This window comes from Ovis aries, chromosome 21 (assembly GCF_016772045.2).
Source record: "Ovis aries strain OAR_USU_Benz2616 breed Rambouillet chromosome 21, ARS-UI_Ramb_v3.0, whole genome shotgun sequence".
Taxonomy (NCBI): domain Eukaryota; kingdom Metazoa; phylum Chordata; class Mammalia; order Artiodactyla; family Bovidae; genus Ovis; species Ovis aries.
In genome coordinates, this window is record NC_056074.1 from 35792175 (window position 1) to 35864263 (window position 72089).

General features: G+C 42.6%; 1 protein-coding gene and 2 pseudogenes across 4 annotated transcripts; 1 reads left to right on the plus strand and 2 right to left on the minus strand.

Annotated features, from left to right (window-relative positions):
- Positions 1-307: 307 nt before the first annotated feature.
- Positions 308-15086, minus strand: PAG6 (pregnancy-associated glycoprotein 6). 4 transcript variants are annotated; one of them, NM_001009354.1, is given in 11 exon segments: positions 446-616; positions 2305-2403; positions 2491-2632; positions 4311-4427; positions 5350-5420; positions 5422-5429; positions 5432-5543; positions 6737-6855; positions 6954-7071; positions 8047-8197; positions 9389-9452. In NM_001009354.1, coding segments are annotated over 11 exon segments (1140 nt in total). In that variant the 5' UTR covers positions 9442-9452; the 3' UTR covers positions 446-466.
- A 26073-nt stretch (positions 15087-41159) lies between these two features.
- Positions 41160-44081, plus strand: LOC114110030 (protein SSXT-like; annotated as a pseudogene).
- Positions 44082-54538: 10457 nt separating this feature from the next.
- Positions 54539-63504, minus strand: LOC101106556 (pregnancy-associated glycoprotein 1-like; annotated as a pseudogene).
- Between the last annotated feature and the right edge of the window lie 8585 nt (positions 63505-72089).

Genomic DNA, 72089 nt, shown 5'->3' on the forward strand with positions numbered 1-72089 from the left:
TCATCACTAGGTGTAGAAGCCTTAAGGAAGAAAGTTGTCAGGCTAAGACCATCAAAGAAGAGGGAAGGGAAAGGCCAAGGGAGAAAAAGAGAGAACTGATGACTTCTGATTTCTTGGATCCAGTCACAGAGATCTTTGTATTTGCTCTGATTCTTGTATCCTCGATTCCCATAATCATTTCAATGAGTCCCCCTTTTCCTTGAAGGCAGGTGGAGGAGGGCTCCTCTCAATTTTGATTCAGATTTTGTTCTAGATACTGCACTCCCAGACAAAAAAAAAAAAAAAAAAAAAAAACCAGAGGCAACCATTTGTTTCAGCACCATTAAGAGTGATACCCTTTATTCATTACTGAGAATAGGCTGTGCAGACTATCAAACACAGTTCACCAGCATCCTGGGCAGCAGTGCCCAAGTGTGAGTGAGTGTGTTAGGAGCGGCCTTATTGATTCCTGAACCACTCCAAGCACTTATACTGCCCGTGCGAGGCCAATCCTGTCATGTCCTCGATCAAAGACTGAGAAATACAGCCTCAGAAAGACATCACCCAGGATCCAGATCTCTGTAGATGGACTCCATTGGTTCTCTTTAAAGGTGGTATAGCAGCGACCTCTTGGATTCTGGGGGAATCATAAACACACACCAGTCAGCATGAGCCCTTACCTGTGACTCCCTTCAATATCCAGACTCAGCACAATTCTTTGTTTTATTTCCCTCTTTTGGTAAGTATCTAGGGGTTTTCTCAGCAGCAGGGGATATGAGAGTTCATCAGTCAAAGAGGGCCAAGACATGAGGTTGCCATGAGGAAGGGTGTGGGGGAGGGGAGGACTGGGAGTTGCGGAAATGGAGGAATGAAAAACAACAAAGTCCTACTGTAGAGCATAAAGAACTATATTCAACATTCAGTGATAAATCACATGAAAAAGAATTTTTAAATATATTTTTTATGTGTATAACTGAGTCACTGCTGTGCAGCAGAACTTAATGCCACAATGAAGATTATCCACATTTCAAAATAATTTTTTTTTTCAAAAAGAACAAATGTGTCCTTAGCTTTCCTCACTCCCTATTTCTTTCCTTCTGACTCTTCCTCCTTGTTTTCTCTGCAGAGAATGCTGGTTCTCCTCCTGCATCCCCATAATCTGTACTTCATTTAAAAACTTTATATTGTATTTGAGTATAGCTGATTAACAATATTCTGAGTTTCAGATGGACAGTAAAGGGACTCAACCATATGTATCTGGGTATCCTGGTCCCAAAGACACCCCTCACATCCAGGCTGTCATATAACTGAGCAGAGTCCCCTGTACTACACAGCAACTTGTTGTTGGTTATCCATCTTAAATAGAGCAGTGCCCACAACACTTTCTTGAAGCTTTAACTCAGGAACCCTGCGAAGCTTCCTTCAGCCCACACTCACCCTCTCTGGCCACCCCAGGCTTGGCTGGGTAACATACTCTTGTTACCCATCCCCACTGGTCTGTCCGTAGCCTTCATCACCCCTCGTAAATCCCCAGTGCCCCAATGCAAATCATCTTGAGATGCCATTTGCATGGAATCCAGTGCAGTTTTGCCTAGAATCAAGCAACCCTCCATATGGCTCAATGAGTTTGTAGTTTTAGAATTCCTGAAATTCCCTCTTCCTCAAAACCTTCTTTGAGCCCATCAGCCTGCTGAACTCCCTATGGTGCTGACATGAAGCCTCCACCCTGTGCCGCGGCTGAGCAGTCACAGTGCACCCTTTATTCACATTAGCATCCAACCTCCCCACAGAGTTGCTGGGTACTCGAACTCACAAAGGAGGCACCTGGCCGGAGCAAGGGGAAGATACAGCCGAGAACAAGGCTGACCATGTAATTTATCATCCAAACCATGAAAACCTTGAGAAGGGAAGGGAGCCTGTTAATGTATGCTGGACATCACACTGGGACTGTCCCCAGCCATTCTCCTTGTAACATGGCCTATTTCAGGGACTGCTAGTGCTGAATTTCATGCTCATGCACCTAAGGGTTCAGATTGAATTGAAGCTCTTTGAGGACTGAGGACCTCAGTGTTCCCCTCTCCTTGACTCCCACTATGCCATATGGTGAGACCTCTCCACATTTATTTCAGGAAGATCAGTGTCCCACACGGCCCTTAACTCTCAAGTGATTGGTTTTGTGGGAGTCACTGGCCCAGCCACAGGGCTCAGCAGCATATGCAATGGTTTGACATGGCCTCCAGGGGTGCCTGCATCCCAGCAGCAGCCGAAGGGTTCCTTTCCTGCAAGCTCCAGCTTGAAAACCAACCCTCAGTATTGTCCCCTCACCTTGAGGATGTAGGCTCGACCTGGCACTGTGTAGTTGATGCTGTTGATGGTGAAGATAATAGAGGGCAGGGTATTGACCGCAGAACATGGAACGTAGTACTGTTAGAGAGAGAGGGTGAGAGGTTGACACTGGTGATCCTTGTTGTGTGTGGAGACTGGGAGTGACCCTGGGGCATGACCCTTCACCTTGGAACCCCGTGGCCTGGCACCGATGAACTTCTGCATGTTATCAACCTGTGATTTTGGGCCTTCGATGAATGCTGCCCCGGTGTCAACAACGGCCTTGCAACCAGCAGAACAAGCAATAACGTTTCTTTCAATGGAGATGCTGAGAGACAAAGGAAGAAAGTGGGCATCAAGGTCACTCTGAGCCTCCCCAGAGTTGTCCTCTTCCCGTCTGTCTCCTAAACAGCCCTTGGTCTCTTGCCCTCTTTTCCTTTGCTCTCGACACAGTACCTTTCTTGACATCCTTGAATGCAGTACTTGAATATACCAGGATCTTTTGTACCTTGACCCAATCTGGTCTTCCTTCCTAGAAGACTCCACTGCACTTTGACTAGCAAATTTCTTCTCATCTTCCAGATTCCAGCTTAATTTTATTGTTTTGGGGAAGTCTTTCCCCTGGTGTTTATGAGTCTCCTGTCTTAGTCAGTCTCTGTAGAACCTTCTTCATGTCTGCTGCTGCTACAGCTGCTAACTCACTTCAGTCATATCCGACTCTGTGTGACCTCATAGAGGGCAGCCCACCAGACTCTGCCATCCCTGGGATTGTCCAGGCAAGAGTAATGGAGTGAGTTGCCATTGCCTTCTCCTCCTCATGTCTAACATGTACCAAAGTCACAATTCACTATGTGGGCAAGTCACTTCATGTACATCTGCCTTCTTAGATGTGAGGGGGAGTTTTATGCTCCTTGCCTCCCTAAAGTGCCTCACACACAGTGGATGCCCAATATTGTCTGTTCAATGAGTGTATGAAAACTAAGAAAACAATAAGTAACCTCCAGAGAGCTGTATCTGGTGGGGAACAAATAACAACTCGCACACAGAGTGAAGATGGAGATTCGCAGGGCAGCAGATTCTCATCGTAGGGGGGAGAGAGGGGCTTCTCTGGGAGAGGGTGTCTTTCAGCACTGCTCCTACAACCAGCTCAGACCCTGAGACCCTGGCCAGGAAATACGTGACCAGCCCATAGAAACTGCAAAGGACAGGTCAACATTTGCCTGAGGGTATCACACAGAATCCTTTCAATTATGCCTCTTGTCCTCAGGTCACTCCTGGATCTCACCTTCCTGATCCTCTGTAATAGCCCCTGTCGCACGTGTGCCCAAGAACTTGGCATGTCTTTTCTATTAGTTGCTTTCACGTCTTAAGACTGCAGGCAACTACTCTCCACTGCTGGGTAGCTGCTCCCTGAGAAGACAAGTTGTCCCCATTTTATCAGGACTGTCCCTGTTTTTAAACAGACATTTATCTGTACTGAGAATTTCCTATGTCCTAGGTAGCCCTGGACAGTCAGTCATCTTATCATAACTCTGTTCAGGCTGGAGAAATTCTCCCTGATCCTCTATTCACCACACTGTGGAGTCCTCTAACCATGCTCCCCAACTCAAAGCGCAGTGGGTGCAGTCTTCTGCCAGCTACACAGGCCTCTCTGGTGCCTTTTAGGACCCTGATCAGAGCTATGCTCAGAAGGCCTGGGGATTATGAACCCATGGGTTCTTTGTGTATCTCTGTGCTTGTGTGTTTGTTTCTATCTGTATTTGCATGTTTCTTTGTGTGTGCTTGTGTGTCCCTGACTAGCTATGCATGTTTTTATGTGTTGCTGTGTATGTTTTTATGTGTCTGCTTGTGTGTTTCCATGTGTCTGTGTGTCTGTCTATGTCATTGTGAGTGGTGTATATGTCTGTGTGACTGTGTGTCTGAGAATGCATTTGTATGTGTCTGCCTGTGTCCATGTACAGTAGTGGGAGCATTACTTGGGTTGACCCTCAGAGGGAGAGGCTTACCGGTCCATGTGTACCATCCAGTTGCCCTCTGGGATCAATGGTACCCAGTTGAGCTCTCCCTTGTAGTAGCGGTGGTCCACCCCACCAAACATCACCACACTGCCCTCCTGCCCGTCTCTGTAGACAGAAATGAGGGGGTGATCCTTGGAGGACAGTAACAACAGCACTGTCTGAGAGCTGTGCTTGTCCACCCATCAAGGCCCTAATAAGGTCCCCATGTACAGATGCAGAAATCGAGTCTAGGAGAGATTGAGATCCAGACTGAGGTCTGTTACTGGCTAAAGAGCAGCACAGAGGTTAGAAGCTGAACCCACTTGGATGGGTGTCACCCACTATGTCTTCTGAAGACATCCTGGACCTCCAGCCACCTGAGTGCTCAGACACCCTCAGAGGACAGGGTGCTGAAGTGTTTTGGCTTTCCCCTTGTCTACCTTGTCATTTTTCAGGAAAATCAAGGCCTGGGAGTTCTAAGGGTATTGGTTCAGGTCACCCAGATTTGGCTTCACTGGCCTGTGACCTCTACTGCCAAAAGGGCCCCAAACTCAGAAGGGACCCAACCTCTGCTCTCCCTGTCTTGAAATGCCTCATATTTCTTAAACAAGGGGTCCCACACTTTTGTGTCCTACTCTTTCATTTCTCACTGGCTCCTACAAATTGTGTAGCTGGTCCTGGGCTCCCAGTGAAATGCTAATGAGGAAGGAAAGACATCCACCATCCTTCTCCTTCCTTCCTTATCAAATTCATAAGCAAATCCTGATGCCTTTTCCTTCAACTTGTTTCCTGTGGCCTTCCATTAGCCTTCCTCCTCACTCACCTCCCTTGACAAATTACTGGTCTTGAGCCCAGGAGTAGGCTTGTGTTCCAATAAACTTTTATTTCGAAAAGCCAGGGGTGAAGCCAGGTGGGGTCCTGGGTCCATAGTTATCCTGGGTTAGATTATCTCTCAGGATACTTCTTTATCAAGTGTTCTATAATTTTTGTGTAACTGAAAGAATCTTACAGCTAATTTGGTGAAAGGGATTGTCCATCTCAGACTTACTTGCTCAAGTAGAAGGCAAAAACAGGCTCAGAAATGGCACCTTCATTCTTCAGCTTGTCAAAGATGGGGATTGCTCCAGAAGAGGATATGCTGGGGTAGTTCAAGCCCAAGACGCCATCAAAAGGTGTACGCCTAGACACGTATTCTGCCGTGCTTAGACCGAACGGCTGATCAGTGCTCACAAGGTCCCCAATCTATGGGAAGGAAGAGTATTCCCACTTACAGATACGTGAAGTGGGGCTAGGACTAGGCTGGGATGCATTGCCATTAGATCCTCAGAGAAGAATTGAGGCTGGGCTCTGTCTTCGGTGGCCGACAGACAGTGAAATCAAGCTGGGAGGGGAATTTGGGTTCAATTTGAGAGAGGCTGTGAATTTTATAACCTCTGCCCCTCTGAAAAACACCATCTGAGTGAGTCATTTTGGCCTCGTGGCTTCTGTATAGGTGGGGCAACCAAGAGTCAGGCCAGGTCCCATTGGTGCCACCTTATGGACAAAGCAATCAAGAGCAAGAGAGCCTTCTCTTTGGCATCACTGTGACCTAATGACAGGAATGGACTGCATTCTCTGTAATGTACTGTGGATTCTGCATCTGTCCAGGAAGACAGAAGTCAAAAACACAATCTTGCTTGCAGGGCTCTATGAAATTACTGCCTATGGAAACCACTTTTGGGGATATGTGTATATTCCTGCGAGTGTGTATGAGAGAAAAGAGAGAGAGGAACTACTCAAGTATTTTGGGGGAGGCGGGCCATAGTTTTATTAGACTCTCAAGGGTCCTCTAGAGTGAGAAATCATTTATCAGTCCTCTTGACTTCTCAGGCGACCAGTTTCCCACTCTGGATACCTTGACTGCTCCCAAGGTCCTCAGATCAGTTTCATCCTGTCTACAAACACCCCACAGCATATTCAGTCTTGAAAAGCCATCCTAACTCCACCTTTAACCACGTGTGTGCTCTCAGCAAGGACCTTGCTGTCTACATCTCAGTTTCCTCATATGTCTCATGAGCTAATCAGAGTAACTGCTGTGTGGGATTGTTGCAGGATTAAACCAGTTATCACCTGAAAGTGCCTGAAACAGTCTGTGAATATAAAAGTGGGTGCTTTTATCCTGTTTTTTTTTTTTGCTCCCAGCAAAATGAACCTTGAATTGCTCATGGGCAGAGGAGCTGCAAGTCCACACCTCAAACCACTCTCTAGGTTAGCTAATCTGTTTGTTTGCGTGTCATCACAGGCACTGCCTCCCCAGAGACATGATCCTGTGGATAAGATGGCCAATATCTATGGGAGATAGGCTTGGAAGGGTCCTGCCAGATGGTCCTGCATCTGTTTTGCAAGCAGTGGTCACTCCATAGCCAGTCCTGACTCAGCATATTTTATACTGTTACCCGAACTGTGTCATGAACAACAATTCCTTTCACTGTTCCACATCCGTAGGTGATGCTGAAGGTCCTATTGGTAGGCCGGAAGGTGGAAGACTGAAGATGTCTGAACCTAGTGTGTAGAGCTGTAGATGCAAGAGATGAGTGTCATCAGGTGCCAAGGATGGAAACAGAGTGGCAGGGCAAGTGAAGGATGGTCCGGGTACAAGGTATCTGTACTCACAACAGGCTTCAATGGCACAAAAGTTGGAGGGCACCCACAAGTCAGATGAGCCTGTGTCGAAGACAACCTGGAATTCCTGAGGGGGTGTTCCAATGGTGATGTTACCCAGGTAGACCAACTACAGGGAAATGCAGGGAGTGGGTTAGTGCAGAACTGGCTACCCTCTATTCTCAAACTGCTGCCTCCCTCTGGGTGTCACATATCTCTTGAGATTACTTTCTAATCACCGTGCAGCTCACAGACTTTGGTCACAGAGGTATCTGCATTTGATATATTTTTCCTATGCTACATTATATGCAGGATGTTGACTCTATGCCTAGGTGTTGCTGTGGTTCCTCCTTCATGGGAATCCCATAGGCAAAAACACCAGGCCTCCAGGACCACTGGACACCCAGGGAAGTCCTGGTGCCTTCATTTGAGAAGCTCTGTAGTCTCTTCAAACCCAGCTTTAGCACCCGCTTCTCCAGGAGGTCCCTCTTGATCAACCCCAGCCACTCCCTCCAAACTCAGACCACATCCAGTCAACACCACACAGGTGACCCTTTCATTTGACATGTATTTACTCTTTGCCTATCTCTCAGGCTGGCATGGGCATTCTTGAAGACAAAATAAGCCCTTTGTATAATCTGAAAACAGTAACCACAGTGATTCTTATGGCCATACATGGAATACAGGTTCAGTAACTTTTTACTGCTATCGTTCTTGCATCTGTGGAAACTGAATTTCTTTGCCTAGGGATTCACAATTGCTCTGCAGTTGGTTCTACCTTTTGATCAGTGATGATTCACTCTTTACCTGTAACTGAGGAGCTCACTTAGTTCAGAAGGAACAATCGCCCTCAAACAAATGACACATCTTTGACACAGAAATGGATATTTACCTGCCACCTGGTAATTGTCAGGCCCAGTCACAAAGAACAACAGTTGAGGATGAGACTGCCTTCTCCTCTGGTTGGGGGTCCCTGTTTTCCAGTGTCCCTGCCTCCTGCAGGAAACCCATCCCCATCATCCCACCTGGCACCTCCAGATGAGCCTCAGTGCTAGGCTAGAGCACCAGGGGGCGCTTTGGAGCACTATCCTCCCAAAATACTCACATCCTTGGTGTTTCTCAGTGGGTGAATAGTTAGATTTGAGCCACGAAAAGAAATCTGGGATAGTCTGTAAGCATGCTCCTTCGGGAAATTGTTCAGCATGTTTTTTTCACTGAGGGTTTTTCTCATGGTCTTCACTCTCCTTAGAGGTATTCTTTCACCGAGCATTTGACAAACAAAACAAAGAAGATGCTACAATTAGATGTCAGTGTTAAGATATAACTGTCATTGTATTGGCCCTGTGTATTTTCTAATCATTTTTATGAGGCACATTATTATCAGAACTTTATGCATATACTGTGGCAAAGACATAGATTTCAATACTAGTTCTGTTCTGCAATCTTGGGTAAGCCATATGACCATGTGATGTCTCAGTCTCCCCTTCAGTAAAAAGGTAGAATGTAACAATATAAACACTCCAAATAGGATATCTTGGGGATAAGAGAAGTGATGTATATAAAGTGAAAGTGGAGTCATTCAGTCGTGTCCAACGCCTTGCAACCACATGGACTGTAGCCTACCAGGCACCTCCATCCATGAGATTTTCCAGGCAAGAATACTGGAGTGGATTGCCATTTCCTTCTCCAGGGGATTTTCCAGTCTCAACAATGACAGCCATTATCATTAGTGTTGCCATCTCACTCATTCTTTCTCATAAAACCTCAAGGATGTAGGTAGAAGAGGGGCTCATCCTCTTTTACAAAGTAGCAATTTGAAGTGGAGGAGGTTTCTGAGTTGGCTGTGGTCACACTGCTTGTCAGATATAAAACAGTGTAAATAGAACAGTGCATCTTTCTGCAAGTTGACAAAGAAGAGAGAATTGAAGGAACAATCCAAGATATAGGAAACAAGTAAGGGAAATTCAAAGGTTTGAGAAGGAAGGACGAGTCAAACGAAAATTTAAAAGAAAATAACACAAAGTGAAATAAACTCCCTGTGACTTCCAAAGGATGGAGAGATAAATGACAGTGATACAAAGATGCAGACATAAGCGTATATACACTGAAGTAGACAGGGAAAAAAGAGGACATGTTGAATAAAATGTAGAAAGTGCTCTTCCTCAGGACCACATTAACATCTGCATAGACTGTGCACTGAACTGTTACAAGGAGTTGCATTTTCAATAGGTCATGACATGACTGGACCCCAAGATTTGTGCAACCCAACCAAGACCTTGGGATCCACAGTTCCTATAGCAAGTTACTTATCAATAAGTAAGAGTGGAGCTTTAAGACTCTTAGGGATATATTTAATTCCCTTCTGAACCTGACGGGTGGAAAAATAATCAGATGCAAAGAAAAATTCAAGAAAGGAATATGATGAGACTTACAGTCCCCATACTTACTTGACTATGCACTCTGAGATGGACACTAGCCCGAGGAGCACAAACCACTTCATGCTTCTTTCCTGCATTCAAGTACTCAGGGAAGTTTGGGTTCTTAGCTTGTAGTGGTGATCAGGAGCCCCTAGTTATCTATGCTCTGACCTACCCGAGTTTTCCCCTTTAGGCCACTAAAAGATCTGGAAAAAAAAAAAAAACACAAAGCTTTTGATTAAATCTTTACTTTGATCAGTGTACTTGGTCAGTGGCCTTTGAAGCTTCTCAAAATACAGAGAATTGAACTGTAATCTCTACCTTGAAGCTTGGCTGGAAAATCAAACTGATCTGCATGGACATCTAAGAAGACAGAGAACGTTGCCCACATGGAGAAAAAACTGCTAAGAACACCATGAAAATGGATACTAGGGGCCATGCTCAACATTCGTGGTTTCATGTCATCTTCCTAGCCACTTCATGAGATATGCATTGCTGTCTTCATTGGAGGGGAGATTGCTAAGAGGATAAGTTGTCAAATGGCAAAGTGAAGACTTCAGGGACAGCCCAGGAACATACAACTGGCTTTAGGTAGTGGGTCTAATGGCAGACATCAGGGGCACCTATGACGCCAGTCTGCATCAAAGATTTAGGGCAGAGCAGTACTTCAATTGCATGGTTTCAGTACTGGAAGAAATGTCATATGCATCCACAAGAGATTCTATATCATCCAACAACTGTACAAGGAAGAACTGTGTTAGGTTCTGGGTTAAAGGCTTCAAAGTCAAAGTTGATCAAAACAAAACAACAAAAAAAAAAGTCTTTATCTTAAGTGAGCAAGAAGTGTAGTTCTTGCAAGCTCATGGCCCCAGGAGGCAGGAGATATGACACTAGGACTAGGTGGTCATGTTGGAATCTGGGCAGCACAGGCCTTATCTCTGGGAGCAGCCTTTTCTCCACTTCACCCATGCTGGAAAGCAGGCAAGTTGGCCATGTTTTCAAGATAATCAAAGTCTGGATATTTATGTATAATCTACTGATTTTAATGTTCACAACTAATTTTTTTTTTCCTGAAAAAATAGTGGGAATGAAATCTCCACAGTGATGTGCTGGAATCAGCCTTCAGTCTCTGCAATTTTTTGTTTCTGGTCTACAGTTGGGAGTGTAGTAGAGACAAAGAGAAATTTAATTCATGTCAGTTGATTTAAAAAGAGACTGAATGCACACTAAACATGCTGACTCATTGGAAAAGACCCTGATATTAGGAAAGATGGAAGGCAGGAGGAGAAGCAGAAGACAAAGGATGAGATGCTTGGATAGCATCACCAAGTCAATGGACATGAGCTTGAGCAAGCTCTGGGAGTTGGTGATGGATAGGGAAACCCAGCAAGGATCTCATTCAAATATGAAGGAGAAATCAAAAGCTTTACAGACAGGCAAAAGCTGAGAGAATTCAGCACCACCAAAACAGCTCTCCAACAAATGTTAAAGGATATTATCTAGACAGGAAACACACAAAGGGTGTATTAACTCAAACCCCAAACAATAAAGCAAATGGCAATGTTATCATACTTATCAATAATTCCCTTAAATGTAAATGGGTTGAATGCCCCAACCAAAAGACAAAGACTGGCTGAATGGATATAAAAACTAGACCCCTATATATGTTGTCTACAAGAGAGCCACCTCAAAACAAGGGACACATTCAGACTGAAAGTGAAGGGCTTGAAAAAGATATTCTATGCAAATAGAGACCAAAAGAAAGCAGGAGTAGCAATACTCATATCAGATAAAATAGATGTTAAAACAAAGGCTGTGAAAAAGAGCCAAAGAAGGACACTACATAATGATCAAAGGATCAACCCAAGAAGAAGATATAACAATTATAAATATATGTTCAACCAACATAGGAGCACCACAAAATGTAAGACAAATGCTAACAAGTATGAAAGGGGAAATTAACAATAACACAATAATAGTGGGAGATTTTAATACCCCACTCACACCTATGGATAGATCAACTAAACAGAAAATTAACAAGGAAACACAAACTTTAAATGATGTAATAGACCAGTTAGACCTAATTGATACCTATAAGACATTTCACCCCAAAACAATGAATTTCACCTTGTTCTGAAACAAACACGGAATCTTCTCCAGGATAGATTACATCCTGGGCCATAAATCTAGCCTTGGTAAATTCAAAAAAACTGAAATGATTCCAAGTTTCTTTTCTGACCACAATACAGTAAGATTAGATCTCAATCACAGGAGAAAAATTATTAAAAATTCCAACATATGGACACTGAACAACATGCTGCTGAATAACCAACAAATCACAGAAGAAATTTTAAAAAAAAGAAATCAAAATATCCATAGAAACAAATGAAAATGGAAACACAGCAACCAAAAACCTGTGGGACACTGTAAATCAGTGCTAAGGGGAAAGTTCACAGCAATGCAGGCATATCTCAAGAAACAAGAAAAAAAGGCAAACAAATAACATAACTCTACACCTAAAGCAACTAGAAAAGGAAGAAATCAAGAACCCCAGGGTGAGTAGAAGGAAAGAAATCTTCAAAATTAGGGCAGAAATAAATGCACAAGAAACAAAGGAGACCATAGAAAAAAATCAACAAACCCAAAAGCTGGTTCTATGACATGATAAATAAAATTGACACACCATTAGCCAGACCCATCAAGAAACAAAAGGAGAAAAATCAAATCAATAAAATTAGAAATGAAAATGGAGAGATCACAACAGACAACACAGAAATACAAAGGATCATAAGAGACTACTATCAGCAATTATATGACAATACAATGGACAACGTGGAGGAAATGGACAAATTCTTAGAAAAGTACAACTTTCCAAAACTAAACCAGGAAGAAATAGAAAATCTTAACAGACCCATCACAAGCACAGGTATTGAAACTGTAATCAGAAATCTTCCAGCAAACAAAAGCCCAGGTCCTGACGGCTTCATAGCTGAATTCTACCAAAAATTTCGAGAAGAGCTAACACCTATCCTACTCAAACTCTTCCAGAAAATTGCAGAGGAAGGTACACCTCCACTCTCATTCTATGAGGCCACCATCACCCTAATACCAAAACCTGACAAAGCTGCCACACAAAAAAAGAGAACTACAGGCCAATACACTGATGAACATACATGCAAAAATCCTTAACAAAATTCTAGCAATCAGAATCCAAGAACACATGAAAAAGATCATACACCATGATCAAGTAGGCTTTACCCCAGGGATGCAAAGATTCTTCAATATCTGCAAATCAATCAATGTAATATACCACACTAAAAAATTGAAAAATAAAAGTCATATGATTATCTCAATAGATGCAGAGAAAGCCTTTGACAATATTCAACATCCATTTATGACAAAGAAAACTCTCCAGAAAACAGGAAGAGAAGGAACATACCTCAACATAATAAAAGCTATACATGACAAACCCACAGCACACATTGAAAGCATTTCCCCTAAAGTCAGAAACAAGACAAGGGTGCCCAATTTCACAACTACTATTCAACATAGTTTTGGAAGCATTGGCCACAGCAATCAGAGGAGAAAAAGAAATAAAAGCAATCCAAATTGGAAAAGAAGAAGTAAAGTCTCACTGTTTGCAGATGACATGATCCTCTACATAGAAAACCTTAAAGACTCCACCAGAAAATTACTAGAGCTAATCAATGAATATAGTAAAGTTGCATGATATAAAATCAACACACAGAAAGCCCTTGCATTCCTATACACTAATAATGAGAAAATAGAAAGACAAATTAAGGAAAAAATTCCATTCACCATTGCAACAAAAAGAATAAAATACTTAGGAACATATCTACCAAATAAACTAAAGACTTATATATAGAAAACTATCAAACACTGGTGAAAGAAATCAAAGAAGACACTAATAGATGGAGAAATATACCAGGTTCATGGATCAGAAGAATCAATAGTGTGAAAATGAGTATACTACCCCAAAGCAATCTATAGATTCAATGCAATCCCTATCAAGCTACCAATGGTATTTATCACAGAGCTAGAACAAATAATTTCATAATTTGCATGGAAATAGAAAAAAAAAAACTCAAATACCCAAAGCAATCTTGAGAAAGAAGAATGGAACTGGAGGAATCAGCCGGCCTGACTACAGGCCCTACTTCAAAGCCACATTCATCAAGACAGTATGGTACTGGCACAAAGACAGAAATATAGATCAGTGGAACAAAATAGAAAGCCCAGAGATTAATCCACACAGTTATGGATACCTTATCTTTGACAAAGGAGGCAAGAATATACAATGGAGTAAAGACAATCTCTTTAACAAGTGGTGCTGGGAAAACTGGTCAACCACTTGTAAGAAAATGAAACTAGATCACTTTCTAAGACCACACACAAAAATAAACTCAAAATGGATTAAAGATCTAAATGTAAGACCAGAAACTATAAAACTCCTAGAAGAGAACATAGGCAAAACACTCTCCGACATAAATCACAGCAGAATCCTCTATGACCCGCCTCCCAGAATACTGGAAATAAAAGCAAAAATAAACAAGTGGGACCTAATTAAAATTAAAAGCTTCTGCACTGGGGGTGGTCCTAAGATGGCGGAGGAATAGGATGGGGAGACCACTTTCTCCCTCACAAATTCATCAAAAGAACATTTCAACACTGAGTAAATTTCACAAAACGATTTTTGAATGCTGGCAGAGGACATCAGGCGCCCAGAAAAGCAGGTCATTGTCTTCAAAACCAGGTAGGAAAAAATATTAAAGACGAAAAAGGAGATAAAGGAGGTAGGGAGGGAGCTCCGTCCTGGGAAGGGAATCTTAAGAAGAGAGGTTTCCAAATACCAGGAAACATTCTCGCTGCCGAGTCTGTGGTGAGCCTTGGAAGCACAGAGGGCAACATAACAGGAATAAAAACAAGTAAATAATTTAAACCAACAGATTACAAACCCAGCAGTAACTCCCCCAGCAGAGAAGCAACACAGACGCCAGCATCCACCACTAGCAAGTGGGGGCTGGGCAGGGAGGCGCGGGAGGCACAGGCTGTAGTGCTTTGTAAGATTCGGGCCGGAACGCCCCTAGCATAACCAGAGCAAACTAACGCGCTAGCAAACCAGACTGTGGGATAGCTACCACGTGAAAAGCTCGAGCATAACACACCACCAGGACCGCACACAGAACAAAGGATGGAACAGAAATAGCCGGCTGCAGAGCATCCCCCTCCTGTGACTGGCAGCCAGAGCTGTAAGGGCTGAAAGGGGGCAATCGCAGCCCAAGAAAGACATTACCTACCAAAATGCAAGCAAGATGCTTTGCTAGCTAAGACTTCTGGGGGTTTTGGACAGTCATCAGCCACCAGAGAAAGGACACCAGCGATATACCCAGAAAACTGAGCAGCAGAGACGGGAAAGGTGATAAGTCGCAGCGACTGCGTTCACCAAACACCTAAGCTACTCGGACCTGGAAAGGACACAAAATGCAGGCCCAACAGAATCTGCACCTCTGAGGGCTACCTGAGCACCAAGCCTGAGCGGCTTAGACCGGGGAGGTGCATGCAGCCTAGGGCTGGCCTCAGACAGTTCCCAGCGGAGCAACATAGAGCCTGAGCGGTGTTCACTGCGAGCAGGGGCAGGCCCAGCGGGGCTGAGACACTGCAAGCACACGCCAGTGTTACCTGTTTGCAGCATCCCTCCCTCCCCACAGCGTGACTGAACAACTGAGCCTATATATATATATATATATATATATATATATATATATATATCTCCACCACCGTTCCCCCTCCTCCCCCTGACCCCACCCCACCCCCCCCCCCCCCCCCCCCCCGTGACAGGGCAGAAATCAGACACTGAAGACACCAGCAAACAGAAGTTAAACAGAGGGAACCGCCTTGGAAGTGACCCCACACTGCCCACAAACCAGAGAAAGGGCCAGATATATCTTTACTATTTTTATGATCATTCTTTTATATGTATATATTGTTGTGTGATTGATTTTCTTTGCTTTTTCCTCCTCTTTTTTTTTAACCGTTTTAAATTTTTAAGTCCTCTATTTCTCCTTTAATTTTTATTTTTATAACTTACTATTACTTTTTCAAAAAAAAAGACCCTATTTTTTAGGCAAACACCATATATACTCTTTTTGTGGTTGTGGTTGTTGTTGTTGTTGTTTAATTCTTATGGCTTCGTTTTTTTTCTTCTTCTTCTTCTTTCTTCTCCTTCTTCTTCTTTTCTTTAATATTGTATTTTTGAAAATCCAGCCTCTACTCTAGATTTTTAATTTTTGCTTTTTGGTATTTGTTGTTAATATTGTACATTTAAAAACCCAATCTTCAGTGCCCAATTTTACCTGAAAGTGAGATTACTGGCTTGACCACTCTCTTCTCCTTTGGACTCTCCTTTTTCTCCACCAGGTGGCCTCTGTCTCTTCCATCCCCCTTCTCTTCTCTACTGAACTCTGTGAATCTCAGTGTGTTCCTGATGGTGGAGAACACTTAGGGAACTGGTTACTGGCTGGATCTGTCTCTCTCCTTTTCATTTCCCTCTTTTATCCTCCTGGCCACCTCTGTCTACTTCCTCCCTCTCCTCTTCCCTGTATAACTCTGTGAACACCTCTGAGTGGTCCAGACTGAGGAGTGTACATAAGGAAGTGACAACTGGCTAGCTTGCTCTCTCCCCTTTTAATCCCACCTCATCTCATTCCAGTCACCTCTAACTACCCCCTCCCTCTTCTCTTCTCCATGTAACTCAGTGAGCCTCTCAGGGTGTCCCTCAATGTGGAGAAACTTTTCATCTTTAAACTAGATGTTTTATCATCAGTGCTGTATAGATGGAGAAGTCTAGAGGCTACTGTAAAAATAAAACTGAAACCCAGAAGCAGGAGGCTTAAGTCCAAATCCTAAGAACATCACAGAACTCCTGAATCCAGGGAATATTAATCGATAGGAGCTCATCAAAGGCCTCCAATCTACACTGAAACCAAGCACCACCCAAGGGCCAACAAGTTCCACAGCAAGACATACCACACAAATTCTCCAGCAACACTGGAACACACCCCTGAGCTTCAATATACAGGCAGGTCAAAGTTACTCCAAAACCACTGACATCTCATAGCCCATTACTGGTCACTTCATTGCACTCCAGAGAGAAGAAATCCAGCTCCACCCACCAGAACTCCAACACAAGCCTCCCTAGCCAAGAAACCTTGACAAGCCACTGATACAACCCCACCCACAGTGAGGAAACTCCATAAAAATGAGAACTCCACAAATTCCCAGAATATAGAAAGGCCACACCAAACGCAGCAATATAACCAAGATGAAGAGACAGAGGAATACCCAGCAGGTAAAAGAACAGGAGAAATGTCCACCAAACCAAACAAAAGAGGAAGAAGTAGGGAATCTACCTGATAAAGAATTCTGAATAATGATAGTGAAAATGATCCGAAATCAAAATGGAATCACAGATAAATAGCCTGGAGACAAGGATTGAGAAGATGCAAGAAAGGTTTAACAAGGACCTAGAAGAAATAAAAAAGAGACAATATATAATGAATAATGCAATAAATTAGACCAGAAACACTCTGGAGGCAACAAATAGAATAATGGAGGCAGAAGATAGGATTAAGGAAATAGAAGATAGAATAGTAGAAATAAATGAATCAGAGAGGAAAAAAGAAAAATGAATTAAAAGAAATGAAGACAACCTCAGAGACCTCCAGGACAATATGAAAGTTTCCAACATTCGAATTATAGGAGTCCCAAAAGAAGAAGACAAAAGGAAAGGCCATGAGAGAATACTTGAGGAGATAATAGTTGAAAACTTCCTTAAAATGGGGAAGGAAATAATTACCCAAGCCCAAGAAACCCAGAGAGTTCCAAAGAGGATAAACCCAAGGCAAAACACCCCAAGACATATATTAATCAAATTAACAAAGATCAAACACAAAGAACAAATATTAAAAGCAGCAAGGGAAAAACAACAAATAACACACAAGAGGATTCCCATAAGGATAACTGCAGATCTTTCAATAGAAACTCTTCAGGCCAGGAGGGAATGGCAAGACATACTTCAAGTGATGAAAGACAATAACCTACAGCCCAGATTACTGTAGCCAGCATGGATCTCATTTAAATATGAAGGAGAAATCAAAAGCTTTACAGACAAGCAAAAGCTGAGAGAATTCAGCACCACCAAACCAGCTCTCCAACAAATGCTAAAGGATATTCTCTAGACAGGAAACACAAAAAGGGCATAAAACCCAAACCCAAAACAGTAAAGTAAATGGCAAAGGGATCATACTTATCAATAATTACCTTAAACGTAAATGTGTTGAATGCCCCAACCAAAAGGCAAAGACTGGCTGAATAGATACAAAAACAAGATTCCTAAATATGCTACCTACAAGAGACACACCTCAAAACAAGGGACGCATACAGACTGAAAGTGAAGGGCTGGAAAAAGATATTCCACGCAAATAGAGACCAAAAGAAAGCAGAAGCAGCAATCCTCATATCAGATAAAATAGACTTTAAAACAAAGGCTGTGAAAAGAAACAAAGAAGGCAACTACATAATGATCAAAGGATCAATCCAAGAAGAAGATATAACAATTATAAATATACATGCACCCAACATGGGAGCACCGCAATAGGTAAGACAAATGCTAACAAGTATGAAAGGTGAAATTAACAATAACAAAATAATACTGGGAGACTTTAATACCCCACTCACACCTATGGACAGATCAACGAAATAGAAAATTAACAAACACAAACTTTAAAAAATACAATAAACCAGTTAGACCTAATTGATATCTATAGGACAATTAACCCCAAAACAATGAATTTCACCTTTTTCTCAAGTGTGCACGGAATCTTCTCCAGGATAGATCACATCCTGGGCCATAAATCTAACCTTTATAAATTCAAAAAAAAAGAATAGAGATCATTCCAAGCATCTTTTCTGACCATAATGCATTAAGATTAGATCTCAATTACAGGAGAAAAACTATTAAAAATGCCAACATATGGAGGCTGAACGACACGCTTCTGAATAACCAACAAATCACAGAAGAAATCAAAAAACAAATAAAAATATGCATAGAAACAAATGAAAATGAAAACTCAACAACCCAAAACCTGTGGGACACTATAAAAGCAGTGCTAAGAGGAAAGTTCATAGCAATACAGGCATACCTCAAGAAACAAGAAAAAAGTCAAATAAATAACCTAACTCTACACCTAAAGTAACTAGAAAGGGAAGAAATGGAGAAACCCAGGGGTAGTAGAAGGAAAGAAATCTTAAAAATTAGGGCAGAAATAAATGCAAAAGAAACAAAAGAGACCATAGCAAAAATCAACAAAGCCAAAAGCTGGTTCTTTGAAAGGATAAATAAAATTGACAAACCATTAGCCAGACTCATCAAGAAACAAAGGGAGAAAAATCAAATCAATAAAATCAGAAATGAAAATGGAGAGATCACAACAGACAACACAGAAATTCAAAGGATCATAAGAGACTACTATCAGCAATTATATGCCAATAAAATGGATGACATGGAAGAAATGGACAAATTCTTAGAAAAGTACAACTTTCCAAAACTGAACCAGGAAGAAATAGAAAATCTTAACACACCCATCACAAGCACAGAAATTGAAACTGTAATCAGAAATCTTCCAGCAAACAAAAGCCCAGGTCCTGACGGCTTCACAGCTGAATTCTACCAAAAATTTTGAGAAGAGCTAACACCTATTCTAATCAAACTCCTCCAGAAAATTGCAGAGGAAGGTAAACTTCCAAACTCATTCTATGAGGCCACCATCACCCTAATACCAAAACCTGAAAAAGATGCCACAAAAAACGAAAACTACAGGCCAATATCACAGATGAACATATATGCAAAAATCCTTAACAAAATTCTAGCAATCAGAATCCAACAACACATTAAAAAGATCATACACCATGACCAAGTGGGCTTATCCCAGGGATGCAAGGATTCTTCAATATCCGCAAATCAATCAATGTAATTCACCACATTAACAAATTGAAAAATAAAAGCCATATGATTATCTCAATAGATGCAGAAAAACCTTTTGACAAAAATCAACATCCATTTATGATAAAAACTCTCCAGCTAGCAGGAATAGAAGTTACATACCTCAACATAATGAAAGCTATATATGACAAACATACAGATAACATTATCCTCGATGGTGAAAAATTGAAAGCATTTCCCCTAAAGTCAGGAACAAGACGTGGGTGCCCACTTTCACAACTACTATTCAACATAGTACTGGAAGTTTTGGCCACAGCAATCAGAGCAGAAAAAGAAATAAAAGAATCCAAATTGGAAAAGAAGAAGTAAAACTCTCACTGTTTGCAGATGACATGATCCTCTAAATGAAAACCTCAAAGACTCCACCAGAAAATTACTAGAGCTAATCAATGAGTATAGTAAAGTTGCATGATATAAAATCAACACACAGAAATGTCTTGCATTCCTATACACTAATAATGAGAAAGTAGAAAAAGAAATTAAGGAAACAATTCTATTCACCACTGCAACAAAAAGTATAAAATACTTAGGGATATATCTACCTAAAGAAACTAAAGATCTATATATAGAAAACTATAAAACACAGATGAAAGAAGTCAAAGAGGACACTAATAAATGGAGAAATATACCATGTTCATGGATCGGAAGAATCAATATAGTGAAAATGAGTATACTACCCCAAAGCAATCTACAGATTCAATGCAATCCCTATCAAGCTACCAACGGTATTTTTCACAGAACTAGAACAAATAATTTCAAGATTTGTATGGAAATACAAAAAACCTTGAATTGCCAAAGCAATCTTGAGAAAGAAGAATGGAACTGGAGGAATCAACTTGCCTGACTTCAGGCTCTACTACAAAGCCACAGTCATCAAAACAGTATGGTACTGGCACAAAGACAGAAATATAGATCGATGGAACAAAATAGATAGCCCAGAGACAAATCCACACACATATGGACACGTTATCTTTGACAAAGGAGGCAAGAATATACAATGGAGTAAAGACAATCTCTTTAACAAGTGGTGCTGGAAAACTGGTCAACCACTTGTAAAAGAATGAAACTAGATCACTTTCTAAGACCACACACAAAAATAAACTCAAAATGGATTAAAGATCTAAATGTAAGACCAGAAACTATAAAACTCCTAGAGGAGAACATAGGCAAAACACTCTCAGACATAAATCACAACAGAATCCTCTATGATCCACCACCCAGAATACTGGAAATAAAAGCAGAAATAAACAAATGGGATCTAATTAAAATTAAAAGCTTCTGCACAACAAGGAAACTACAAGCAAGGTGAAAAGACAACGTTCTGAATGGGAGAAAATAATAGCAAATGAAGCAACTGACAAACAACTAATCTCAAAAATATACAAGCAATTTATGCAGCTCAATTCCAGAAAAATAAATGACCCAATCAAAAAATGGGCCAAAGAACTAAATAGACATTTCTCCAAAGAAGACATACGGATGGCTAACAAACACATGAAAAGATGCTCAACATCACTCATTATCAGAGAAATGCAAATAAAGACCACAACGAGGTACCATTTCACACCAGCCAGAATGGCTGTGATCCAAAAGTCTACAAGCAATAAATGCTGGAGAGGGTGTGGAGAAAAGGAAACCCTGTTACACTGTTGGTGGGAATGCAAACTAGTACAGCCACTATGGAGAACAGTGTGGAGATTCCTTAAAAAATTCCAAATAGAACTGCCATATGACCCAGCAATCCCACCACTGGGCATACACACCGAGGAAACCAGAATTGAAAGAGACACATGTACCGCAATGTTCACTGCAGCACTTTTTATAATAGCCAGGACATGGAAACAACCTAGATGTCCATCAGCAGATGAATGGATAAGAAAGCTGTGGTACATATACACAATGGAGTATTACTCAGCCATTAAAAAGAATACATTTGAATCAGTTCTGATGAGATGGATGAAACTGGAGCCTATTATACAGAGTGAAGTTAGCCAGAAAGAAAAACACCAATACAATATACTAACACATACATATGGAATTTAGAAAGATGGTAATGATAACCCTGTATGCGAGACAGCAAAAGAGACACAGATGTATAGAATGGACTTTTGGACTCTGAGGGAGAGGGAGAGGGTGGGATGATTTGGGAGAATGGCAGTGAAACATGTATACTATTATCTAAGAAACAAATCACCAGTCTATGCTCGATACAGGATACAGGATGCTTGGGGCTGGTACACGGGAATGATCCAGAGAGATGATATAGGGTAGGAAGTGGAAGTGGGGTTCAGGATTGGGAACTCATGTACACCCGTGGTGGATTCATGTCAATGTATGGCAAAACCAATACAGTATTGTAAAGTAAAATAAAGTAAAAGTAAAAATTAAAAATATATAAATAAAAAAAAATTTTTTTAAGCTTCTGCAGAACAAAAGAAACTATAAGCAAGGTGAAAAGACAGCCTTTGGAATGGGAGAAAATAATAGCAAATGACAGAACTGACAAACAACTAATGTCAAAAATCTACAAGCAACTTGTGCAGCTCAATTCTGGAAAAATAAACTACCCAATCCAAAAATGGGCCAAAGAACTAAATAGACATTTCTCAAAAGAAGAATACAGATGGCTAACAAACACATGTAAAAAATGCTCAACATCACTCATTATCAGAGAAATGCAAATCAAAACCACAGTGGGGTACCCTTTCACGCCAGTCAGAATGGCAGCGACCCAAAAGTCTACAAGAAATAGATGCTAGAGAGGGTGTGGAGAAAGGGAATACTCTTACACTGTTGGTGGGAATGCAAACTACTACAGCCACTCTGGAGAACAGTGTGGAGATTCCTTTAAAAACTGGAAATAGAACTGCCTTGAGCCTGGCAGGTGCAGTCCATGGCATGGCTAGGAGTCGGACACAACTGAGTGACTTCGCTTTCACTTTTCACTTTCATGCACTGGAGAAGGAAATGGCAACCCACTCCAGTGTTCTTGCCTAGAGAGTCCTGGGGAGGGGAATCCTGGTGGGCTGCAGTCTATGGGTTTGCACAGAGTCGGACACGACTGAAGCGACTAAGCAGGAGCATGATCCTGCAATCCCACTGCTAGGCATACACACCGAGGAAACCAAAATTGAAAGAGACACTTGTACACCAATGTTCATTGCAGCACTGTATATCATAGCCAGGACATGGAAGCAACCTAGATGTCCATCAGCAGATGAATGGATAAGAAAGCTGTGGTGCATATACACAACAGAATATTACTCAGGCATTAAAAAGAATTCATTTGAATCAGTTCCCTTGAGGTGGATGAAACGGGAGCCAATTATACAGAGTGAAGTAAGCCAGAAAGAAAAACACCAATGCAGTATACTAATGCATATATATGGAATTTAGAAAGATGATAACGATAACCCTGTGTGTGATACAGCAAAAGAGACAAGATGTTTAGAACAATCTTTTGGAGTCTTTGGGAGAGGGAGAGGGTGGGATGATTTGGGAGAATGGCATTGAAACATGTGTAATATCATATAAGAACTAATCGCCAGTCCAGGCTTGATGAAGGATAAAGGATACTTGGGGCTGGGGCACTGTGATGACCCAAAAGGATGGTACAGAGAGGGACATGGGAGGGGGGTTCAAGACGGGGAACACGTGTACATTCGTGGTGGATTCATGTTGATGTATGGCAAAAACAATACAATATTGTAAAGTAGTTAGCCTCCAATTAAAATAAATAAAATTTAAAATAAAAAGAGACAAGGAATGAAATCTGAAACTATATTCAACAACTTCAGTTCAGTTCAGTTGCTCAGTCATGTCCGACTCTCTGAGCCCATGAACGGCAGCACACAAGGCCTCCTTATCCATCACCAACTCTCAAAGTCAGCACATACTCAGGTCCATTCAGTTGGTGATGCCATTCAACCATCTCATCCTCTGTCATCCCCTTCTCCATCTTTCCCTCCATCCTGCCCTCCATCTTTCCCAATATCAGGGTCTTTTCAAATGAGTCAGCTCTTTGCAACAGGTGGCCAAAGCATTGGAGTTTCAGCTTCAGCATCAGTCCTTCCAGTGAACATTCAGGACTGATTTTCTTTAGGATGGAAAGTTTGGGTCTCCTTGTAGTCCAAGGAACACTCAAGAGTCTCCTCTAACACCATAGCTCAAAAGCATCAATTCTTCGGGGCTCAGCTTTCTTTATAGTCCAACTCTCACATCCATACATGACCACTGGAAAAACCATAGCCTTGACTACACGAACCTTACTTGACATAGTAATGTCTCTACTTTTCAATATGCTGTCCAGATTGGTCTCAACTTTTCTTTCAAGATGTAAGCGTCTTTTAATTCCATGGCTGCAATCACCATCTACAGTGATTTTGGAGCCCAGAAAAATGAAATCAACCTCTGTCTTCACTGTTTACCCATCTATTGGCCATGAAGTGATGGGACCGGATGCCGTGATCTTAGTTTTCTAAATGTTGAGCTTTCAGCCAACTTTTTCACTCTCCTCTTTCACCTTCTTCTCCTCTTTCACCTTCATCAAGAAGTTCTTTATTCTTCTTCGCTTCATGCAATAGGGTGGTGTCATCTGCATATCTAAGGCTATGGATATTTCTCCCAGAAATCTTGATTCCAGCCTGTGCTTCCTCCAACCCAGCATTTTCATGATGAACTCTGCATATAAGTTAAATAAGCAAGGTGAAAATACACAGACTTGACATACTCCTTTCCTATTTGGAACCAGTCTGTTGTTCCATGTCCTGTTATAACTGTTGATTCCTGACCTGCTTGCAGGTTTCTCAAGGGGCAAGTCAGGTGGCCTGGTATTCCCATCTCTTTAAGAAATTTCCACATTTTATTGTGATCCACACAGTCAAAGTCTTTGGCATAGTCACTAAAGCAGAATTAGGTGTTTTCCTGGAATTTCTTGCTTTTTTGATAATCCACTGGATGTTGTCAATAGGATCTCCGGTTCCTCTGTCTTTTCTAAAACCAGCTTGATCATCTGGAAGTTCATGGTTCACTTACTGCTGGAGCCTGGCTTGGAGAATTTTAAGCATTACTTTACTAGGGTGTGAGATGAGTGCAACTGTGCTGTAGTTTGAGCATTCTTTGGTACCATCATTCTTTGGGATTGGAATGAAAACTGACCTTTTCCAGTTCTGTGGCCACTGCTGAGATTCCAAATTTGCTGGCATAGTGAGTACATCACTTTCACAGCATTTTCTTTTAGGATTTGAAATAGCTCAACTGCAATTCCATCACCTCCACTAGCTTTGTTCGTAGTGATTCTTCCTAAGGCCCATTTGACTTCACATTCCAGGATGTCTGGCTCTAGGTCAGTGATCACACCATTGTGATTATCTTGGTCGTGAAGATCTTTTTTGTACAGTTATTTGTATTCTTGCCACCTCTTCTTAATATCTCCTGCTTCTGTTAGGTCCATACCACTTCTGTCCTTTATTGAGCTCATCTTTCCATGGAATATTCCCTTCGTATCTCTAATTTTCCTGAAGAGGTCTCTAGTCTTTCCCATTCTATTGTTTTCCTCTATTTCTTTGCATTGATTGCTGAGGAAGGCTTTCTTATCTCTCCTTGCTATTCGTTGGAACTCTGCATTCAAATAGGTATATCTTTGCTTTTGTCCTTTGCTTTTTTCTTCCCTTCTTTTCACAGCTATCTGTAAGGTCTCCTCAGAGAGCCATTTTACTTTTTTGCATTTCTTTTTCTTGGGGATGGTCTTGATTCCTGTCTCCTATACAATGTCATGAACCTCCATCCATAGTTCACCAGGCACTCTGTCTATTACATCTAGTTCCTTAAATCTATTTCTCACTTCCACTGTATAATCATAAGGGATTTGATTTAGTTCATACCTGAATGGTGTAGTGCTTTTCCCCACTTTCTTCAATTTCAGTCTGAATTTGGCAATAAGGAGTTCATGATCTGAGCCATAGTCAGCTCCTGGTCCTCTTTTTGTTGACTATGTAGAGCTTCTCCATCTTTGGCTGCAAAGAGTATAATCAATCTGATTTGGGGGTCGACCATCTGGTGATGTCCATGTGTACAGTCTTCTCTTGTGTTGTTGAAAGAGGGTGTTTGCTATGACCAGTGTGTTCTCTTGGAAAAACTCGATTAGCCTTTGCCCTGCTTCATTCTGTACTCCAAGGACAAATTTGTGTTTCTCCTGGTGGTTCTTGACTTCTACTTTTCATTCCAGTCCCCTATAATGAAAATGACATCTTTTGGGGTTGTTTTCTAAAAGCTCTTGTAGGTCTTCATAGAACTGTTCAACTTAAGCTTCTTCAGTATTACTGATCGTCGCATAGACTTGGATTACCATGATATTAAATGGTTTGCCTTGGAAATGAACAGAGATCATACTGTCATTTTTGAGATTGCATCCAAGTACTTCATTTCAGAATCTTTTGTTGAGTGTGACATCTACTCCATTTCTTCTAAGGGATTCCTGCCCACAGAAGTAAATATTAAGGTCATCTGAGTTAAACTCACCCAATCCAGTTTGCTGATTCCTAGAATGTCTATATTCACTCTTGTCATCTCCTGTTTGACCACTTCGAATTTGCCTTGATTCATGGACTTACAATCCAGGTTCCTATGCAATATTGCTCTCTACAGCATCGAATCTTGCTTCTATCATGAGTCCCACCCACAGCTGGGTGCTGTCTTTGTTTTGGCTCCATCCCTTCATTCTTTCTGGAGTTATTTCTCCACTGATCTCCAGTAGCATATTGGGTGCCTACCAGCCTGGGGAGCTCATCCTCCAGTGTCCCATCTTTTTGCCTTATCATACTGTTCATGGGGTTCTCAAGGCAAGAATACTGATTTGCCATTCCCTTCTCTAGTGGACCACATTCTGTCAGATCTCTCCAACATGACCCGTCCATCTTGGGTGGGCCTACATAGCATGACTTAGTTCCATTGAGTTAGACAAGGCTGTGGTCCATGTGACAGACTGGCTAGTTGTCTGTGATTGTGGTTTCAGTCTGTCTGCCCTCTGATGCCCTCTCTCAGTGCCTATCATCTTGCTTGGGTTTCTCTTACCTTGGATGTCGGGTATCTCTTCACGGCTGCTCCAGCAAAGTGCAGCCACTGCTCCTTACCTTGGAAGTAGGGTAGCTCCTCTCAGCTGCCGCCCCTGATGTGGATGTGGGGTAGTTCCTCTCCACTGCGCGTCTGCACTACTGTTGCAGCCACCATGCATCTGCACCAGCATCCCAGCTGTGGCGAGCAATAATTCAACAACTTATTGTTCCTCATATTGCTTCTGTTATTGTGGAATATGTATGTTAACAGGTAAAAGCAAGATAATAACTGAAACTAGTATTTTGAAGTAAGCCTTTCAGTGCCTAGAAGAGGCTCATACATAACATATAGAAGTTTAATTCAAACCCTGCTGTCTTACATCTTGAACTGAAAGCATGTTTGTACCAACTAATTATATTCCTTTTTATTTTAATTCTTAAGGAAAATCTGTCCTTCCTCCTCCGACCACTGTAAAGCCTAAAAGTAGTGACAAATTGATAACAGTGACTATTCTGAGGTCTAACATCTAGCTTCCAAATACATTTCTCATCAAATGATCTTAAAGAGATGGCTGATTTCAGGACTGGCTTAAGAAATGCTCAAAATAATCTGGGAATCTTGAAGGACCAGAAAGCCGAGGGACTTCAAAGACCAATGGGGAATGGACAGAAAGTTTAGGAATCCAAATGAAAAGGCCAAACGTCTACCAGTTTGTTGGGCAGAATGATGTTTCTGCTTCTCAACACACTGTTTAGGTTTGTCATAGCTTTCCTGCCAAGAAGCAAACGCCTTCTGATTTCATGGCTGCAGGCACCATCCACGGTGGTTTTACAAGCTAAGATGAAGAAATCTGTCACTGCTTCCACCTTTTCTCCTTCCATTTGCCATGAAGGATGGGGCTGGATCCCATGATATTAGTTTTTCATTTAATTTTATTTTTGGCTGGCCGAATGTGTCAAATGCTAATAGGTAACATCTAATTTGTCACTGTGACAGACTGCTAGGGCACCAATTCACCTTTCTGAGCATTGAGAAAGAAAAATAATCATCAACATTTATGCTATTTTTGTTTCTATTAAGCATAGGTTATGTAACTACAAACAGTTCCAGGAAAACACTCTAGACTGTCCCTTCTGGGGGTGGTGAGAGAGTGATGGGGAGCAGCTATAATACAGATGAAGACTCACTCACTGGCCTGAAGCTCACCTCCTGCTGTGGAGGTCTGGTTCCTAATAGACCAAGGACTGGTACTGGTCCTGAGGCAGTGCTGGTATTGTGGACCACTTCTCTAAACTCAACAGTGGGACATTCTGTAGGACAAACCACCCTGCTTCCTCCCTGTTTCTGAACAAACAAATGGCATTCAAATTGGGAGAGGTACAGTTATTTAGTCCTAAAGAGAACAACCAAGTGCAACATATGAATACGTTCTTCAATAACTGTGAGAAGACATCTGCTTTTTGAGAATCAGGGAAATTTGCACATGGACTGGATATTAAATGTTCCTTTTATTGGGACCAAAAGAGCATTTTTTTTCATGTCCTATCATTCTACTACAAATACTCATTATGTACATTTGGTGAAATGTTCATCTTGTCCCCATTTTCAGGGAAAATGAACAAGGTATAAAAGAGAGAATGAAATGATGGTCTGTCTTAATTTAAAACAGATAGCTGCTATGCTATGCATAGCTTCTATGGATTGAATTGTGTCCACCCTTGACTCCCAATGTGATGGCATTAGGATGTAGGACCTTTAGGAGGTACCCTAGTTGATATGGGGTTTTGGTGGTGGTCCCTCATGATGGGATTACCCTCTCCCTCTTTTTCTCTCTCATTCTCCCTCTTCTTGTTCCTTTCAACCACATGTGAGAACATAGCAAGAAGAGAAAGACTAATGCAAGTCAAGAATGTCTTCCTGTGAACTCAGTTGGCCACCACCTTGATGTTGCATAGTCTCCACTCTATGACAGCCTGTGGGACTAAGAGGTTAGTTTTGTAGTTACTGATGCTGAATGATGAAATATAGGGTGCATGACACTCTTCTTTCTTGAAATTATTTTGCAGTAAGAAGTTTATAGAAAGTCCATTTTGAAGTTTCTGTCTTAGTGATACCCTGAGGAGCCCAAGACAAAGGATTCAGGCAGGTCCCCAGTGAATGACTGGTTGGAAGACCATATGCTCCTTACTCCACCTCATCTCTTGTCATCTGAAAACTCTCCCCCACACCTGACACCCTTACTGCCCCCCTCTCCCATCTGCATTTCGATTCCTCTACTAAGCTGAGTCATCTAGTGGAGATATTGATGATTCAGGACAGGGTCTGGAAGCAGAAGGAATGCATACATTTTTAGAAAGAATGAACTGGGAAGACTCATCTTGGTTTTCCCTTCTTTATTGCCATCTGCAGGTGCGGGATTGGGCCTCGATGGGGAGGAAGGCACAAGTGGGACTGCATAGATATCTGGAAGTGAAGTGAGCAGGAACTCAGAGTGCAGTAACCAGGAGGTTGGCAGCTTGCACAGGACCCAGGAGGGAAGGAAGAAGCACTGGGAAAAGAAAAGTGCCTCCCTGAGGGCCATACCTTCTTGATTCTTCCGGTTAAACTTGGAAGTCACATCCTTCCTGCTGGAATTCCTGCTCTAGATATGGAGGGGAGAGAGCTGTACTCACTACTAATGAGTCACAGGGAGAGGGACAGCCTGCCCCAGAGGCACTCCACTCTAAATGTGGGTATCATCCCAAGCCAGAGAGCAAATGGCAGGTCATCTAAAAGATGACCTACTTTAAATGGTATTTAAAATACTACAAAATTTGTCTAATAATTCTGGCATATCTAGTTCCCAGTGTTTTGTTTGTTTGTTTGTTTGCTTGATTTTTTTTTGAGAGATGATTCATCTGCCTAATTTGGGATTCTGCTGAGGAATCTACAAGTTTCCCCAGTGGTAACTTCTGACTTACCTGATCTCATCCCACAGAACCCAAATGATAGTAAGGTCTAGCGGGCAAGGCCTCTAAGGTCCTCGGTGTCACATCAGCTGTGTGTCAAGTGGTCTACTACTCCAAGTTCTGAGCCCAGGACCCATGAACATCAACAGACAGTTACAGCCCCCTGCCCACCAGAGGCAACCTCAGCATCCTCAGCAACACGCCCCTCTGGGCCACTTGTCCACTGATTGGCATTGAACCTCAGTCTGAAACAAGTGTTCTGGAGCAAGTCCAGTCTCCCTCATCCAAGAGATGGGAAACTGAACCCTGGGGTGTATGACTCACTTTAGCTGAAGGTAAGTTAGTGAGTACTTGGGACCCAGAAACTCTGGTTCCCAGGCTAGGAGACTTCCAGTAAGGGAAAGATGAGAGAAAAGCCCAATTGCATCCTATCCCGGGTAGCTCTCAGATGTCTGCATGCACCAGAGTGGAAGTTTCTTTCCCGTTCCCTTCAAGTCTGGTTCCGATTTTATCAGCAGACCTGCCTGCATGTAGCAGCAGGAAAGCAGTGCTCATTGCTGTTTCTTCTGAGTTCCAGGCACAATAGCAGACCCCACTCTTGGAGGCAGTCCTGAAGGTGGTGACTGACTCACTCCCAACTCAGATCCCCAGAGCTCCCGCTCCTCATTCACACAAGACAGACCCTTGGCTGACTGGGTAGCACCAACTTACATTCACAGCGAGAAGCATTCTCTTCTCAGCCTTCTGGCAACTTAGATATGTGCCTTATGTTTCCTCAGGAAACCACTGGCTGAGCGAGATCGGGGTCTGAGACTAGCCTGGATGCAGGGCATGTGTTCCCTCTTCAATGCTCCAAAAGACCTTGGAGATTCAAAGGCCTTGAGAGAATTACAATCACAATTATATTTTGTAGGGACTTTGCATTATGAATCTGGTTGGAGAAAAGGACAGAAACACAGGACAAGGCTGGACATCTCTGGGTCCCAGCTAACTGTGAGTTGAGTTCCAGCCACTAGGCTTCACAGTCAGGTGCTGATGTTATTCACAAGCCATCTTTGAAGAAGGAATACAGGAAAAAGTTTCTGGTCAGAGAGCAGTGTGGTCAAAGGGCCATGGGAATCACCTGGGGCAAGATGAAACAGCAGCCATTATTTGATCCTTTGCTCTATCAGCTCCTTGGCATTTCTACTCCTGAGAACAAGTACATGGAGATAGTCAGAGGCATTGGTGGTGCCCCTGGTTCCTGATGCTCCTGGTGATAACCAGATTGTCCAGAACATATTCAGCCTCGTGATTGCCCCAGGTTCTCCCTTCTTGGGAAGGCTGACATGGCTCATTTCTGCTAACTCACAACTGAAGCATGGGATGAGGTCATGGTGGTTGACCTGTAGGCCAAGTTCCAAGCATGCAAGGAAGATTGGCAGTGAAAGAGTAGCCATTTATTAAACTTGGTTACCTTGGTCCTTAGCAGGGGCTACTTCCCACATCTAGAATATTTTTCTCCCAGCTTTTCATATGGCCGGGTCCTTCTCAACATTTAGCATCATCTCAAATGTGTCTCTCTCAGGCTTGCTTTCCCTGGCCACTGCACTCTCACAAGCAGAGACCTTTATCCAAAAAGTGCCTAGACCCTTCCATCCATCAAAACAGTAAATGTAGTTAACAAAGTGGAAAGGTGGGAGAGAGAGAAATTGAGAGTTTGAGATTAATATATGTATACTACTTTATTTAATAGATAATTAACAACGACCTACAGTACAGCACAGGAATTTTGCTCAATAGTCTGTAATATCCTTATGGGAAAAAAATCTAAGAAAGAATGGATACATGTGTATGTATAACGGAATTAATTTTCCATACAACTGATATTAATACAGTGCTGTAAATCAACTACACTCCTATATAAATTAAAACCTGAAATTGTTTTAAAAAATGCTTTCATGAGACTCAAGAGACTTTTAGACTTATATGGATGCAGATATGGTGCAGGAGATGGCAGACTGGGTGCAGAAATCTAGACATTATCTAAGGTTGCATTTTCCTGAGCTTTGGTGTCTTTTGCTTCTAGTGTCACCTTTGATTTGTCTTTGGAGGATCTAATACAAGGGCTTGGAGACACCAGCTGGGTGTTAGTTGAAGGATGAGAGGGAGGCGCTAGTGGGAGAGTGAAATCCCAGCTCCCTAGCCTTGGGTTGGGGCACGTTTGAGGCACAACTTATATCCCAAGTTCCCTGTGAAAACAGGCTGTAGTTTTGCTCTCCACAACTTGCATGATATCAGACCCAGACTGGTTTCATCATTTTACGTGTCCTGCTTCCCCTGACACCTCACTGGTTTCTCCAGGGAAATTTTTTTTTTTTTTTAATTTTGGCAGCACTAGGTCTTCATTTCAGAGAAGACAATGGCACCCCACTCCAGTACTCTTGCCTGGAAAATCCCATGAACAGAGAAGCCTGGAAAGCTGCAGTCCATGAATTCGTTTCATCGGAGAAAGAAATGACAATGCACTCCACTGTTCCTCCCTGGAGAAACCCAGGGATCTCGGAACCTGCCGGGCTGACGTCAAAGGGGACGCACAGAGTCGGACATGACTGAAGTGACTTAGCAGCAGCAGCAGGTGTTCATTGCTGGTCAGGACTTCTCTATTTTCAGCGAGCAGGGGCTCCTCTGTAATGGCAGTGCACTAGCTTTTCAATCTTGTGCTTCTCTTAATGTTGGTCACAGGCTCTGGGGCACTCAGGCTCAGTAGTTATGGCCCACTGGCCTAGTTGCCCTGGGGCATTTCCAATCTTCCCAAACCAGGTCGAAATGCATATGTAAAACACTGGATCAGAAGGGAAAACACTATGGGAGGAATTTGAAATACATAAATTTTATATGAAACTTGGCACCATAACCTATTTATGAGGAGAGTGAGAGAGGGTTGCCCCTGCTTCAGGCAACCACCTGAGATCAGGACTGATTGAGCTTCCCTTCCCAAGGGTTCCTACAGGATCTTGAAGCTGTCCTGCCATGTGGCTTTATTCTTGTTTCAGTTCCTGAAGAAGAACTAGAGTTGTAAAAGAGGGAAGGTCTGCACTATGCTAGCACCTTATTCTTCCTCTGTCCAGTGAACATTGATTTCTAATGCCATTTCTTTATAAACAGAGGATGTACTTTGTATGACTGAAGCCTTCTAATTTACTGTTCCCTGTAATATTCTGGTGCTGTTCTGTCCCCAAGCACACGGGACCCTGGGGCCTGGCAGGCTCTGTTTTGGCTGTACAGTGCAGTGTATGGGATCTGCTGTCGTCTGGGCCCTGGGTTATATCTTCAGTCTGGGTTCACATCTGAGGGTTTAACTCTGAAAGTGAGTGAAGTTGCTCAGTCGTGTCCGACACTGTGCGACCCCGTGGACTGTAGCCCACCCGGTTCCTCCGTCCATGAGATTCTCCAGGCAAGAATACTGGAGTGGGTTGCCATTTCCTTCACCAATGTGGTTAATTCTAGTTGGGTTTATTTCGATCATCTTGCTCTTTATCTTCAGTTTGTCCCATGTTCTTTCTTTCCATGTCTCTTTTTATCCCTGACTTCTTTGTGACTGAGTAGTTTTTATGATTCCCTTTTATATCTTTTGTCACTTTATTAAGTGTAACTCTTTTTAAATAGTTATGAGACCAATAGTATTCATTTTTAACTTGCCAGTATACCACTATTAATTATGATAATTATTAAATCATTTATTTATTTACCATTTCTTTCTCTGTACTGGGTCTTAGTGTGGCATGCAGTATCTTCCTTGTGGTAGGGACTCTCTATTTGAGGAGGGAAAGCTCAGTAGTTGCAGCATGTAAACTCTATTTGAGACATGCAGGCTTAGTTGTTCAGTAGCCTATGGGATCTTAGTTCTCTGGCAAAGGAACAAACCTTTGCCATTTGCAAATGCTTTGCATTGCAAAGCAGATCCTTAACCTTGGACCACCAAGGAAGTCCATATACTTACCTTTTAATACATATTACATGTTTATCATTTTGGGAACTGTTCATTCCCCTTGTAGATCCAGATTTTCACTTCGTTTTAAATTCCTTCTGACTTGAAACCTTTTCTAAAAAGATTTGTTGGTGGTGATGCAGTCTTGTAGTTGTTGTATGTCTGAGAAAGTATTTTATCTTGTTTTCGATATGTATTTTTCTTGGGTATAGAATTCTGAGTCAATTATATTTCTCTCAGCATTTAAGATGTGGTGCCAGTGTCCTCTGGCTAACATTGTTTCATTTGCCTAATCTGCTGTCATCCCCATTTTTTGTTCTACTATGTCTGTTTCTCTTTCTGGTTACATTTCTTTCATTGATTGTCTTAAATCATGAATTATGATGTGCTTTTGTATAGCTGTCATATTTCTTGTCCTTGAATTAATTGAGCTTTTGTGTTAGTGGGTTTAAAGCTTTCATTATACCTGGGAATTTTTCAGCCAGTATTTATGAAGTTCTTTGCTCTATTCTCCTGCCGTTCACTTCCTGTGGGATTCCATTTACATAAGTTTTAGCACTCTTAAAATTACTTCAAATCTCTCTGATGCACAATTAACTTTTCCCACAGTCTTTGCATTTCTATTATACATGTCTCTATTTAAAATACTGAATCTTCTTCAGCTTCATGAATATAAGCATTATTGATGTAGTAAGCATTTTAATGTCCTTCCCTGCTAACTATGTCATATATATTCTATTTGTATTTTAACTAACTGATTTTTCCCTCTTTATGGATATTTTCTTTCTTCTTTACACATCAGGAATTTTTTATTTAATTATTTATCTTAATCAGAGTATAATTACCTTAAAATACTGAGATGAAACTAGGACAAATACTTTCATAATTTATATGGAAATTTTAAATTGGATTGTGGATGTGGTCATTTTAACGTGCATTTGGATGCTGGATTTTTTTTTTAATTTTTATAAACTATTCCTTTCACTGTTGCATTTTTTGAAGGCTTGCTGTGAAGTTTTTTTAAGCTGAGATGCAACCAGCCTTTAGACCATGTTTACTATTCCCCACTAGGAAGGCAATATTGTCTTCAGGGCCCTATTGATCTCATGGGAAATAGGAGTAATTTCAAGGGCAGTCACAAGATGGTGGAGGAATGGGACAGGGAGACCACTTTCTCTCCAACAAATTCATCCAAAGAACATTTGAACACTGAGTAAATGCCACAAAACAACTTCTGAACACAGGGAGAGGACATCAGGCAGCCAGTAAAGCAGCCCATTGTCTTCAAAAGGAGGTAGGAAAAATGTAAAAGATAAAAAGAGAGGCAAAAGAGGTAGGGACGAAGATCTGTCCTGGGAAGGGAGTCTTAAAAAAGAGAGAAGTTTCCAAACACCAGGAAACACTCTCACTGGTGAGTCTGTGGCGAGCCTTGGAACCTCAGAGGGCAACATAACTGGGAGGAAAAAATAAATAATTTAAACCCACAGACTACATGCCCAGTGGTAACTCCCAGCGGAGAAGCACTGCAGACACCTGCATCCGCCACTAGCCAGCAGGGGCTGGCCAGGGAGGTGCGGGCTGCATTGCTTAAAATAAGGACCGGGCCTGCATGTCCCGAGGGCAACCTAAGGGAATTAACTTGAAATAGCAAACCAGACCCTTGGATAGCTACCCCAAGAAAAGCCATAAACTAAGACATCACCAGGCCTGTTCACAGAACAAAGGACTGAGCAGAGCTAGCCAGCTGCAGACTGGCCCATGCCCTGCCAGAGACAGGGAGGTGAGGTCAGCCAGAGCTGGAAGGGGGCAACCACAGCCCCAGAGACGCATCATCTACCAAACTGCAAGCAGGCTTTGTTGCTAACCAAGACTTCTTGGGATTCTGGACAGTCAACATCCACCTGAGAAGGTGCACCATTTGTACACCCAGAAAAATGAGTGGCAGGGACAGGAGAGGCAATAAGTTGCAGTGACTGCACTTTCCAAACACGTGGTCATCTAAGCAGCTTGGACCTGGGAAGGGCACAAAATGCAGGCCCAACCAAGTCTACGCCTTTGAGGAGTACCCGAGTACCTGAACCTGAGTGGCTTGGAACTGAGAAATGCAGGCAACCCAGGGCTCACCTCAGACAGTTCCTTGCAGAGCAACCTAGAGCCTGAGCAGCATAGACTGTGAAAGCACACATGCCATGACCCAAGGCAAACCCAGTGTTCCTGAGACACTGGGAGCATTCCCCCCACACACAAGTGATATTTGTTTGCAGTGTTCCTCCCTCCCCACAGCAAGACTGAACAAGTGAGCCTAAAAAATTGTCCACCACCACCCCCTTGGGTTAGGGCAGAAATTTAGTCACTGAAAAGACCAGTAAACAGAAGAAGCTAAAAGAGAGGGAACTGCCCTGGAAGTGACAGGTGCAATAGATTAAAACCCTGCAGTTAGCACCAACTACATAGAGAGGAGACTATAGATCTTGAGAAGTATAAGCTGGATGAAGGAACTATCTGAAAGTGAACTGACCCCACACTGTTCACAACACCAGAGAAAGTCCTAGATGTATTTTTTACTATTTTCATTCTTCAAATTTTTTTAATTTTTATGCCCTCTATTAGTCCTTTAATTTTCATTTTATAACATACAGTTACTTTGAAAAAAAAGACCCTATTTCTTAAAGCAAACTTTATGTGTATATATATATATATATATATATATATATATATATAAAATTTTGTGACTTTGCTTTTTTTCCTTAAATATTGCATTTTTGAGAATCCAAACTCTACTCTAGATTTTCAAATTTTGCTTTTTGGTATTTGGCATCAATTTTGTACCCTTAAGAACCCAACCTTCAGTAACCATTTTTACTTGGGAGAGAGATCACTGGCCTGATTTCTCTCTTCCAATTTGGGTCTCCTTTTCTCCACCAGGTCACCTCTATCCTCTCCCTCCCCCTTTCTCTTCTCTATCCACCTCTGTGAATCTCTTTGTGTGTTCTGGACTGTGGAGAACACTTAAGGAACTGATTACTGGCTGGATCTGTCTCTCTCCTTTTGATTCCCCCCTTTATCCCCCTGGCCACCTCTGTCTCCTTCCTCCCTCTTCTCTTCTCTATGTAACTCAGTGAACATCTCTGAGGGATGCAGACTGTGGAGAGCATATCAGTTCAGTTCAGTTCAGTTCAATCACTCAGTCATGTCTGACTCTTTGCAGCATGCCAGGCCTCCCTGTCTACCACCAACTCCCAGAATTCACTCAAACCCATGTCCGTCGAGTCAGTGATGCTATCCAGCCTTCTCATCCTCTGTTTTCCCCTTCTCCTCCTGCCCCAGATCCCTCCCAGCATCAGTCTTTTCCAGTGAGTCAACTCTTCGCATGAGGTGGCATAAGTACTGGAGTTCCAACTTTAGCATCATTCCTTCCAAAGAACACCCAGTACTGATCTCCTTTAAAATGGAGTGGTTATATTTCTTTGCAGTCCAAGGGACTCTCTAGAGTCTTCTCCAACATCACAGTACAAAACCATTAGTTCGGCGCTCAGCTTTCTTCACAGTCCAACTCTCACATGCATACAAGACCACTGGAAAAACCATAGCCTTGATTAGATGGACCTTTGTTTTCCAAGTAATGTATCTGTGTTTCAATATGTTATCTATTTTGGTCATAACTTTCCTTCCAAGGAGTAAGCATCTTTTAGTGTCATGGCTGCAATCACCATCTACAGTGATTTTAGAACGTGAATAAATAAACTGACACTGTTTCTACTGTTTCATCATCTATTTCCCATGAGGTTATGGGACCAGATACCACGATCTTAATTTTCTGAATGCTAAGCTTTAAGCCAACTTTTTCACTCTCCTCTTTCACTTTCATCAAGAGGCTTTTTAGTTCCTCTTCACTTTCTGCCATAAGGGTGGTGTCATCTGCATATCTGAGGTTATTGACGTTTCTCCCAGCAATCTTGATTCCAGCTTGTGCTTCTTACAACCCAGCATTTCTCATGATGAACTCTGCATATAAGTTAAATAAGCAGGGTGGCAATGTGCAGCCTTAACATTCTCCTTTTTAGGGCAGTGATTACTGGCTAGATCTCTCTCCCCTTTTCATTCCCCCTCTTCTCCTCCTGTTCGCCTCCATCTCCATCCTCCCTCTTCTCTTCACTGTGTAACTCTGTGAACATCTCTGAGGGATCCACACTGTGGAGGGCTCATAAAGAAGTGATTACTGGCTAGTTTGCTCTCTCCTCTTTTGATTCTCCCTCTTCTGCTCCTGGTCACCTCTGTCTCTCTTCTCCCTCTTCTCTTCTCCATGTAACTCTGTGAATCTCTCTGGATGTCCCTCACTGTGGAGAAATTTTTCATCTTTAACCTAGAGATTTTATCACCAGTGCTCTATGGATGGAAAAGTCTTGAGGCACTGTAAGAATAATACTGAAAACCAGAGGCAGGAGGTTTAAGTCCAAATCCTGAGAACACCAGAGAACTCCTGACTCCAGGGAACATTAATCAACAGGAGCTCATCAAACGCCTCCATCAGATCAGTTCAGCGACTCAGTCATGTCTGACCCCTTGCGACCCCATGAATCGCAGCACGCCAGGCCTCCCTGTCCATCACCATCTCCCGGAATTCACTCAGACTCACGTCCATCAAGTCCATGATGCCATCCAGCCATCTCATCCTCAGTCGCCACTTCTCCTCCTGCCCCCAATCCCTCCCAACATCAGAGTCTTTTCCAATGAGTCAACTCTTCACATGAGGTGGCCAAAGTACTGGAGTTTCAGCTTTAGCATCATTCCTTCCAAAGAAATCCCAGGGTTGATCTCCTTCAGAATGGACTGGTTGGATTTCCTTGTGGTCCAAGGGACTCTCAAGAGTCTTCTCCAACACCATAGTTCAAACCATCAATTCTTATGGTGCTCAGCCTTCTTCACAGTCCAACTCTCACATCCATACATGACCACAGGAAAAACCATAGCCTTGACTAGACAGACCTTAGTCAGCAAAGTAATGTCTCTGCTTTTCAATATGCTATCTAGGTTGGTCATAACTTTTCTTCCAAGGAGTAAGCGTCTTTTAATTTCATGGCTGCAGTCACCATCTGCAGTGATTTTGGAGCCCCCCAAAATAAAGTCTGACACTGTTTCCACTGTTTCCCCATCTATTTCCCATGAAGTGATGGGACCGGATTCCATGATCTTGGTTTTCTGAATGTTGAGCTTTAAGCCAACTTTTTCACTCTCCTCTTTCACTTTCATCAAGAGGCTTTTTGGCTCCTCTTCACTTTCCGCCATAAGGGTGGTGTCATCTGCATATCTGAGGTGATTGATATTTCTCCCGGAAATCGTGATTCCAGCTTGTGTTTCTTTCAGTCCAGCGTTTCTCATGATGTACTCTGCATAGAAGTTAAATAAGCAGGGTGACAATATACAGCCTTGACATACTCCTTTTCCTATTTGGAACCAGTCGGTTGTTCCATATCCAGTTCTAACTGTTGCCTCCTGACCTGCATACAGATTTCTCAAGAGGCAGGTCAGGTGGTCTGGTATTCCCATCTCTTTCAGTATTCCCCATAGTTTATTGTGATCCACACAGTCAAAGGCTTTGGCATAGTCAATAAAGCAGAAATAGATGTTTTTTTGGAACTCTCTTGCTTTTTCCATGATCCAGCAGATGTTGGCAATTTGATCTCTGGTTCCTCTGCCTTTTCTCAAACCAGCTTGAACATCAGGGAGTTCACGGTTCACATATTGCTGAAGCCTTGCTTGGAGAATTTTGAGCATTACTTTACTAGCATGTGAGATGAGTGCAATTGTGCGGTAGTTTGAGCATTCTTTGGCATTGCCTTTCTTTGGGATTCGAATGAAAACTGACCTTTTCCAGTCCTGTGGCCACTGCTGAGTTTTCCAAATTTGCTGGCATATTGAGTGCAGCACTTTCACAGCATCATCTTTCAGGATTTGAAACAGCTCAATTGGAATTCCATCACCTCCACTAGCTTTGTTCGTAGTGATGCTTTCTAAGGCCCACTTGACTTCACATTCCAAGATGTTGACTCTAGATTAGTGATCACACCATCATGATTATCTGCGTCATGAAGATCTTTTTTGTACAGTTCTTCCATGTATTCTTGCCACCTCTTCTTAATATCTTCTGCTTCTGTTGGGTCCATACCATTTCTGTCCTTTATCAAGCCCATCTTTGCATGAAATGTTCCCTTGGTATCTCTAATTTTCTTGAAGAGATCTCTAGTCTTTCCCAATCTGTTGTTTCCCTCTATTTCTTTGCATTGATTGCTGAAGAAGGCTTTCTTATCTCTTCTTGCTATTCTTTGGAACTCTGCATTCAGATGCCTATATCTTTCCTTTTCACCTCTCTTCTCTTTACAGCTATTTGTAAGGCCTCCCCAGACAGCCATTTTGCTTTTTTGAATTTCTTTTCCATGGGGATTGTCTTGATCCCTGTCTCCTGCACGATGTCACAAACTTCATTCCATAGTTCATCAGGCACTCTATCTATCAGATGTAAAGGACCTAGGCAAAACACTCTCTGACATAAATCACAGAAAGATACTCTATGACCCGCCTCCCAGAATACTGGAGATAAAAGCAAAAACAAATGGAACCTAATTAAAATTAAAAGCTTTGCACAACAAAGGAAACTATAAGCAAGCTGAAAAGACAACTTTCAGAATGGGAGAAAATAATAGCAAACTGAGCAACTGACAAAGAACTAATCTCAAAAATATACAAGCAACTCCTGCAACTCAATTCCAGAAAAATAAATGACCCAATCAAAAAATGGGCCAAAGAACTAAATAGACATTTCTCCAAAGAAGACATACGAATGGCTAACAAACACATGAAAATTTGCTCAACATCACTCATTATCAGAGAAATGCAAATCAAAACCACAATAAGGTACCATTTCACACCAGTCAGAATGGCTGTGATCCAAATGTCTACAAGCAATAAATGCTGGAAAGGGTGTGGAGAAAAGGGAAACCTCTTACACTGATGGTGAGAATGCAAACTATATACAGCCACTGTGGAGAACAGTGTGGAGATTCCTTACAAAACTGGACATAGAACTGCCTTATGACCCACCAATCCCACTGCTGGGCATACACACCCAGGAAATCAAAATTGAAAGAGACACGTGTACCCAAACGTTCATCACAGCACTGTTTATAATAGCCAGGACATGGAAGCAACCTAGATGTCCATCAACAGATGAATGGATAAGAAAGTTGTGGTACATATACACAATGGAGTATTACTCAGCCATTAAAAACAATATATTTGAATCAGTTCTAATGACGTGGATGAAACTGGAGCCGATTGTACAGAGTGAAGTAAGCCAGAAAGAAAAACACCAATACAGTATACTAACACATAAATATGGAATTTAGAAAGATGCTAACAATAACCCTGTATGCGAGACAGGAAAAGAGACACAGATGTATAGAACAGACATTTGGACTCTGTGGGAGAAGGAGAGCGTGGGATGATTTGGGAGACTGGCATTGAAATATATATAATATCATATAAGAAATGAATCGCCAGTCTAGGTTCAATGCAGGATACAGGGTACTTGTGGCTGGTGCACTGGGATGACACAGAGAGATGGTATGGGGAGGGAGGTGGGAGGGGGGTTCAGGATTGGGAACATGTGTACACCCGTGGTGGATTCATGTTGATGTATGGCAAAACCAATACAGTATTGTAAAGTAAAATAAAGTAAAATAAAAATAATCGGTGGTGACGGCGGCAACATGTCCATGGCGTTCGCGGCCCCGAGGCAGCGTGGCAAGGGGGAGATCACTCCCGCCGCGATTCAGAAGATGCTGGATGAAAATAACCATCTTATTCAGTGTATAATGGACTATCAGAATAAAGGAAAGACCTCAGAGTGTTCTCAGTATCAACAGATGCTGCATACCAACTTGGTCTACCTTGCTACAATAGCAGATTCTAATCAGAACATGCAGTCTCTCTTACCAGCACCACCCACACAGAACATGCCTATGGGTCCCAGAGGGATGAGTCCGAGCGGCCCTCCCCCAACTCCCCGGGCTCACAACATGCCTTCAGATGGAATGGTAGGTGGGGGTCCTCCCGCACCACACATGCAGAACCAGATGAACGGCCAGATGCCTGGGCCCAACCATATCCCTATGCAGGGACCTGGACCCAATCAACTTAATATGACAAACAGTTCCATGAACATGCCTTCAAGTAGCCACGGGTCCAAGGGAGGTTGCAACCATTCCGTGCCGTCATCCCAGAGTATGCCGGTACAGAACCACATGACCATGAGTCAAGGGCAGCCCATGGGAAACTACGGCCCTAGACCAAATATGAGTATGCAACCAAACCAAGGTCCAGTGATGCACCAGCAGCCTCCTTCTCAACAGTACAACATGCCCCAGGGAGGTGGGCAGCATTACCAAGGCCAGCAGCCACCAATGGGAATGATGAGTCAAGCTAACCAAGGCAATCATATGCTGGGTCAGAGGTAGATCCCTCCCTATAGATCACCTCAACAGGGCCCAGCAAAGCAGTACTCAGGCCAGGAAGACTATTATGGGGAACAATACAGTCATGGTGGACAAGGTCCTCCAGAAGGCATGAACCAGCAATATTACCCTGATGGAAATATGCAGTATGGCTAACAGCAAGATGCCTACCAAGGACCACCTCCCCAGCAGGGCTACCCACCCCAGCAGCAGTACCCAGGGCAGCAAGGCTACCCAGGACAGCAGCAGGGCTATGGTCCTTCATAGGGTAGCCCAGGTCCTCAGTATCCTAACTACCCACAGGGACAAGGTCAGCAATATGGGGGTTACAGACCGGCACAGCCTGGACCCCCACAGCCACCGCAGCAGAGGCCTTATGGGTACGACCAGGGCAGTATGGAAACTACCAGCAGTGAAGAGTACTTCCATTCCAGCAGCCAGAATCTACTAGCAGTCATATTGTCACCTCAACACTGTGGACACCTTCCTGTGAAGAGACCCTTCCATTCCATCTAGTTTTTGGAAAAACCTTGTGGGTAAGCGGCTGTTTCATCCGTAAGCAGCCTGTGTGGCTTAGTTATAAAAAGGCTTTAGTAGCTCAAAAATACTCTTGATTTCACATGTCTACTCTAGATGGCAACATTGGACAGAAAATACAACGACATACCCAATTTGCAATGATTTTGGAACTGCATTTCAAACGGACTGTTACAGACTGAAAGGTGTGAACAGCTTTGTATGTTTATGAAGGTTAAGGGAATATAATACTTTTCCATAGATTCTTTTGTAAGGGGAAGAGGGAAATGTACACTTTTTACAGCAGCAATATTTTGTATATTATGTTTATTTCATGTGGTGAATATGCAAGGCAGTACACTACGCGCCGCGCAGAATCAGAACTCCTCTGTCAGTGGGGATAGGAGCACGTTGGATGCTTGATTGTGCTGGTCTGAACATGGTGTTCTGTGAAGCTGAAGGTGTTGGGGAAGACAACACTCCCATGTGTCCCCTACTAGGTTCTTCAGAGGACACGCAGACCCCTTTTTTCTCTTAGCTAATCAGGGGCACTATGGTACAGTTTTGAGTTAAAATGCATTTTTTAAAGAAGTTTTCCAGTTTTGTGGACAAAAACCTTTTTTATAAAAGATCATTTATAATTCTGTTTTAAAATGTGAGGCAAGAAGAATTACTTCATGTGGGATCTGAAGAATCTTGGTTAACAGTTTCATGTAAGTCCTCTCCTAAAACAGCAATAACTGAACCTGAAAGTTTTGATTTTACCTTGTTTGACTAATCACTAGTAAGTAATATCAGAACATTTTATAAATGATATCAAAGAAGAGTCAACAATGATGCATTTTATTTTTTAACATGAGAAGGATAATTGGTTTCTATAATAAGAATAGTTCAGGAGACTTTATAAACCTTCCTTTCAACTTTTCTTGACTGGAAATAATGCCATTTATAAAGGAATACTTTTACGTTTTCCCCTTTTTTATGTTGGTTAATAGAACACAGAGATGTTTAGGAAAATGCTTGCTGGTGAGGTTTATTCTGATCTATATTAAAAGCATAGAGGTTGCATTTCAGATCACTCTGTCTTATTAGCATGGTCTATTTAATCATACTTGAGACTGTCCTGTGCCTGATTGTTTGAGCTGAGTTCAGGGATTTTGCATTGGGCAGGAAATCATGCATTGAGAAGTTTATAACCACAATTATTTAAGCGTAATCTGAAAATATCTAGCCCAAAGGTAAGTTGCTATTTTCATCACAGTTGCCTGTGCCCAGGGAATAAGGTATATTCTTTATAACTGGATTGTTTTTTCCCGCTTACAACTAGAAACAAAACAGAAGGGGTGCCATAAATTTGAAAAAGCAGAATGTACTGTTCTCAACATACTGTAACCAAAAGGAGAAATTTTAATGTGTCTCTGTGTGTATGAAAGAGAGTGTGCGCATGTAAGGTCTGAATAAGGCTTTTTCCAACATGGTCAGTAGAAAATGGACATCAAGTTTGAACAGATAAAGCATAGACAGCCTTATTGTGACTGAAATGCTTTTAGGTTCTGTGCCAATTTTCCACCACTGTGTACTTTGTTGCTATTTAAAACTGTATCAACTCTAAGAGAAGAATAAATTATTTGTGATTTTAAAAAAATAAAAATAATCATCATCATAAATAAATAAATAATTTTAAAAAGCATAAAAATGCAAAATCTAAAGGAAGGCATGGTTAAAATAATAATTTTGCATTTATACAATTTAGGTATAATGGTTGATGAGTCAATTTATAAAATAAACATTAGAGAAATGTAAAATATAAATATATTCACTAAACCCAACAAAATAATAAGGCGTATCGTATTAAACACATAGTAGTATCAGGATTAAGTTTGGATGCACATTGCAAAAACTAAAACAACTATATCTTTAGCAAGATAAACTTGATTTTTCTCTCCCACTGGAACAAAGCTATGGGTGGGCCAGCCAGAGGGTGGGTGGTGTCTATCTCCAAGGTTACATGATTGTCCAATACAACTGCCAGAGTTCCAGCCATCACAACTAAAATCCAGACAACAGTTAGGAAGAAAGTAGGGAAGGGAAGAGTCCCGTCTCTCAGTTAAATCAGCTCCTTGAAAGCAGTCTTCCAGGAAATTCCTCTTACTGATCTGCTTGCATCTCTAAGTCACTTCTCATGACTAAGAGCACGGGTGGGCAGGAAATTCATTCCTGTAGCTACTGGGCTCATGGCTGTATAACAAACTATTTTCAGTTTTGAAAGAGAAGCAGAAAATAGATCATTTTGTAGGGAGCCTGCAGCACCTGCCTTAAAGAACAATCTTTTCTGAATGGATTAGGATAAACATCTGGGCACAGTGTGGGAGCCAGGAGGAAGGAACAGTAATGAGAAACAGCTAGATGGACCTGAACTGTGCTCAAGAAAAAAGAGGCAGACTGGTCAGTAGAGATCTTCTAAGGATTGAAGTGAGGATTATACACACCGCATGACACAATTCGTTTTGAAAACTGCTTTTCCAACCCAGGTCCCAAATCTCTCTCAATTCTTCAGCTTCTAAATACCTTGTCTTTGTTACCTCACATTCTGATCTACCTGTCTCACCTTCCTTATTTCTGTTCACCTCACTTCTCCATCTAGTCCACCAGCATTGCAAGATCCAGTACTGAGGAGTTGGCAACACTTTCTAGAAGTGGGTAGAAACACGATGACTATTTCTACTTTAGTATTTGTTTGTCTTTATCAAGCTCTTCTGAAGGACAGAGATGGCTAGAATTATGGATATCTCACGTTTGAGGCCTTTTAAAAATCATTTCTTGTTACACTGGTCTGTTGGTGGTGATGCAGTCTCATAGTTGTTCTAAGTCTGAGAAAGTATTTTATCTTGGTTTTGATATCAATTTTGGGGGGGTATAGAATTCTGAGTCAATTATATTTCTCTCAGCATTTTAAGATGTGGTGCCAGTGTCCTCTGGCTAACATTGTTTCATATGCCTAATCTGCTCTATTTCCCATTTTTTGTTCAACTGTGTCTCTTTTTCCTTCTGGTTACATTTCCTTGGTTGATTGTTTTAAACAATGAATTATCATGCACCTCTGAATAGTTGTCATATTTCTTGTCCTTGAATTAATTGAGCTTCTGTGTTAATGGGTTTAAAGCTTTCAACATATCTGGTAATTTTTCAGCCAATAATTATGAAGTTCTGTTCTTTATTCTCCTTCTTTCACTTCCTGTAGGATTCCATTTACATATATTTAAGTATTCTTAACATTGTTTCAAATCTCTGTGATGCACAATTAATTTTTTCCCACAGTATTTCCACTCATTATTTTCCATGTCTGTATTTAACATACTCAGTATTCTTCAGCTTCATGAATATAAGGATTATTGATGTAGTAAGCATTTTAATGTCCTTCCATGCTAAAGATGTAATGTATATTTTAACTGTGTTTTTGCTAATTGATTTTTCCCTCATTATGGATGTTTTCTTGCTTCTTTACACATCTGAAATATATTTCTTTTAAAATTTATGTATGTATCTTAATTAGAGGATAATTTCTTTACAATATTATGATTGACCTAGGACAAATATTTTCACAGTTCATATGGAAATTTTAAATTGGTTATTGGATATGGTAAATTTTAGCCTTTGGATGCTGGATATTTTTTAATTTTTATAGATTATTCCTGGTACTGTTTGCAAACACTGTTAATATCTTGGAAACAGTTGTATTTTTTGAAGGCTTGCTCTTCAGTTTTTTGTTTGTTTGTTTGTTTTTTTAGCTGATATGAGACCAGCAATTAGACCAGGTTTACAATCCCCCGCTAGTAAGGCATATTGTCTTCAGGACCATACTGATGTCATGGGAATTATGAGTAATTTCCATGCTGGTGAGTGGGGATACCATTAGACTTGGCTCAATTTGAGACTCAAGGATTGTCCTCTATAATACTGACCAGTATTATCAACTTTCTGCTGAAAACTGAATGGTATCACCTGCACACTCCCAGAGTTCTCTGTGTGTAGCTCTCTCCTGTGAACCCTAACTCTCTAGAGTCTCAAGTCTCTCTTCTTGAGGAGACTGTTTGTCTCTGCCTAGATACCCCTTCCATGTATGTATTGGAAACTGTTTATAGAGTTGGGGCAATTGTAGAACTCACCTTGCTTGTTCCCTGCCTCAGGAATCCATACTCTACTGCCTGACTTTTGATGTAAAAAACTTCTCTTTCTTTTATCTCTTCTACTCTCAAGTTGTTTGGGACAGGAGGATAAATGTGTCCTTTGCTCCTTTATGTTTACCAAAATGGAGGTCCCCCTGCAATCAGAACTCACTGAATGTCTTGTGGATTCTAGGCACTGTGCATGGGTGCAAACTTGATCAGGGATATGTGTTGGGGCCTTGGGGAGCCCTGGTTTGCGGGAGAAACATGACAATTATAACTAGCATTTGCTATGGGGTATGTTCAGTTCAGTTCAGTCGCTCAGTCATGTCCGACTGTTTGCAACCCCATGGACTGCAGCACGCCAAGCTTCCTTGTCCTTCACCAACTCCTGGAGCTTGCTCAAATTCCTGTTCATTGAGTCGGTGATGCCATCCAGCCTTCCCATCCTCTGTCGTCCTCTTCTCCTCCTGCCTTCAATCTTTCCCAGTAATAGGGCCTTTTCTAATGAGTAAGTTCTTCACATCAGTTGGCCAAAGTATTGGAGCTTCAGCCTCAGCATCGGTCTGTCCAGTGAATAGTCAAGATTGATTTCCTTTAGCATTGATTTGTTGGACCTCCTTGTAGTCCAAGGGACTCTCAAGAGTCTTGTCCAATATGAGAGTTCAAAACTATCAGTTCTTCATTGCTCACCATTCTTTATGGTCCAACTCTCACATCCATACATGACAATTGGAAACATCATAGCTTTGATTATACTGAACTTTTTCAGCAAAGTAATATCTGTGCTTTTAAAAATGCTGCTAGGTTTGTCATAGCTTTTCTTCAAACAAGCAAGCAAGTTTTAATTTCATGGCTGCAGTTATCATCTGCAGTGATTTTGGAGCCTCCCAAAGTAAAGTCTCTCACTGTTTCCATTGTTCCCCCATCTATTTGCTGTGAAGTGGTGGGACGAAATTCCATGATCTTCATTTTCTGAATGTGGAGTTTAAGCCAAATATTTCACTCTCCTCTTTCACATTCATCAAGAGGCTCTTTAGTTTCTCTTCACGTTCTGCCATGTGTCTTCTGCATATCTGTGATTATTGATATTTCTCGCAGCAACTGTGATTCCAACTTGTGCTTCAGCCAGTTGGGCATTTTGCATGACTTACTCAGCATATAATTTAAATAAGCAGGGTGACAATACACAGCCTTTACATACTCCTTTCTCGATTTAGAACCAGTCTGCTGTTCCAAGTTCAGTTCTAACTGTTGCTTCTTGACATGCATACAGATTTCTCAGAAGGCAGGTAAGATGGTCTGGTATTCCAATCTCTGTAAGTTTTCCACAGTTTGTTGTGATCCACACAGTCAAACGCTTTTGCATGGTCAATAAAGCAGAAGTAGGTATATTTCTGAAATTCTCTTGCTTTCTCTATGATCCAATGGATGATGGCAATTTGATCTGTGGTTCCTCTGCCTTTTCTAAATCCAGCTTGAAGATATGGAATTTCATAGTTCATGTACTGTTGAAGACTTGCTTGGAGAAATTACTTTGGTAGCATGTGAGATAAGTGCAACTGTGTAGTAGGTGAACATTCTTTGAAATTGCCTCTCTTTGGAATTACAGTGAAAATGACCTTTCCAGTCCTGTGGCCACTGCTGAGTTTTCCAAATTTGCTAGCATATTGAGTGCAGCACTTTAACAGCTTCCTTTTAGGATTTGAAATAACTCAACGAAATTCCATCACCCCCACTATTTTTGCAAATAGTTATGCTTCTTAAGGCCCTCTGGACTTCACATTCAGGATATCTAGCTCTAAGTGTGAAGAAGCCAATGGCACCCCACTCCAGTACTCTTGCCTGGAAAATTCCATTGACGGAGGAGCCTGGAAGGTATAGTCCATGGGGTCGCTGATGGTTGGACACGACTGAGTGACTTCACTTTCACTTTTCACTTTCATGTATTAGAGAAGGAAATGGCAACCCACTCCAGTGTTCTTGTCTGGAGAATCCCAGGGACAGGGGAGCCTGCTGGGCTTCCGTTTATGGGGTCACACAGAGTCGGACATGACTGAAGTGACTTAGCAGCAGTAGCAGCTCTAGGTGAGACACCATCATGGTTATCTGGGTCATTAATTTTTTTTGTATAATTCTTCTAAATATTCTTTCAACCTCTTCTTAATATATTCTGCTTTTCTTAGGTCCACGCCACTTCTGTCTTTTATTTGGCCCATCTTTGCATGAAATGATCCTTCCCTACCTCTAATTTTCTTGAGTAGATCTCTGGTCTTTCCCATTCTATTGTTTTCCTCTATTTCTTTGCACTGATCACGTAGGAAGGCTTTTTAAAAATCTCTTCTTGCTATTCTTTGGAACTCCGCATTCAGATGGGTATGTCTTTCTTTTCTCATTTGTCTTTACTTCTCTTCTTTTCTAAGTTAGTTCTAAGGCATCCTCAGACAACCATTTTGCATTTTTGCATTTCATTTTCTTGGAGATGGTCTTGATGAGGTATGTACAGATCAAAAAAATGGAGGTCACTGCATGCAGTCCCATTATTCCATGGCAAATACATGGAGAAACAATGAAAACAGTGACAGGCTTTATTTTCCTGGGCTCCAAAGTCACTTCAGTTAGTGACAGCAGCTGTGAAAAAAAGAGGCGCTTACTCTTTGGAAGAAAAGCTATGAAAAATCTTGACAGCATACTAAAAAGCAGAGACATTACTTTACCAGCAAAAGTCTGTACACTGAAAGCCATGGGTTTTCCAGAAGTAGTGAGAAGATGTGAGAGTTGGACCATAAAGAAAACTGAGCACCAAAGAACTGATGCTTTTGTGCTGTGGTGTTGGACAAGATTCTTGAGAGCCCTTGGACTGCAATGGAGATCCAACCAGACCATCCTAAAGGAAATCAGTCCTGAATATTCATTGGAAAGACCGATGCTGAAGCTGAACCTCCATTACTTTGGTCAATTGATGGGTAGAACTGATTCATTATAAAAGGCCCCAATGCCAGGAAAGATTAAACGTAGGAGGCAAAGGGGAAGACAGAAGACAAAATTGTTTGATGGCACACCAACTTGATGAACATGAGTTTGAGCAAGCTCTGGGAGTTAGTGATGGACAGGGAAGCCTGGCGTGCTGCACCCTATGATATAGCAAAGAGATGGACATGACTGAGAGATTGAACTGAACTGATGTACAGAGGACAATCAGGAGCAGGCAGAAGTCTTTAAGGAAGGAGGAAGGAACTATTCCTGGATAGCAGACAATGATGGGTCTGCAAGCGGTTTCAATCTGGAGAAACTGTAGGGAACCAATTCTATGCCAGGTGGAGAGAATGGTAAGAGAAAGGCAGGGTGGCAGTGCTGGGACTTCCCAGAGGACAAGATCCCTGTTCTATTAAACTTTATCAATGCTCAATATTGTTAGGTGTTTGGAAACATGAGTTTTGTTTTGGAAGTGGTAGAGTAATATTCAATGGAAGGACTGATGCTGAAGATGAAGCTCCAACACTTAGGCCATCTGATGTGAAGACCCAGCTCATTGGAAGAGACCCTGATGCCGGGAAAGATTGTGGGCAGAAGGAGAGGGAATAAAAGAATGAGATTGTGAGATGGCATCACCGACGCAGAGACATGAGTTTGAGGAAACTCTGCAAAATAGTGAAAGACAGGGAAGCCTATTTTGTTGCCGAACATGTAATCACAAAGAGTCAGACATGACTTAGCAACTGAACAATACCAATGAGGACACAGTCCACTGAAGGCGCTGGTCCTGGTTGGAGTGGAGAAAGACTTGAGTGGAAGGGGAGGCTTCCCATCCTCTGGTGCAGGTCCTTGAATCCAAGACAAGGAGCACAAGATTATGAATGTTTTACCAAACATTGTTTTCCAAAAGCACAAAAAGTGTTTTCTGCAGGAGAAAGAGCTTTGACTGAGTTTGTTCTCTAGATTTTACTGAGGGATTTGAAAGGGATTGGGGGTGGGCTGAGTCTGCAAAAACCAGGTGACCAGCTGCTGGAGGGCAAGGCTTGTGGTAGACATTCTGCACTAGGTGGAAAATGAATCCAGAAAAAGTGTTCCTTCTGGCGTGTACATGCCAATGTATCACATTATTTCAGCAGATCACTTCAATGTTGTTTTGGGGCAAGCTAGAAATGGACGATGCATGGTGTGCTTTTGTCAATTTCTGTGGGTAGTTAGATGACTAAATGTCTGGTTACTTCATTGCATGGTTGAAATCATGCTTGAGAAAGAAAATTAGATCAAGTCCACACATATTTTGTAGTTAAACAGCAAGCATAGGAAGGTTTCTAAGGCAACTGTAGGTAATTTAAACATGAGGGGCCAAATGGGGACAGTTTCGTTTAACAGGCTGAGATTGGGCTGTACAGGTTGCCTTAGTTGTTGCTATGACAAGAAGCCATCACAGCTAATTGTTGCCAAGCTGGAGATGTGCAGAATGGAAAAGAGACCAAAAGCCTTACAACTCTCCTTGCAGTGTGATTTCAGGCTAGAAGTAGTTGACAAAGAAAGGCTGACTGGTAAGGCTGAGGAAGGGAGTGATCTGAGCCAGTAATCATTAGCTCTTGTGGGAGCCCAGAAAACAGAACATCAGTTCAGTCAGAGTTCTGGGTCAGGTTCAGAGATAGATGCTATTTGGCTTGAATCAATATTTAGCCTTGGGGATGGCAGCCATAACCTCTAAACAGAAGATTTCCCTCTCCCCAGGAGGCAGAATAATTCATATTTGTTCCAGACTCAGGAACCCAGAAAGCCCTCTCAGGGCCACTTGTCCTCAGCAGGTACAAATGCAATCTAGAAGGTGGAACTATCATCATGGTGCCCATTTTCCAGATGAGAAAACTGAGGTTAAGTGACTTGATCAAGGTCACACTGCTAAGCACGTGAAAAGCCAAGCACAAACCCAGGGTAACAGTGCTCAAATTGTGTGTGTTTGCTCCACACCCACTGGGAGTGGTGGGTGGTGATCTGGCACCAAACTTAAGCAGAAGCAAGCCGTTTTCAGGCTTAAATTGAAGTAGTGAGGAAAACCACTAGACCATTAAGCTATGACCTAAATCAAATCCTTTATGAATTTATAGTGGAGATGAAAAATAGATTCAAGGGATTAGGTCTGGAAGCCTGAAGAACTATGGTTGGAGGTTTCTAACATTGTATGGGAGGTGGTCACCAAAACCATTCCCAAGAAAAACAAATGTGAGAAACAAAAGGGGTTGCCTGAGGAGGCCTTAAAACAGCTGAGAAAATAAGAGAAGTGAAAGGCAAAGGAGAAAAAGAAAGATAAAGTCTTCATAAGTGAACACTGCAAGAATTAGAGAAAAATAATAGAATTGTAAAGAGTATAGATCGCTTCAGGAAAATTGGAGCTACCAGTGGAACACTTCATAAAAGGATGGGCACAATAAAGGTCAGAAAAGTCAAAGATCTAACAGAAGCAGACGAGGTTAAGAAGAGGTGGCAAGAATGCACAGAAGAACTGTACAAAAACCGTCATAATGACTGGCATAGTGATGATGCTTGGGTAAAGCCCTCATCACTCATGTAAAGCCAGATACACTGGAGTGTGAAGTCAAGTGGCCATAGGAAGCATCACTACAAACAATGTTAGGAGAGGTGATGGGATTCCAGCTGAGCTGTTTAAAACAACCAAAAGAATGAGACTCTAAAAGTGCTGTATTCAGTATGTCAGGAAATTTGGAATACTCAGCAGCAGCGACAGTGCTGGAAAAGGTCAATTTTCATTCCAATCCAAAAGAAAGACAATTCCAAAGAATGTTTAAACTATCATGCAATTGCTCTCATCTCACTTGCTAGCAAGGTAATGTTCAAAATCCTTCAAGCTAAGCTTCAACAATACATGAACTGAAAACTTCCAGATGTACATACTGGTTTGAGGAACAAGAGATCAAATTGCCAACATCCATTGGATCTTAGAGAAAGGGAATCCCAGAAAATATTTCTGTATGCTTCTCTGACTATGCGAAAGCCTTTCCCTGTGTGGACCACAACAAACTGTGGAAAATTCTTAAGGAAATGGGAGTACCAGATCACCTTTCCTGTCTCCTGAAAGGCCTGTATGTAGCTCAAAAAGCGGCAGTTAGAATAAGACACAGAACAACTGAAAGATTTAAAAGTGGGAAAGCAGCAAGACAACGTGTACATTCTCACTCTGGTTATTTAACTTCTATATAGGACACATCATTCAATATGCTGGACTGCATAATTCACAAGATGGAATAAAGATTGCTGTGAGAAATATCAACATCCACAGATATGAAGATGACACTGCCCTAATAGCAGAAAGCAAAGAAGAACTAAAGAGCCTCTTGAAGAGGAGAGGAGATGCAAAAACTGGCTTAAACTCAACATTCAAAAAACTATTCACAAAAAGACACTCAACATTCGTGGCATGCTATCACAGCATGTCATGGCTTATGGATGAGGGAAAAGTGGAAACAGTGGTAGATTTTATTTTCTTGGGCCCCAAAACCACTATGGACCTTGACTGCAGCCACAAAGTGAAAAGACACATGCTCCTTGGAAGGAAGAAAGGCTATGAAAAACCTGCACAGTGTACTAAAAAGCAGAGACTCACTTTGCTACAGAGGGCTGTAGTGTCAAAACTACGGTTTTTCCAGTAACCAGGTACAGATGTGCCATCTGGACCATAAGAAAGGAGGAATGGCTAAAAATTGAGCTTTTGAACTGTGGTGCTTGAGAAGATTCTTGAGAGTCCCTTATACAACAAGGAGATCAAACCAGTCAATCTGAAAGGCAGTCAACCTCTAACCCCTGCTGTCTTAGCTGAGGCATCTACTGAGGGCTTCAAGGTGGAAAGAATGGATGCTTCCACTGCAAATCTACCTAACCATGGCAGCTCCAAGCAAATATTTTGTAGCTCCACATCTGGAGGAAGCTCAGAAAGCCTGAAGTCAATATGTACCTTGGGTACCCGATACATGCATTGCATTCTCCCCAGCAGCACTGGAGGCCAAGGAAGGGGCATTCTGGGCCCTGGAGGAGGGGGATGGCTCAGGGATCCACTGGGGCCACCACTTACCAAGTAGGACTGGAAGGGACAGAGCAGGCATATGTGGCAGAGAGCTGGTGACAGGGGTGTGGGAACAAAAGGGAACCAGCTCTGCATGAAGTACCTCACCCAAACTCCCCTGGAGGAGAAGCCCAGTGATAAGGTCATCTGAGATGGGATGAAGAGAGTCTATTTCATTACCCCTTATAATTCCTCTGAATGAGGATGTGGTGGAGTAGGTGGGTCATCAAAAACTCTTCCATGGCCTAGACCGTCTGCCAGTCGCTATACTTGGGACTGCCTGTTCCCAGTTTCAGGCATGTAATTCCACAGGAAATTGACAATCATGTGTGCTGCTGGGTCAGGGCCAAAAAGCCTATCATAAGCAAGGCCTATCATAAGCCTATCATGTAAAGCCTATCATAAGTCCCCATGTCCCAGCCAGGATGGCAGATCTGGGGCTGTACATGTGATCTGAGGTGGGTCATTCAGAGAACACCTTTAACTCTGATGTCTGCAATCTTCTTTCATTACTAGGTGATGCCTTCGGGATTTAAAACCCTAGGGCAGGTAGCTTGGACTCCCTCACTAGGTGTAGAAGCCTTAAGGAAGAAAGTTGCCAGGCTAAAACCAACAAAGAAGTGTGAAGGGAAACAGCGAGAGTGAGAGAGAACTGATGACTTCTGATTTCTTTGATCCAGTCACTGAGATCTTTGCATTTGCTCTGATTCTTGTGTCCTGGATTCCCAGAATCATTTCAATGAGTTTTCCTTTTCTTGAAGCCAGCTGGAGTACGGCTACTCTCAATTTTGATTCAGACTTGGTTTTAGAACCTCCCTGATCATTGTATACCTCCCAGACACAAACAGATGCACCCATTTGTTTCAGCACCATTACGAGTGAAATCCTTTATTCTTTACTGAGAATCGGGTGTGCAGACCACCAAATACAGTTCACCAGCATCCTGGGAAGGAGTGCTCAAAGGATGAGTGAGTGTATGTTAGGAGAGGCCTTTCTGATTCCTGAACCACTCTAAGCATTTACAGTGCCCGTGCCAGGCCAATCCTGTCATTTCCTCAATCAAAGACTGAGAAATACAGCCTCAGGAAGACGTCACCCAGGATCCAGGTCTCTCTAGATGTCCTCACTGTGTTCTCTTTAAAAGTTGTATAGCAGTTGCCTCTAGAATCCTGGGGGAGTCAGAGACATATACTAGTCAGCATGAGCCCTTACCGGTAACTCCCCCCAATACCCAGAACCAGCACAGTTTGTCTTATTTCCCTCTTTTGGTAAGTATCAAGGGGTTTTCTCAGCAGCAGGGGATATGAGAGTTCAACCAAAACCAAACAGGGGCAAGACATGAGGTTGCCATGAGGAAGGGTGTGGTAAGTGGAGGACTGGGAGTTGGGGAAACAGAGGAATGAAAAACAACAATGTCCTACTGTAGAGTGTAAGGAACTATATTCAATATTCAGTGATAAATCACATGAAAAAGGATAAGAAAAAGTATTTTTATGTATATAACACACTTTTTATGTGTATCACATTGCAATGCAGCAGAACTTAACACAACACTGAAGATTAGCCACATGTCAATATAATTTTTTAGAAAAGAACAAGTGTGTCCATAGTTCTCCTCACTTCCTGTTTCCTTCCTTCTGAGTTCTGCTCCTTGTTTTCTCTGCAGAGAATGCTGGTTCTCCTCCTACATCTCCACAATCCATACTTCATTTAAAAATTTTATTTTGTATTGAGTATAGCTGATTAACAATATTCTGAGTTTCAGATGGACAGTAAAGGGACTCAACCATATGTATCTGGGTACCCTGGTCCCAAAGATATCCCTCCCAACCAGGTTGTCATATAACTGAGCGGAGTTCCCTGTGCTACACAGCAATTCGTTGTTGGTTATCCATCTTAAACAGAGCAGTGCGAACAACACGTTAACTCAGGAACTCTGTGAAGCCTCCTTTGGCCCACACTCACCCTCCTTGGCCACTCCAGGCTTGGTTGGGTAACATACCTTGGTTCCCCATCCCCACTGGTCAGTCCCTAGCCCTCATCACCCCTAGTTAGTCCTCAGTGCCCCAGTGCAAACCTCCTTGAGATGCCATTTGCATGAAATCCAGTGCAGTTCTGCCTAGAGCCAAGCAACCCCCCATATGGCTCAATGAGTTTGCAGTTTTAGAATCCCTGAAATTCCCTCTCTTCCTCAAAAGCCTTCTTTGAGCCCATCAGCCTGATCTGAACTCCCACAGGGAGCTGACATGAAGCCTCCATCCGGTGGCGGGACTGAGCAGTCACTGTGCACCCTTTATTCACCTTAGTATCCAGCCTCCCCACAGAGGGGTTGGGTATCCCAACTCACAAAGGAGGCACCTGGCCAGAGTAAGGGGAAGATGCAGCCGAGTACTAGGCTGACCATGTAATTTATCATCCAAACCAGAAAAAACTTGAGAATGGAAGGGAGCCTGTTAACTTATGCTGGGACATCACACTGGGACTGTCCCCAACCATTTTCCTTGTTACATGGCCTATTTCAGGGACTGCTAGAGCTGACTTCCATGTTCATACAGCTAAGGGTTCAGATTGAATTGAAGCTCTTTGAGGACTGAGGACCTTAGTGTTCCCCTCTCCTTGTGATTCCCACCATACCAGCATTGTGTGGCATCTCCATATTTATTTCAGGAAGATCAGTGTCCCAGACGGCCCTTTAATCTCAAATGGTTGGTTTTCTGGCAGTCACTTAACTCAGCCACAGGGCTCATCAGCATCTGCAATGGTGAGAGATGGCCAGTAGAGGGCGTCTCCTCCCAACAACACCCTGTCGGTTGCTGCAAGCTGCAGTTTGAGAACCACCCCTCAGTATTGTCCCCTCACCTTGAGGGTGTAGGCTCCTGCTGGCACCAGGTAGTTGATGCCATTGATGGTGAAGATAATAGAAGGCAGGGTATTGACCGCAGATCATGAAACGTAGTGCTGTTAGAGAGAGAGGGAGAGAGGTTGGCCTTGGAGATCCATGTTTTGTGTGGAGACTGGGAGTGACCCTGGGGCATGACCCTTCACCTTGGAATCCCGTGGCATGGGGCCGATGAGCTTCTGTATGTTATTGACCAGTCTTCTTGGGCTTTGATCAGTGCTGTTCCTGTGTCCACAAGGGCCTCACAGCCTCCAGAACAAGTAATTATCTTTCTTTTCATGGAGATGCTGAGAGATAGTGGAAGAAAGTGGGCATCAAGGTCACTCTGAGTCTCACCAGAGTTGCCCCCTTCCTGACTGTCTCCTAAACAGCCCTTTGCTCCTGACACAGCACCTTTCTTGACATCCTTGAATGCAGTACTTGAATACACCAGGATCTTTTGCACCTTGACACAGGCTGGTCTTCCTTCCTAGAAGATTCCACCCCATTTTGACTAGCAAATTTTTCTCATCTTCCAGATTCCACCTTAACTGTACAGTTTTCGGGAAGTCTTTCCCCCCGTGTTTATCAGTCTCCTGTCTTGGTCACTGTCTGTAGACCCTTCCTCATGTCTGCTGCTGCTGCTGCTGCTGCTGCTGCTAACTCACTTCAGTTGTGTCTGACTCTGTACAACCCCATAGACAGCAGCCCACCAGGCTCCACCATCCCTGGGATTTTCCAGGCAAGAGAACTGGAGTGGGTTGCCATTGCCTTCTCCTCCTCATGTCTAGCATGTTCCAAAGTCACAATTCACTATGTGGGTGAGTTGCTTCATGTACATCTGCCATCTTAGATGTGAGAGACAGTTGTATTCTCATTGTGTCCCTGGCACAAGTGCCTGGCACACACTGGATGCCCAATGCTTGTCTGTTCAATGACTGAATGAAGACTGAGAAAACAATAAGAAACATCCAGAGAGCTGTATCTGGTGGGGAACAAATAACAGGTAGCACACAGAGTGAAGAAGGAGATTAACCAGGGCAGAAGATTCTCACAGTAGGGGGAGAAAGGGGCTCCTCTGGGAGACGGTTTCTCCCAGCACTGCTCCTACAATCAGCTCAGACCCTGAGACCCTGACCAGGAAATATATAACTAGCCCACAGAAACTCCAAAGGACAGATCAGCTTTTGTCTGTGGGTCTCACACAGAAACCTATTAATTATGCCTCTTGTCCTCAGGTCACTCCTAGATCCCACCTTCCTGATTCTCTCTTATAGCCACCCCCCACTGTGTGCCAAGGTATGTGGGGTGTCTTTTTTATTAGTTGCTTTCACATCTTAAGACTGCAGCCAACCTCTCTCCATTGCTGAGTAGCTACTCCCTAAGGAGACCAGTTGTCCCCATTTGCTTAGAACTTTCCCTGTTCTTAAACAGACATTTATCTGTACTGAGAACTTCCTATGTCCTTGGTAGCCCTGGACTGTTGGTCATCTTATCATAACTCTGTTCAGGCTGCTGAAATTCTCCCTGATCCTCTGTTCACCACAATGTAGAGTCCTCTAAACATGCTCCCCACCTCAAAGGGCAGTGGATGCAGCTCTGTCCCAGCTGCACAGACCTCTCTGGACCCTTTTAGGACCCTGGTCAGAGCCATGCTCAGAAGGCCTGGGGATTATGAACCCATGGGTTGTTTGTGTATCTGTGTGCTTGTGTGTTTGTTTGTATGTGTGTTTGTATGTGTCTCTGTGTGTGCTTGTGTTTCTAACTAGCTATGAATGTTTATATGTGTCTCTGTATGTTTATGTGTGTCAGCTTGTGTGTTTCCATGTGTCTGTGTGTCTGTCTCTGTCGTTGAAGTTGGTGTGTATTTTTGTGTGACTGTGTGTCTGAGAATGCATTTGTGTGTGCCTACCTGTGTCCATGTACAGTAGCGGGAGCATCACTTGAGCAGACCCTCAGAGGGAGAGGCTTACCAGTCCATGTGTACAATCCAGTTGCCCGCTTGGATCAATGGTACCCAGTTGAGCTCTCCCTCATAGCAGCGGTTGTCCACCCCACCAAACATCACCACACTGCCCTCCCGCTTGTCTCTGTAGAGAAAGGTGAGGGGGTGATCCTTGGAGGACAGTAACAACAGCACTGTCTGAGAGCTGTGCTTGTCTACCTGTCAAAGCCCTAATAAGGTCCCCACATACAGATGCAGAAATAATGTCGGGGGGCGATTGAGATCTAGACTGAGGTCTGTAACTGGCTAGTGAGTGGCACAGAGGAGGTCAGAAGCTGAATTGCTTGGTTGAGCTCCACTCACTATGTCTTCTGAAGATGCCCTGGGTCTCCAGGGACCTGAGTGTTCAGACACACTCAGAGGACAGGGTGCTGAAGTGTTTGGCTTTCCCCTTATCCACCTTATCATTTTTCAGGAAAATCAAGGCCTGGGAGTTCTAAGGGTGTGGGTTCAGGTCACCAAGAGTTGGCTCCACTGGCCCGTGACCTCTACTGTCCAAAGGGCCTCACACTCAGAAGTGACCCCACCTCTGCTCTCCCTTTCTTGAAATGCCTCATCTTTCTTGAACAAGAGTTCCAGAGTTTTGTGTCCCACCCTTTCATTTTTCACTGGCTCCACAAATTGGGTAGCTGGTCCTGGGCTCCCAGTGAAATTCTAATGAGGAAGGAAAGATATCCACCATCCTTCTCCTTATTTCCTTATCAAATACATAAGCAAATCCTAATGCCTTTTATTCCACATACTTCCTGTTCCTTTCCATTAGTCTTCCTCCTCACTCAGCCGCAGAGACCAATTTGCTGATCTTGAGCCCAGGAGCAGGGTGTGTTCCAATAAAATGTTATTTATAAAAGCCACTGGTGAAGCCACATAGGGCCCTGGGGCCATAGTTATCCTGGGTTAGATTATCTCTCAGGATACTTCTTTATCAAGTGTTCTATAATTTTCGTGCATCTGAAAGCATTGAAAGTATCTTACTGCTAATTTGGATAAAGTGATTTTCCATCTCAGACTTACTTGCTCAAGTAGAAGGCAAAAACAAGCTCAGAAATGGCACCTTCATTCTTCAGCTTGTCAACGATGGGGATGACTCCAGAGAAGGATATGTTTGGGTAGTTCAAGCCCAAGATGCCATCAAAAGGTATACCCTCAAATCCGGTTTCCGCCAGGCTTATACAGAACGGCTGGTCAGTACTTACAAGGTCCCCAGTCTGTGGGAGAGAAGAGTGTTCCCACTTACAGATACATGAAGCGGGGCTAGGACAGGGCTGGGGTGCATTGCCATTAGATCCTCAGAGAAGAATTGAGGCTGGGCTCTGTCTTTGGTGGCCCACAGATGGTTAGACCAAGCTGGGAGGGGAATCTTGGTTCCACTTGAGAGAGGCTGTGAATTTTGTAACATCTGCCCCTCTGAAAAACACCGCCTGAGTGAGTCAAATTGGCCTCGTGGCTTCTGTCCAGGTGGGGCAACCAAGTCAGGCCAGGACCCATTGGCACCACCTTATGGACAAACTGAGTGGAGAGCAAGATAGCCTCCTCTTTGGCATCACCGTGACCTAATGACAGGAATGGATTGCATTCTCCGTAATGTACTGTGGATTCTGCATCTGTCCAGGAAGACAAGCCGAAAACACAATCTTGCTTGCAGGGTTCTATGAAATTACTGCATGGGGAATTCACCTTTGGGGATATGTTTGTATTTGTGTGCGTGTGTATGAGAGAGAATGTGAGATAGCGGAACTACTCAAATAATTGGGGGAGGCAGACCATAGGTTAATTAGACTCTCAAAGGTCTTCTAGAGTGAGAACTCATTTATAGGCCCCTAGACTTCTCAGGCTTCCAGTTTCCCACTCTGGATACCTGAAGCACTTGAGTGCCCCCAGGGTGCACAGATCAGTTTTATCCTGTCCCCAAACACCCCACAGCAACTTCAGTCCTGAAAAGCCAGCCTAACTCCACCTTTTACCACATGTGTGCCCTCAGCAAGGCCCTTGCTGTCTGCACCCCAGTTTCCTCTTATGTCTCATGAGCTAATCAGAGTAACTGCTGTGTGGGGCTGTTGCAGGACTAAACCTGAAAGCGCCTGGAACAGTCTGTGAATATATAAGTGGGTGCTTTTTCCCCCTCTTCTCACTCCCAGCAAAATGATCCTTGAACTGCTCATGGGCAGAGGAGCTGCAAGTCCACACCTCAAGCCACTCTCTGGGTTAGCTAATCTGTTTGCTCATGTGTCACCACATGCACTGTCTCCCAGATGCAGAATCCTGTGGGTAGATGGCCAATATCTATGGGAGTTAGGCTAAGAAGGGTCCTGCATCTGTTTTGCAATCTGGGCTCACTCCATAGCCGGTCCTGACTCAGCATTTGTTACCCAAATTGTGTCATACAAGAAGTCCTTTCATCCTTCCAGGATTGTACTTGATGTTGAAGACCTTTTGTGTAGGCCGGAAGGTGGAAGACCGAAGATGTATGAACATAACCTTGTAGCTGCAGACACAAGAGATGAGTGTCATCAGGTGCCAAGGGTGGAAACAGGGCAACAGGGCAAGTGAAGGATGGTCTGGGTACGGGGTGTCTGTACTCACCACAGGCTAGACTTTGGCAAAAGACAGAGGGCACCCACAAATCAGATAAGCCTGTGTCAAAGACAACCTGGAATTCCTGAGGGGGTGTTCCAATGGTGATGTTACCCACGTAGAGCATCTACAGTGAAAAGGAGAGAGTAGGTTAGTGCAGAACTGGCTACCCTCTATTCCCACACTAATGCCTCCCTCTGGGTGTCACATATCTCTTGAGATCACTTTCTAACCACCGTGCAGCTCACAGACTTTGGTCACAGAGGTGTCTGCCATTTGATATATTTTTCCTGTTCTACGTTGTATGCAGTATATTGATTCTATGACCAGGCATTGAAGTGGTACCTCCTGCATTGGAAGCATAGAGGCATAATCACTGGGCCTCCAGGACTGCTGGACACCCAGGGAAGTCCTGGTGCCTTCATTTGAGAAGGTCTGTAGTCTCTTCAATCACAGCCTCAGCGTCCCCTTCTCCAGGAGGTCCTTCTGGATCAACCCCAGCCACTCCCTCTATCAGACCACATCCAATCAACTCCACACGGGTGACCCTTTCACTCGACATGTATATACCCTTTGCCTATCTCTCAGGCTGGCATGGGCATTCTTGAAGACAAAATAAACCCTTTGTCTAATCTAAAAACAGTAACCACAGTGTTAGATTCTTATGGCCTTACATGGAATATGGGTTCAGTAACTTTTTACTGCTGTGGTTCTTGCATCTGTGGAAACTGAATTCCTCTGCCAGGGGAGTCACAGTTGCTTTGCAGTTGGTTCTACCTTTTGATCAGTGATGGCTCATTCTTCATCTGTAACTGAGCGGCTCACCTGGTTCCTAAGCAACAATTGCCCTCAAACTAATGACACATCTTTGACTTAGAAATGGATGTTTATGTGCCACCTGATAATTGCTGGGCCCAGTCACCAAGTCCAACAGTTGAGAATGAAAGTGCCTTCTCCTCTGGGTGGGGTCCCTGTTTTCCAGTGTCTCTGCCTTCTGTAGGAACCCCAACCCCAACATTCCACCAGGCACCTCCAGATGAGTCTCAGTGCTAAACTAGAGCACCAGATGGCGTTGTGGAGCACCATCCTCCCAAAATACTCACATCCATGATGTTTCTCAGTGGGTGAATAGTTAGATTTGAGTCAGGAGAAGAAATCTGGGACAGACTGTAAGCATGTTCTTTCAGGAAATTGTTCAGCATGTTTTTTCCACTGAGGGTTTTTCTCATGGTCTTCACTCACCTTAAAGGTATTCTTTCACCGAGCATTTGACAAAGAAAACAAAGATGCTACAACAAACTGTCAGTGTTAAGGCATAACTGTCACTGTAATGGCCCTGTGTATTTTCTAATCATCTTTATGAGGCACATTATTATCAGAATTTTATGCATATATGATGACAAAGACATCACTTTGAATACAGGTTCTGTTCTGCAATCTTGGGTAAGCCATATGACCATGTGGTGTCTCAGTCTTCCCTTCAGTAAAATGGTGGAATGTAACAATACAAACCCTCCAAAAAGAATATCTTGGGGATAAGTGAAGTGATGGATATAAGGTACCTGATAAATAGGAAGTCTCAACATGACAGCCATTAGCATTGCTGTTGCCATCCCACACTATCCTTCTCATAGAACCTCAAGGAAGGAGGTAGAAGGGGGACTCTTATCCTCTTATACAAGGGAGGAATTTGAAATACAAGAGGTTTCTGAGTTGACTGTGGTCACACTGCTTGTCAGATATAAAACAGTGTATATAAAACAGTGTATCTTTCTCCTCTTTGAAAGAGAAGTGAGTTGAAAAAAGAATCCAAGATATAGGGAACAAGTAAGGGAAACTCAGAGGCTTGAGAAGGAAGGATGTATCAAATGAAAAATTAAGAGAAAACAACACAGAGAGAAATACACTCCCAGTGACCTCCAAAGAGATGGAGAGATAAGTGACAGTAATGCAGAGATGCAGACATAGGCATATACACACTGAAGTAGACAAGGAAAAAAATAGAGCATGTTGAATAAAATGTAGAAAAGTGCTATTCCACAGGACCACATTGATATCTGCATAGACTGTGCACTGAACAGTTGCAAGGAGTTGCATTTTCAACAGGTCATGACATGACTGGACCCCAAGAATTGTACAACCATGCAAATCTACAGAAGACCTCGGGATCTACAGTTCCTAGAGCAAGTTACTTATCAATAAGAAAGAGTTGAACTTTAAGACTCTTAGGGAAAGATTCCATTCCCTTCTAAACCTGATGGGTGGAAGAATAATCAGATGAAAAGAAAAATGCGAGAAAGGAATATGATGAGACTTACAGTCCCCATACTTGACTATGCACCCGGAGAAAGCCACCAGCCCGAGGAGCACAAGCCACTTCATGCTTCTTTCCTGACTCTAGATACTCAGGGAAGTTTGGGTTCTTAGCATGTAGTGGTGCCCAGGAGCCCCTAGTTATAATTGTTTTGACCTACCCTAGTTTTCTGCTTTAGGCCACTAAAAGATCTGAAAAAAAACACAAAACTCTCAATAAAATCTTTACCTTCATCAGTGTCCTTGGCAAGTGGCCTTTGAAGCTTCTCAGAATACAGAGAACTGAGCTGTAATCTCTTCCTTGAAGCTTGGCTGGAAAATCAAACTGATCTGCATGGACATCTATGAAGACGGAGAACCTTGCCTACTTGGAGAAAAAATTGCTAAGAACATTATGAAAATGGATACTAGAGGCCATGTTTAACATTCGTGGTTTCATGTCATCTTCCTAGCCACCTCATGCATTCCTATCTTCATTGGAAAGGAGACTGCTAGGAGGATAAATTGTCAAATGGCAAAGTGAAGACTTCAGGCACAGCCCAGGGACACACAACTGGCTTTAGGGTGTGGGTCTAATGGCAGACTTCAGGGGCATCTATGATGCCAGTCTGCATCAAAGAATTAGGACAGAGCAGTACCTCAGTTGCATGGTTTCAGTATTGGAATAAATGTCATATGCATCCACAAGATATTTTATATCATCCAACAAACATACAAGCAAGAACTGTGTACCAGGTTCTGGGTTAAAGGATTCAAATTCAAAGTTGATCAAGACAAAAGTAGTGTTTATCTTAAGAGAGCTAGCAATCTAGTTCTCACAAACTCATGACCCCGGGAGACAGGAGATATGATACTAGGGCTAGGTGGCCATGTTGGACCCTCGGCAGCACAGGCCTTACCACTGGGAGCAGCCTTTCCTCCACTTCACCCATGCTGGAAAGCAGGCCAGTTGGCCATGTTTTCAAGAGAATCAGAGTGTGGATATTTATGTACAATCTACTGATTGTAATGTTAGCAAATAATTTTTTTCCCCTAAAAAAACAGTGGGAATGAAATCTCCACAGCAATGTGCTGGAATCAGCCTTCAGTCTCTGCAGATTTTTGCTTCTGGCCTAGAGTTGGAAGTGCAGTAGCGACAGAGAAGAATTTAATTCTGTTTGTTGATTTAAAAAGAGACTGAATGCATACTAAACATGCTGACTCGTTGGAAAAGACCTTGATATTAGGAAAGATTGAAGGGAGGAGGAGAAGCAGAAGACAGGGTGAGATGGTTGGATGGCATCACCAAGTCGATGGACATGAGCTTAAGCAAGTTTCGGGAGTTGGTGATGGATAGGGAAGCCTGGCATGCTGCAGTCTATGGTGTTGCAAAGAAACAGGAACAACTGAAGGACTGAACTGAACTGAACAAATTGAGAACAAAGACTAATAAATCTAATTGCACCAAGTTGTTGACTAGCTAACTGTAACAACACATTACTTAAGTGGCTTTAAAATTCAGACTTGAGACTCTACATTCAGAGTGGATTATTGTCTAAGGAAAAACAAAAATACTGCCCATCAAAAACAAAACCAAAGAAAACCGAAAGAAAAAAGGGAAAGAAATCTGACACTATATTTAACAACTTCAGTTCAGTTCATTTGTTCAGTGGTGTCCGATTCTTTGTGAGCCCATGAATGGCAGCACACAAGGCCTCCCTGTCCGTCCGAACTACCGGAGTCCACACATACTCATGTCCATTGAGTCGGTAATGCCATCCAACCATCTCATCCTCTGTCATCCCCTTCTCCTCCTGCCCTCAGTCTTTCCCAACATTAGGGTCTTTTCAAATGCGTCAGCTCTTCACATCAGGTGGCCAAAGTTTTGGAGTTTCAGCTTCAGCATCAGTCCTTCCAGTGAACCTTCAGGACTAATTTCCTTTAGGATGGACTGGTTGGCTCTCCTTGCAGTCCAAGGGACACTCAAGAGTCTTCTACAACACCACAACTCAAAAGCATTCATGCTTTGGGGCTCAGCTTTCTTTACAACCCAACTCTCACATCCATACATGACCACTGGAAAAACTATAGCCTTGACTACACGGACCTTTGTTGACATAGTTATGTCTCTGCTTTTCAATATGCTTCCTAGGTTGGTCACAACTTTCCTTCTGAGGTGTGAGCGTGCTTTAATTTCATGGCTGCAATCAACATCTGCAGTGATTTGGAGCCCAGAAAACTGAAGTCAACCACTGTCTCCACTGTTTCCCCATCTATTGGCATTAAAGTGATGGGACCAAATGACATGATCTTAGTTTTCTCAAAGGTGAGCTTTAAGCCATCTTTTTCACTCTCCTCTTTCACCTTTATCAAGAGGTTCTTTAGTTCTTCTTCACTTTCTGCCATAAGGGTAGTGTCATCTGTATATCTGAGGTTATTGATATTTCTCCTGGCAATCTTGATTCCAGCCTGTGCTTGCTCCAGCACAGTGTTTTCATGATGTACTCTGCATATAAGTTAAATAAGTTGGGTGACAATATACAGCCATGACTTACTCCTTTCCTATTTGGAACCAGTCTGTTGTTCCATGTCCAGTTCTAACTGTTGGTTCCTGACCTGTATATAGGCTTCTCAAGAGGCAGGTCAGGTGGTCTGGTATTCCCACATCTTTAAGAATTTTCCACATTTTATTGTGATCCACACAGTCAAAGGCTTTGCCATAGTCAGTAAAGCAGAAGTAGGTGTTTTTCAGGAATTCTCTTCTTGTTTCGATAATCCGTCAGATGTTGGCAATACGATTTCTGGTTCCTCTGCTTTTTCTAAAACCAACTTGATCATCTGGAATTTCATGGCTCATGTAAGGCTGAAGCCTGGCTTGGAGAATTTTAAGCATTACTTTACCAGCATGTGAGATGAGTGCAGTTGTGCTGTAGCTTGAGTATTTTTTGGCAATGCCTTTCTTTGGGATTCAAATGAAAACTGTACTTTTCCAGTCCTGTGGCCACTGCTGAGTTTTCCACATTTGCTGGCATATCGAGTGCAGCATTTTCACAGCATCATCTTTTAATATTCGAAATAGCTCAACTGGAATTCCATCACCTCCATTAGCTTTGTTCATAGTGATGCTTCCTAAGGCCCATTTGACTTCACATTCCAGGATGTCTGGATCTAGGTGAGTGATCACTCCATTGTGGTTATCTGGGTCAGGAAGATCTTTTTTGTACAGTACTTCTGTGTATTCTTGCCACCTCTTCTTCATATATTCTGCTTCTGTTAGGTCTATACAATTTCTGTCCTTTATTTAGCTCATCTTTGCATGAAATATTCCCTTGGTGTCTCTAATTTTCCTAAAGAGATCTCGAGTCTTTCCCATTCTATTATTTTCCTCTATTTCTTTGCATTGATCACAGAGGAAGGCTTTCTTATCTCTCCCTGCTATTCTTTGCAACTCTGCATTCGAATGAGTATATCTTTGCTTTTCTCCTTTGCTTTTGGCTTCCCTTCTTTTCACAGCTATCTGTAAGGCCTCCTCAGACAGCCATTTTGTTAAATTCATGAACCTCCGTCCATAGTTCATCAGGCACTCTATTAGATCTAATCCCTTAAATCTATTTCTAACTTCCACTAGACCAAAATGGTCTAGTGCTTTTCTTCACTTTCTTCAATTTCAGTCTGAACTTGGCAATAAGGAGTTCATGATCTGAACCACCATCAGATCCCATTTTTGCTGACTGTATAGAGTTTCTCCATCTTTCGCTGCAAATAATATAATCAATCTGATTTTGGTTCCAATCATCTAGTGATGTCCATGTGTAGTCTTCTCTCATGTTTGTGGAAGAGGGTGTCTGCTATGACCAGTGCATTCTCTTGGCAGAACTCCATTAGCCTTTGCCCTGCTTCATTCTGTACTCCAAGGCCAAATTTGCATGTTACTCCCAGTGTTTTTTGACTCCTACATTTACATTCCAGTCCCCTATAAAATGACATCTTTTTCGCGTGTTAGTTCTAGAAGGTCTTTAAGGTCTTCATAGAACTGTTCAACTTCAGCTTCTTCAGTGTTACTGGTCAGGGCATAGACTTGGATTACAGTGATATTGAATGGTTTGCCTTGGAAACGAACAGAGATCATACTGTCATTTCTGAGATTGCATTCAAGTACTGCATTTCAGAATCTTTTGTTGACTATGATGTCTACTCCATTTCTTCTAAGGGATTCTTGACCACAGTAGTAGATATAATTGTCATCTGAGTTAAATTGACCAATTCCAGTCCATCTTAGTTTGCTGATTCCTAGACTGACTATGTTTACTCTTGTCATCTCCTGTTTGACCACTTCCAATTTGCCTTGATTCATAGACCTAACAATCCAGGCTCATATGCAATATTGCTCTCTACAGCATCGAATCTTGCTTCTATCACGAGTCCCACTCTCAACTGGGTGTTGTCTTTGCTTTGGCTCCCTCCTTTCATTCTTTCTGGAGTTAATTCTCCACTGATTTCCAGTAGCATATTGGGCACCTACCGACCTGGGGAGTTCATCTTTCAGTGTCCTATCTTTTTGCCTTATCATACTGTTCATGGGGTTCTTAAGGCAAGAATACTGAAATGGTTTGCCATTCCCTTCTCCAGTGGACCACATTCTGTCAGACCTCTCCACCATGACTTGTCCGTCTTCCGTGGCCCCGCATGGCATGGCTTAGTTTCATTGAGTTAGACAAGACTGTAGTCCGGGTGACAGATTGGCTAGTTGTCTTTGAATGTGGTTTCATTCTGTCTGCCCTCTGATGCCCTCTCTCAGTGCCTACCATCTTACTTGGGTTTCTCTTACCTTGGACGTGGGGTATGTCTTCACGGCTCTTCCAGCAAAGCAGAGCCACTGCTCCTTACTTTGGAAGTAGGGAAGCTCCTCTAGGCTGCTGCCTCTGATTTGGACATGGGGTAGTTCCTCTCTGCCATGCTTCTGCACTGCTGTTGCAGCCGCCATTCATCTGCACTGGCATCGTAGCAGCGGCGAGCAATAATTCAACAATTTATTGTTCCTCATATTGTTTCTGTAATTGTGACAGAATCCTATGTATGTTAACAGGTAAAAGCAAGACAATAATTACAACTAATGTTTTTGAAGTAAACCTTTCAGTGGCTAGAAAAAGAGGGCCACACATAACAAATAGAAGTTTAATTCAAATCCTGCTGTCTTAAATCTTGAACTGAAAGCATAAGTTTGTACCAACTATTTTTATTCTGTTTTAATTTTTAAGCAAAATGTGTACTTCCTCCTCTGACCACTGTAAAGCCTAGAAGCAGTGACAACTTGATGACAGTGACTATTCTGAGGTCTAACATGTAGCTTCTGAATACATTTCCCATCTGACAATCTTAAAGAGATTTCAGGACTGGGTAAAGAAATGCACAAAATAATCTTGGGAATCCTGAAGGACCAGAAAACTGAGGAACTTCAAAGACCAGTGGGGGCTGGACACAAAGCTTAGGAACCCAAATGAAAAGGCCAAACATCTACCAGTTTCTTGGGCAGAGTGAGGTTTCTGCTTCTCAACACACTGTTTATGTTTCTCATAGCTCTCCTGCCAAGAAAGAAACGTCCTCTGATTTCATGGCTGCAGGCACCATCCACAGTGGTTTTAGAGCCTAAGATGAATAAATCTGTCACTGCTTCCACCTTTTCTCCTTCTATTTGCCATGAAGGATGGGGCTGGATCATCATATCCTATTATTTTAGTTTTTTAATATTTAATTTTAAGCTGGTCTAATGTGCCAAATGTTAATAGGCAACATCTAATTTGTCACTGTGATAGACTGCTAGGACACCAACTCACCATTCTGAGCAGTGAGAAAGGAAAATAATCAATATTTATGCTATTCTTGTTTCTATTAAGCATAGGTTATGATACTACCAACAGTTCCAGAAAAACAAGCTAGACTGTCCCTTCTGAGGGTGATGGGAGAGTGATAGGGAGCAGCTATAATACAAATGAAGCCTCACTCACTGGCCTGCAGCTCACCTCCTGCTGTGGAGGTCTGGTTCCTAATAGATCAAGGACTGATACTGGCCCTGACCCACTGTGCTGGTATTGTGGACTCCTGCTCTAAATCCAATAGTGGGACATTCTGTAAGACAAACCACCCTGCTTCCTCCCTGTTTCTGAAAAAATAAATGGCTTTAAAATTGGAAGATAAACAGTTATTTTGTCTTAAAGGAGAACAACCATGTGCAACCTATGACTACATTCTTTCAGTAAAATGTGAAAAGACATCTGCTTTTTGAGAATCAGGGAAGTTTGCACATGGACTGGATATAAAATGTTCATTTGGGGGGAACAAAGAGCATTTTTTCATATCCTATCATTCTACCACAATTACCCATTATGTATATTTGTTGAAAAGTTCATCTTGTCCCTAAAATACTTCAGGAAAAATGAATAAGGAGTAAAAGAGAGAATGAAATGACCGTCTGTCTTGATTTAAAAACAGATAGCTGCTATGCTATCCATAGCTGCTATATATTGAATTGTGTCCACCCTTCACTCCCAATGTGATGGTATTAGGAAGTAGGGCATTTGAGAGGTATCCAGGTTGACATGGGGTTTTGATGGTGGTCCCTCATGATGGGATTAGCCTCGCCTTCTTTTTCTCTCTTTTTCTCTCTTTTTCTTCCTCTTCTTCCTTCCCTTCAACCACCAGACGTGAGAACATAGCAAAAAGAGAAAGACTGATGGAAGTCAAGAATGACTTCACTGGGAACTCAATTGGCCACCACTTTGATGTTGCATAGTCTGCAGTCTATGACAACCTTTGGGACTAAGAGGTTAGTTTTGTAGTTATTGATGCCGAATAATGAAATATAGGGTTCATGACACTCTTCTGTCTTATATTTGTTATGTTTGAAATTGTTTTGCAGTAAGAAGTTTATAGAAAGTCCATTTTGAAGTTTCTGTCTTAGTGATACCCTGAGGAGCCCAAGATAGCAGATTCAGGCAGGTCCCCAATGAATGAGTGGTTGGAGGACCACATGCTCCTTACTCTAACTCTTGTCATCTGAAAACTCTCCCCCACACCTGACACCCTTACTCCCCCACTCCCCCATCTGCATCTCTATTCCTCTGCTAAGCTGAGTCATCCAGCTGGAGATGTTGATTCAGGACAGGGTCTGGAAGCAGAAGGAATGCAGACATTTTTACAAAGAATGAACTGGGCAGACCCATCTTGGTTTTCCCTTCTTTAGTGCCATCTGCAGGTGAGAGATTGGGCATGGGTAGGGAGGGAGCCGCAAGTGGGAATGGCTGGATATCTACAAGTGAATGGAGGAGGAATTCAGAACCCAGTAACCAGGAGGTGGGCAGCTTGTACAGGACCCAGGAGGGAAGGCAGAAGCACTGGGAAAAGAATAGCGCCTACCTGAGGGCCAGACCTACTTGAGTCTTCCAGTTAAACTTGGAGGTCACGTTCTTCCTGCTGGAATTCCTGCTCCAGATGTGGAGAGGAGACAGCCGTACTCACCGCTAATGAGTCATGGGGAGAGGGACAGCCTCCCCAGAGGCCCTTTGATTCCACTCTAACTGTGGGTATCATCCCAAGCCAGAGAGCAAATGGCAGGTAATCCAAAAGATAACCAACTTTAAACGGTATTTAAAATACTACTAAATTTGTCTAAGAGCCCAGGCATATCCAGTTCCCAGAGTATTTTTGGAGAGATGATTCATCAGCCTAATTTGGGTTTCTGCTGAGGAATCTACAAGCTTCCCCATTGGTAACTTCTGACTTATAACTATCTGATCTCATCCCACAGAACTCAAATGATGGTAAGTTCTAAGGTCCTCGGTGTCACAGCAGCTGTGTGCCAAGTGCTCTACCACTTTCAGTCCTGAGACCAGGACACATGAACATCACCAAACAGTTACATTGCCCTGCCCACCAGAGGCAGCCTCATCATCCTCAACAACACCCACCTCTGAGCCACTTGTCCACTGATTTGCATTGAGCTTCAGTCTGGAACAAGTGTTCTGGAGCAAGTCCAGTCTCCCTCATCCAAGAAGTGGGAAACTGAATCCTAATGTGTGTATGACTCACATTAGCTGCAGGTAAGTTAGTGAAGAGTTGAGACCCAGGAACTCTGGTTCTCAGGCTAGGAGACTGCCAGGAAGGGAAAGATGAGAGAAAGTTCAATTGCATCCGCTGCTGGGTAGCTCTCAGATGTCTGCAAGCACCAGAGTGGAAGTTTCTTTCCTGTTGCCCCTCAAGTCTGGTTCTGATTTTATCAGCAGACCTGCCTCCATGTAGCAGCAGGAAAGCAATATTCAGCCTTGAAATTAAAAGATGCTATCTCAAGAAGAACGCAGGTCAGTTTATGATTTCCCTTCAACCAAGTAACCATCTTCCCTTCCCTTTCCCACTCACCTCCAAGTTCAGGGTTTCTTCAGCGTTCTTCATTCCATTTCTGTGTGCAACCATTTTAAGTTCCTTTTAGCCCTCATCTGGTTTATTGGTGATAATCCGCCATCGAGAAGATTCCGCCAGCCACCTGATGAAAGATGAGCACGCAAGGGCAGTCAGCTGTTCTCAGTCGCTCAGTCCTGTCCGACTCCTTGAGACCCCAAGAACTGCAGCCTGCCAGGCTCCTCTGTTCATGGCATATTCCTGGTAAGAAAATCGGAGTAGAT

Excerpts from the sequence above, each read along its gene's own strand:
- PAG6 (XM_060403850.1), bottom strand. The coding sequence starts at position 9,456 with ATGCAGGAAAGAAGCATGAAGTGGTTTGTGCTCCTCGGGCTAGTGTCC. Across the intron at positions 7,072-8,046 it reads CACTGAGAAACACCAAGGAT|TTGGTCTACCTGGGTAACAT; the intron begins GTGAGTATTTTG and ends ATTTCCCTGTAG. Across the intron at positions 4,428-5,349 it reads TTTGCCTTCTACTTGAGCAA|AGACGGGCAGGAGGGCAGTG; the intron begins GTAAGTCTGAGA and ends TTCTGTCTACAG.